Source organism: Ictalurus punctatus, chromosome 2 (assembly GCF_001660625.3).
Source record: "Ictalurus punctatus breed USDA103 chromosome 2, Coco_2.0, whole genome shotgun sequence".
NCBI classification, from domain to species: domain Eukaryota; kingdom Metazoa; phylum Chordata; class Actinopteri; order Siluriformes; family Ictaluridae; genus Ictalurus; species Ictalurus punctatus.
In genome coordinates, this window is record NC_030417.2 from 4,166,078 (window position 1) to 4,233,228 (window position 67,151).

The 67,151-nt window shown below is 42.8% G+C and overlaps 6 protein-coding genes across 9 annotated transcripts in view; 4 read left to right on the forward strand and 2 right to left on the reverse strand.

The window, feature by feature from the left end:
• mdn1 (midasin AAA ATPase 1) overlaps positions 1-25,043 on the forward strand; it is a 42,909-nt gene extending 17,866 nt beyond the window's left edge. Inside the window, exons 34-101 of one of the 2 annotated variants that reach the window (XM_053686604.1) lie at positions 14-211; positions 315-523; positions 778-900; positions 1,152-1,349; positions 1,453-1,560; positions 1,729-1,917; positions 2,005-2,094; positions 2,183-2,446; positions 2,530-2,794; positions 2,887-3,046; positions 3,662-3,778; positions 3,894-4,102; positions 4,294-4,442; positions 4,558-4,757; positions 4,842-5,071; positions 5,666-5,779; positions 5,866-5,995; positions 6,151-6,257; positions 6,517-6,650; positions 6,833-6,993; positions 7,092-7,212; positions 7,327-7,543; positions 7,643-7,886; positions 7,968-8,094; positions 8,172-8,342; positions 8,434-8,648; positions 8,799-9,186; positions 9,294-9,406; positions 9,545-10,208; positions 10,335-10,496; positions 10,699-10,984; positions 11,101-11,339; positions 11,430-11,525; positions 11,668-11,762; positions 12,127-12,251; positions 12,368-12,559; positions 12,957-13,066; positions 13,229-13,302; positions 13,985-14,168; positions 14,260-14,413; positions 14,535-14,681; positions 15,030-15,156; positions 15,353-15,458; positions 15,540-15,655; positions 15,767-16,165; positions 16,283-16,506; positions 16,648-16,776; positions 16,955-17,133; positions 17,259-17,420; positions 17,561-17,698; positions 17,786-17,924; positions 18,003-18,175; positions 18,288-18,422; positions 18,568-18,715; positions 18,825-19,111; positions 19,198-19,365; positions 19,455-19,556; positions 19,710-19,908; positions 20,038-20,190; positions 20,392-20,549; positions 20,633-20,722; positions 20,921-21,036; positions 21,139-21,313; positions 21,468-21,541; positions 21,770-21,884; positions 22,355-22,421; positions 22,516-22,658; positions 24,099-25,043. In XM_053686604.1, the coding sequence (XP_053542579.1) occupies positions 14-211; positions 315-523; positions 778-900; positions 1,152-1,349; positions 1,453-1,560; positions 1,729-1,917; positions 2,005-2,094; positions 2,183-2,446; positions 2,530-2,794; positions 2,887-3,046; positions 3,662-3,778; positions 3,894-4,102; positions 4,294-4,442; positions 4,558-4,757; positions 4,842-5,071; positions 5,666-5,779; positions 5,866-5,995; positions 6,151-6,257; positions 6,517-6,650; positions 6,833-6,993; positions 7,092-7,212; positions 7,327-7,543; positions 7,643-7,886; positions 7,968-8,094; positions 8,172-8,342; positions 8,434-8,648; positions 8,799-9,186; positions 9,294-9,406; positions 9,545-10,208; positions 10,335-10,496; positions 10,699-10,984; positions 11,101-11,339; positions 11,430-11,525; positions 11,668-11,762; positions 12,127-12,251; positions 12,368-12,559; positions 12,957-13,066; positions 13,229-13,302; positions 13,985-14,168; positions 14,260-14,413; positions 14,535-14,681; positions 15,030-15,156; positions 15,353-15,458; positions 15,540-15,655; positions 15,767-16,165; positions 16,283-16,506; positions 16,648-16,776; positions 16,955-17,133; positions 17,259-17,420; positions 17,561-17,698; positions 17,786-17,924; positions 18,003-18,175; positions 18,288-18,422; positions 18,568-18,715; positions 18,825-19,111; positions 19,198-19,365; positions 19,455-19,556; positions 19,710-19,908; positions 20,038-20,190; positions 20,392-20,549; positions 20,633-20,722; positions 20,921-21,036; positions 21,139-21,313; positions 21,468-21,541; positions 21,770-21,884; positions 22,355-22,421; positions 22,516-22,658; positions 24,099-24,284 (11,687 nt within the window). In that variant the 3' untranslated portion in view covers positions 24,285-25,043. The remainder of the gene's footprint in view (positions 1-13; positions 212-314; positions 524-777; positions 901-1,151; positions 1,350-1,452; positions 1,561-1,728; positions 1,918-2,004; positions 2,095-2,182; positions 2,447-2,529; positions 2,795-2,886; positions 3,047-3,661; positions 3,779-3,893; positions 4,103-4,293; positions 4,443-4,557; positions 4,758-4,841; positions 5,072-5,665; positions 5,780-5,865; positions 5,996-6,150; positions 6,258-6,516; positions 6,651-6,832; positions 6,994-7,091; positions 7,213-7,326; positions 7,544-7,642; positions 7,887-7,967; positions 8,095-8,171; positions 8,343-8,433; positions 8,649-8,798; positions 9,187-9,293; positions 9,407-9,544; positions 10,209-10,334; positions 10,497-10,698; positions 10,985-11,100; positions 11,340-11,429; positions 11,526-11,667; positions 11,763-12,126; positions 12,252-12,367; positions 12,560-12,956; positions 13,067-13,228; positions 13,303-13,984; positions 14,169-14,259; positions 14,414-14,534; positions 14,682-15,029; positions 15,157-15,352; positions 15,459-15,539; positions 15,656-15,766; positions 16,166-16,282; positions 16,507-16,647; positions 16,777-16,954; positions 17,134-17,258; positions 17,421-17,560; positions 17,699-17,785; positions 17,925-18,002; positions 18,176-18,287; positions 18,423-18,567; positions 18,716-18,824; positions 19,112-19,197; positions 19,366-19,454; positions 19,557-19,709; positions 19,909-20,037; positions 20,191-20,391; positions 20,550-20,632; positions 20,723-20,920; positions 21,037-21,138; positions 21,314-21,467; positions 21,542-21,769; positions 21,885-22,354; positions 22,422-22,515; positions 22,659-24,098) is intronic. The other variant, XM_053686605.1, reaches the window with a different exon arrangement.
• A 3,342-nt stretch (positions 25,044-28,385) lies between these two features.
• On the forward strand, positions 28,386-34,681 carry LOC108257010 (glycoprotein integral membrane protein 1). Its single transcript, XM_047160832.2, has 8 exons — positions 28,386-28,516; positions 29,526-29,585; positions 29,863-29,962; positions 30,640-30,701; positions 31,243-31,402; positions 31,521-31,729; positions 31,892-32,055; positions 32,686-34,681. Exons 1-8 carry the CDS (start codon positions 28,433-28,435, stop codon positions 33,005-33,007), a joined length of 1,161 nt encoding a protein of 386 aa, XP_047016788.2. The 5' UTR covers positions 28,386-28,432; the 3' UTR covers positions 33,008-34,681.
• Positions 34,682-38,618: 3,937 nt separating this feature from the next.
• LOC128634907 (microtubule-associated tumor suppressor 1 homolog) lies at positions 38,619-40,230 on the reverse strand. The gene is made up of 4 exons (XM_053685656.1): positions 40,057-40,230; positions 39,709-39,802; positions 39,340-39,509; positions 38,619-38,966 (listed from the first exon to the last, which is right to left on the reverse strand). The coding sequence occupies exons 1-4, from the start codon at positions 40,132-40,134 to the stop codon at positions 38,847-38,849; spliced, it is 462 nt and encodes a 153-aa protein (XP_053541631.1). The 5' UTR covers positions 40,135-40,230; the 3' UTR covers positions 38,619-38,846.
• A 1,634-nt stretch (positions 40,231-41,864) lies between these two features.
• katna1 (katanin p60 (ATPase containing) subunit A 1) lies at positions 41,865-51,648 on the forward strand. Its single transcript, XM_017454078.3, has 11 exons — positions 41,865-42,030; positions 43,388-43,551; positions 43,646-43,788; positions 45,044-45,230; positions 47,353-47,468; positions 47,792-47,897; positions 48,602-48,760; positions 49,894-50,020; positions 50,215-50,346; positions 50,442-50,568; positions 50,733-51,648. The coding sequence occupies exons 2-11, from the start codon at positions 43,390-43,392 to the stop codon at positions 50,929-50,931; spliced, it is 1,458 nt and encodes a 485-aa protein (XP_017309567.1). The 5' UTR covers positions 41,865-42,030; positions 43,388-43,389; the 3' UTR covers positions 50,932-51,648.
• Positions 51,358-57,570, reverse strand: LOC108256918 (glycoprotein integral membrane protein 1). Its single transcript, XM_017454203.2, has 8 exons — positions 57,417-57,570; positions 56,229-56,288; positions 55,855-55,954; positions 55,015-55,172; positions 54,197-54,356; positions 53,871-54,079; positions 53,545-53,708; positions 51,358-52,914 (listed from the first exon to the last, which is right to left on the reverse strand). The coding sequence occupies exons 1-8, from the start codon at positions 57,498-57,500 to the stop codon at positions 52,791-52,793; spliced, it is 1,059 nt and encodes a 352-aa protein (XP_017309692.1). The 5' UTR covers positions 57,501-57,570; the 3' UTR covers positions 51,358-52,790.
• A 5,751-nt stretch (positions 57,571-63,321) lies between these two features.
• The window catches only part of LOC108256679 (cilia- and flagella-associated protein 57), a 19,452-nt gene continuing 15,622 nt past the window's right edge, over positions 63,322-67,151 (forward strand). For 2 of the 3 annotated variants that reach the window (XM_017453806.2, XM_017453796.2), the window contains exons 1-8: positions 63,629-63,778; positions 64,275-64,464; positions 64,631-64,935; positions 65,173-65,408; positions 65,542-65,707; positions 65,833-65,973; positions 66,077-66,216; positions 66,670-66,835. In XM_017453806.2, coding sequence (XP_017309295.1) covers positions 63,758-63,778; positions 64,275-64,464; positions 64,631-64,935; positions 65,173-65,408; positions 65,542-65,707; positions 65,833-65,973; positions 66,077-66,216; positions 66,670-66,835 — 1,365 coding nt within the window. In that variant the 5' untranslated portion in view covers positions 63,629-63,757. The other variant, XM_017453815.3, reaches the window with a different exon arrangement.

The following is a 67,151-nucleotide window of genomic DNA, read 5'->3' on the forward strand; positions in this document are numbered from 1 at the left end:
TCCTGGTCCTCAGGGACAACAGTCTCGGCAGCAGAGAACGTCGCGGCGGCGAGGAAGGCGTGTCTGGCTTTTCTGGAGACGAAGCTACGCAGGATCACTAAGCTAGACGAGAAGATGCAGGAGGCTCTGAGGGTTTACGACACCAGCCTGGTCAGAGAGCCACGCTGGGGGGACGACTTCTTCGGCATCGAGCCCTTCTACGTCGTGGCCGGTGAGCGACGCTCGTTACTGTCGGTCTCGTACTAGCAAACGCAACATGAAATATCGTTTCCGTAGCACGATCACCTCAAAATAAACATTTCGTGTTTCCCCAGATCCCGAGAGCGAAAGCCGCGGTCTGTTAGACTACGCCCTCGGTGCAGGCACGACAGCGGTGAATACCATGAGGATCTTGCGTGCGCTAAAGCTCCAGAGACCCATCCTGCTGGAGGGTTCACCCGGAGTGGGCAAGACCAGTCTCGTGGCCGCGCTTGCCAAGGCCTCTGGGAACCAGCTCATCAGAATCAACCTCTCTGAGCAGACAGTACGCAACCTATCTGTAAAAATAAGTAAAGCCTCACTCGAGTTGTTTTCATGTTTAAAACTGCACATTACAGTGGGTTGCGTAAGTACATGTTCCACATTTTGTAGAGTTGGAACTGAAATTGACTTGGATTATACATCATAAATCTACGTAAAATATCCCATAATATTGGGGGGGGGGGCTCGTTATTTTTGGTATTCAGTTTTATAATGATGCCACTTCATGTAACTGCATAACTATTATTATTTGTTCAGGATGTTACAGACTTGTTTGGAACTGACCTTCCAGTGGAGGGCGGTAAAGGAGGAGAGTTTGCTTGGCGTGACGGTCCTCTCCTTGCTGCTCTAAAGGCCGGACATTGGATCGTACTAGATGAGGTAACCCCACTCACGACCTTTCTGAGTTCGGAAAAATAAAGCTCGGAAGGAAGTAGCAGAGATCGTTGGTGCAGACTGGAGCTAGTACAGTTAACTTGGGTGGTTAATCTGCTAACAGAACCATTACGGGGCCTAGCCGCTCACTCTTGCATGGTGTGAACGTAGGGTTAGATATTTACTAATATCCTGAAAGTGGATCCAGCATATAAATCTAAATCAGGAGAGCTCATCTGTGTTTCTGTGCTGCGCAGCTGAACCTGGCCTCTCAGTCGGTGTTGGAGGGTCTGAACGCCTGCTTCGATCACCGAGCAGAAATCTACATCCCGGAACTGAGCATACGTTTCCAGGTCCGGCATGAGAAAACCAAGATCTTTGGCTGCCAGAACCCCTTCACACAAGGAGGCGGTCGCAAAGGCCTGCCCAAGTCCTTCCTCAACAGGTTTACTCAGGTGTGGATCTCTCCCGGCTACGACTAATAACCCCTTTATTGGTCCCCTTGTAGTTATTTTCCTGATCATTTCTGATTCCGATGTTAAAATCTGGCGCTTGCAGGTGTACGTGGACCAGCTCAGCAGTGAAGATATGCAGTTCATTGGTAACTCCATCTTTCCAAACATCAGTGAGCAGATCATCTCTAAAATGGTTCAGTTCAGCAACAAGGTGAGATTATTAAACGGATAATATCCAATCAAGACGATCAAATCCCTGTTTTTGACCCTTCTTATGTAAACTTCGAATCGTGAGCGCATATATATAAACAAATCGATACTTTAAGGAAATAAGTATTAGTTTGTAATGAATTCGGTCCTTTCGCCCCGTTTCTCCCAGCTTGTGACCGAGGTGGCAGTAGAGAGAAAATGGGGTCAGAAAGGAGGACCGTGGGAGTTCAACCTGCGAGACCTGTTCCGTTGGTGTCAGCTGATGCAAGCCGACCAATCACCAGCCTTCTATAACCCGGGCCAGCACGTTGGACTGGTGTACGCGGACCGGATGCGAACGGAAGCAGATAAGGCTCAGGTAGCTGCGTCCGCTTTCGTTTATCGGTACTTTAAGATTGAACCGTGCCTTAATTCTGTACACTTTTTTTTTTTTTTTTTGCTGCAGGTGCTGTCTGTCTTCAGGAAGGTGTTCGCTGAAGATTTCGAGCCTCACTTAGGCTCCAGGCAGTTCCATATCACTCCTCTAAATCTGCAGGTTAGTCTGTACATCTGATCCAGGTTTGTGGATTATTGCGGTGATGGTAATTATTCACACTCGGTCGTCTTCTTTTGACTACGTGAAGGTGGGCTCGTCAGTCCTTCAGCGCAGCGGCGGAGCCCCTGTGGTCTTGGATCCTCCTCTGTCGATCACTCATCAAGCTCTGCGGCCGCTGGAGTCCTTAATGAAATGCGTGAAGATGGGCTGGATGGCTATACTGGTGGGCCCCAGCGCCAGTGGGAAGAGCAGTCTGGTGCACCTGCTTGCCTTGCTGACCGGACACAGGCTCAGGGTGATGGCTATGAACAGCGCCATGGACACTACCGAACTGCTGGGCGGGTTTGAACAGGTTACTGCGATCAAGAGGAAAAACCGATTCACTTCCGTATCCGGTCCGGCGTGCGCCCGCTAACGTTTTTTCTTCTCTCTCAGGTGGATATCATCCGACCATGGCAGCAGGTCTTGGAGAGCATGGACTACGTGGTGGCCATGGTGACACGGCGCGGGCTGATGTCTCTGGACGGAGGGGTCCAGGACACAGAGTTCCTTCTGAGCACCTGGAGCACGTTCCGCCGCTGGCTGAAGGACGAGGGACTCGACACGGCTGACGGCACGGTGACGTTCGAGGCCCTGAACAAGCTAGAGGTCATCATCGTGCTGCTACACAAACTCAACACCAAGCTCAAGGTCTTCACAGGTACGGCAGTAAACGCCGGCGTGACTCTTTAACGCACCATGCTGTACGCGAGATTAGTCCTTAAATCGTTTAATCTGGTTTTCCTGCTGCAGACATGTCGAAGCTGCAGATGGACTTCACCCTTCTGAAGGAGCGCTTGGCGCAGATGGAGGACGGTTGGAGTCACGGCGGTTTCGAATGGCTGGATGGCACGTTGGTCCAGGCACTGCAGGCCGGAGACTGGCTACTCATGGACAACGTCAACTTCTGCAGGTTATTAACGATAGCATTTATTTATTTATTGTCTGTCTTCTGATTTTAACGCAACGATAACACCACCACTGAACCGAACACACCGTTTTATTCATAACCGTTTTGTCAGTTTTACTTCCTCCTTGCATACAAAGCAAAACTCTTATTTATTCACCATTAAATAGAAGATTCTGACCGAGTGCAAAGAATAAAGTGCACAGTTATTAAAGTTTGCTTCTATTCGGTGCACCAAGGCACCAAGCTGCGTATAAACTACATATTTATGTGTACATCTATGTAACGCATCTAATTTGTTCGTAAAGGGCTGTTATAGCGGTCCTGCATGCAATTCTCAAAACGCCCACAAGATGCCGCTGTTTATCGGTGGATCCGATATTAAATAAACTGATGACCGATTATGGAAAAATGCTTAAATATGGGGGAAAAAAATCGGTAAAACCTTGGATGGAGCGCTTGGATGCGGTTCACATTCTTCGTGTTATCGAGTACAAGTCGTCCTATTACCTTAAGCCATGATGGGGGTCAATCAATGCACATTAAAGGTGTTTTATTTTTCTTATACTTAACAATTTGAACATTTTCTGTATGTTGTGTTTTTTTTTTTTGTTGTTGTAGCCCATCTGTGCTGGATCGTCTGAACGCTCTTCTGGAGCCTGGAGGGTCTTTGACCATCAATGAGCGCGGGGTCATAGACGGCACAACGCCGAGCATCACACCGCACCCTAACTTCAGGTATGTCCATAAATACCTTTACTAGCGTGAGATAAGGGGGGGGTCAGGAGTGAATTCTGTATCCTGACACACTATCAAACGTACGCTTGCTTTATTTTCCTCCCATCCTATCCAGGCTATTCCTCACCATGGACCCCACGCATGGGGAGATCTCCCGTGCCATGAGGAACCGCGGCGTGGAGATCTACGTCCCGGGAGAGAACGAGGGAGCGTGTTGGGACTCGCTGGACCTGAAGACGATCTTGCACACTCTGGGCGTGACCGGAGATTGCGTGTGCGACCTGCTGATGACCGTTCATTCCGAGATCAAGTCGGCCATCTGGGGTGAGCGCTTTTGTTGCGATTGGATAGTAGCTCGTTTACGACCGTAGCAAGCAGAAAAGCATCTCGGCATGCGCTAAACCCCGAACACGGAGGTAGACAGGCTTAAAACAGCAGAATCGATACGCCTTGGCTGATAAACTGCATTTCGACTTTGAAAAGTGTAAAAGATGCGTTCGGGTTTGTTTTCCCAGATTCGCCGGCGTCCTCCGTGTCATCTCTGCTGCATGCGGCGGCGCTGTTGTCCGGTCAGCTGCAGAGAGGTGTAGACCTGCCCAGCGCCCTCCTGCAGGCATGTGGGGAAGCGTACGCCCTCTGTCAGCGCACCTCTGCCAACCAAAAGGTTACACACTGCACAGTCACATACTAGACATCGCGGATGAGACACGTCTCATGGGTGCTCCATTCTCATACGCTTTTTTTTTTTTCTTTTTTCTTCTTCTTCTTCTACCCCTCAGCTCGCTCAGGAGCTGATAGAGAGGCAGTTGGCGGTGTTAGACTCGGAAGAATGGGGTAGTGGACTGGTGTGTGCAGGCGTGTGGCCGGATCGAGTGCCTTCTGCGCTGCAGTCCACAGAAGATTCGTGCTTTTCAAGCGTCCAGAGGGACGGCCAGGTCCTCCTCTACTGTCTGAACACGCTCAGCCTGCACAGCAAGAGGTCCACCTCACAAATACACGCACGCTCCGCTTACATCAATTAACAGTAACACAACTTATAAATAACGCCATTTTGTGTGCCCAGGAGTCGCCCGCTGATCCTGACTGACCTGCAGAGGGCGATGCAGAGCGGTGCAGCTCTGGAAACCCTGCAGTTTCCTCCAGAAGGCGGCAGTGCAGGTGACAGGATCAGGGACGCCCAGCAGCTCCTCCCCACGGCGGTGCGGATCCTGACCGAGGGAGCCTCCCACAGCGACTGGGTCCTGCGTACAAGCTGGCTCTCGCACCTCGCCAAAAGCTACAAACACGTACCAGGTACGTCGTCACGACAGTAGCACGAACGTTTAAGCCAATCGTAACTCTCCTGTTAACGTTGTAATCAAGTTTTTGTTCCTTAAAATGTTCTCGCTTGGGTTTTTCTTTTTACTTTTGAACACTTAAAGGTGTAGTTAGTAATTTATTTATTTATTTATTTATTTTTTAAATAATCATAATTTCGAAGATACCTTGGAATAACCGTGAAACTCGATATTTCAAATAAGATGGCTCTGACTACCGTGTGTTTTTTCATTTCAGGCTTCTGTTTACGTTTTTTTTCTTTTCTTTTTTTCTTTCTGGCCCAGAAATGATCTCTGCCGCCCTAGTAAGAACAGAGCCCCTGAGCTCTGCTCCTTTTGTTTTAAAAGTCGATTCGTGACCGGGAAAGGGTGTGAGGGCATATCATCCTTTCTGTCGAGATTCCTAAGCAGCAGAGGGCTCTTTAAAAAAATTTAAAAAAAAAAAAAAAAAAAAATACATATCGCTCCTTTAAGGTCATATTTTTAGGACGCCTTCTAAAATGTCGTTATCCGCGTCAGTTTGCATGCGAAAGGAGGTTTTGCCATCGTGTTTTTGCCATCGTGTTTGCAGAAGCCGCGCTGATACAGATGGAGGCGGGAAATCAGGCTCTCAAAGCGGTCTTCAACAGCAAGCTCGTCGGCAAGGGCAAATACCTGACCGAGCACCTTCAACCCCACAGCACGGGTATGCGCGCACACAAAATCTACTATGCCGTAATACGACGTGAATAATACACACACTGAACTAAAAGTTCTTATTCCCGTCTTTAGATGACTACAGGATCCTGGTAGACATGCGCTGGAACAAACAGTACCTGGACATCCTGGCGAACACCTGTAACTTCGAGGACGAGGAGCGGTGTATGGAGTTTATGGAAGCTCTGTACGCCGTCGCCAACAGGTTAGATTCTTTGCTCCGGATTTAAACGTAACGGATACGTACGTAATCGGTAAAGAACAAGGATTTAGTAGTCGAGCAGCCTACATTGCGAGAGTTGTCTTATATGCACTGGAGGGTTTTTTTTTTTTTTCTTTCTTTCTTCTGTATTCTTTCAGGCTCATAATACTGATGGACCGAGAGGAGAGAGCAGCTATATGCAGCAGCACAGGAAATACATCACCCAGTAACAGTGCGCTAAGATTGGCCACTGCCTTTTCTAAAGGTACTGATTGGTTTCTTGGGGCGGGGGGAAACAGCAAGCAAATTTGGGTGGATGGGAGGGGATCCTACAATTCCACTACTAGACCACCACAACATGATGAGAGAATTTTTATATACACGTGCGCAACCACTGGCGTATATGATCGCTCGAGTTTGTGCTCTTTTCCTACTGGTCACATTTTACGAACCATCCAGTTCAATGGTGCGGTAATGTTTTAGGGTCTTTACGCAATATTCTGCTTTTGTTTCGTTTTGTAAAGGGACGGTAGATATTGCGCAGCTGCCCCATCCGGTCCTGATGCACCTGCGCTCTTTCTTCGACCTGTGGGACGCCTTCGTTCTGCAGGCCGTGCAGACGGACCAGCCGAACATCTCGGACCACCTCATGTTCGAGGTGAGAGAGGCTCTTTGCTCTCGTCCGTGTTCGTTTACAGAGCATACTCACAATGCTGGAATGTTAATGCTGTCGTGGTCGAATTTGTGTGAAATGCGCCCGTGCGTACGTACGTGTATGTGCGCGTGCTTTTACTAGGCGATTTTTAGAAAACTCGGCTGTTTTGAACGGTTTCTGCGCAGATCTTGCAGCTGCTCCAGTGGCGAGACCGTTTCTGGAATGTGTGTAACTCCTTGCCGGCGGACACACGCGGAGTGTGTGTGCTCTCCCTGCACTGGCAGTGGGTCCACAAACACCTGGTACTACGGCTGCCCCAGCTCCTGATGGGCGACGGAGACTACGAGTAAGCATTTATAACGGCGCTCTATTTGGAGGCTGCTTTATTTTGAGCAAATCTGTTAAACACATACGTGTGTGTGTGTGTGTGTGTGTGTGTGGCAGAGGGCAGCAAGAGCTACACACCATCTCCTCAGCGATCCAGAACACACTCTCCAGCTCTGTGTCTGTGGCACTGGCACTAAAGAGCATCCAGAAAACCCTGGGAAAGCCTCTTCCGTTTAAGGTACGTCACGTGACCGTAACTTTTGCTGGAAAAAAACGTACGTGACTACAGATACGAAAGCGACATTCATCCCGCCGTGTTTTTTTTTTTTTTCTTTTTTCTTTTTTTCTCCAGTCAGAGAGCGTGGCCGAATGCTCCGCCCAGCTCCGCGTCTTCAGCAAGGCTTTCGATGTCAGGGACTTGCGCCTGAACGACAGAGCGCCGTCGCGGTGGAAACAGGAAGTGGCCCGGCTGCGGGGCGTTGCCATGAGAACAGACTGCAAGGAAGCCCTGCTTGAAGGCTGGGGTCTGGTCCTGCAGGCTAACCTTCTTCTTGATCCGCAGAGTACCGGTACGTCCGTGTGTAGTCCTTGCTTACACGTGTTATACGGTTCACGCTTACCTCGTCGCATTCGCTCGTTTCTAAACACGCGGGACTTTTTCTCTGCAGGTGTCCTGGAGAGATTACGTACCTGTGTGGATCAGCAGCAGGGATACATGGCGTCCTTTGGCCTGCTGGATCCGGTCTCCGAAGCCGAGAACGAGCAGGAGACGGGATACGGCGCAGGACCGGACCGTGGGCTGTTACTGCGGCTGGCTCGCAGGGCTCAGCTCTGGCCTGTGCTGGAGGAACTCGCCATCCTCAACCAGATGAAAGTGACTGCGGATCTGCTACACCAGTCTGTCACACGCAGGTCCGAATCCGAGCGTCAGGTTTCAGATCACTAGTAGATCGTTAGGTTTTGTGTTTCCCGCCTCACCGTTTTGTTCCACAGAGGGAGTAAAAATGAGGAGGAAGACCTCCGAAGATCCCTGTCCAACCACCTGCGCTTCTGCATGCAGTCCACCCCCTTGAACATCCGTCTGCTCCAGCCACTGTGGTTCCTCCTCAGCACAGAGCGGGTGTGCATAAATCACACGGTACATTAATACTGTTCGTATTCTACACCGCTGCACTGACCCACCCTTGCTTTCTCCAGCCTGTAGACGAGCTGTCGTTGGTGTGGTGTGAGCTGCTTTCCGAGACGCTGGCAGCGCTCTGGAGTGGCAGCGTGACCTCCGATCCTGATCGCTGGCTCAAATGGAGCCCTCTGAGTCCTGAGGAAGAGACGAAGAAGAGCTTCCGATCGCTGCTGGGGCCCTCTGATACGGTGCGTGTGCGCGGCTGTCGTCGGGCCTTTTTAAAAACCCTCGGCTGCATTTACTATAGAAGTGCGTTGTCGTTTTGGGTTCATTTCGCAGGGTCCCGGCATGTTGAGCCGAGCCGTGTGGTCCCGGTGCGTGCTGGGGGTTTTGAGCAGCAGTGAAACGGGCGGGTGCTGGGACCCATCGGGCTCGTCCTTCCTGACCTCGTCGCGAGTAACGCTGGGCGAGTGGAGAGAGCGGATCGGGCAACTCCAGGACCTCAACGCAGTGCTGTGGGACAACCTGGCCATGTCCGAACTCGCCGACTTTAGGTAGAGCCGACGTGTACAGGATATCATTTTTAAAAGTTTTAAAAGCATCCAAGTAAAGTTCCACCTTATATCGATTTAAACATCATTTGGAAAAATCTCTATCCGCTCTACTTTGTAAGATGAGTGTCTTTTTTTATTTTTTCTGCGTAGATTAACAGACCGCAGGTTGCAGGGCCTGGTCCTGTGCCGGCAGCTGCACGCGCTCTCTGACCTGCTGTCTCCAGGGTTACAGGAGAGCTACGCAGAATCCTGCGACGCTCTCATCGAAGGCGAGGACCCCGTCGGTGCGGCGCAGGACATTCAGGTCGCCCTGCGAGAAGGCCTGCCCGAAAACCTTCTCCCAGAAGGCTTCCTGGACACATTGGTGACTTGCTTGACCCAGTTTTCGCACAACCGGGCGTGCGACGGTGTCCAGCTGGCCCGCTCCGGGGTGTTCTGGGTGAACATGGGCCTGCTGCAGATCCAAGTTTGGGTTCCACAGACGATATTTGACCCAGCAGTAAAGCGGGCCTACAAACTCAAATACGCACAAGACGAGGTGAGCCGAGCTGATGGCGTTAACTTAACAGACCTTCTCAAAATGTACACCTTACAGTGCGTCGTTACTCCAGTGCGTGTCTAAAGGCAAGGTTATTCCTTTCCCAGCTTGCCTTACTTCAAGATGAATGGAATGGGCGGAGTCTGTCATCTCAGCTGCTCACAGGGGTGCAGCTTGAAGAGAGCAGCACCACGGATGCCTTCCAACATCCCCGAATCAGGTCGGACTGCGTTTCTTGCGAACACAATAGAATTAATCGATTAGCGTTTTTGTCAGCAATGTTAATAATAATAATTAAAAATAATTTCTCTTTATACGTATACGTGTGTGTAATTATTCGGTGCCATATGTGTTGCAGGTACCTGTGGATCCGCATGCGACAGGTTAAAGAACAGATCTGCGAGCTCGGGCGTAAACAGGCATGCCGGCCCGCTGAGCCCCAGTACGGACGCCTGTACCAGGAGCTCCAGCACTACCTGTGCAGCATCGGGCAGCCAGCAGCAGTGGGCGACCTGCTGTCACACCTGCTCAAGGCCCTGCAGGGCTCCGGCCCCAAATCCCGCCCAGGCATCCAAGGCCTGTTAAAGGAGGAGGCCGTGTGGCAGGCATCACAGCAGCGTTTCTCCCAGCGCCTGGCCGACGAGTACCCGCTGTACCCGGACGTCGTGGTGCCCTTGCGCTCCGCTATCCTGCAGCTGCAGCACGGTATGCGTCTGCTGGCCTCACAAGTGGCGTCTACGTTGGTCGCGCTCCCAGGTCTCCCGCGCCTCGTCTCCACGCTGCTGGCTTTTCCTGCACCGCCGCTGAGCTCTGATCTAGAGCGCTCCCAGTACCTGTGCTCCCGGACATGCATGGACACTCTTCGAGGACTGGAGAGGGTCCTTCCTGACACCGAGGTGACCTGCGTGGTCCCGGAGCCTGTCGTGTTACTGCTCAGCGCCCTGCTGTGTCTGCAGAGCCACGCAATAAGTACAGGAGAGCTTGGGACAGAGGCACAGAATCTGCTCAGACACGTGTGTCAGGTGAGGGTTCGAGCTGATATATCCAAAAAAAAAAAAACCAGTCTAATGTAAATGCATTAGAGTGTAGTTTTGTCATTTTGGGTGGCGTTTCTGTTTAAGTATGCTTACGTCTCGGTGTACATTCAGGCACTGGTGAACGAGTGGGATGAGCAGGAGAGGAGAGCGAGGGAGAAAGAGCAGAAGGAGGCCAGTTTGTATCGCAGTCGCTCTAAACTACACGGAGGAGGCCTCAGCGAGGAGCAGCAGGAGGAGCGTGATTTCAGGCGCACCTTCCCCACGTACCACAAAGTGAGCAACTCCTCTGTACATCATGCCCAAACGCTACATTAATGTAACCCGAGCATGTTTTTAAATTGCTAGTGGTTTTTAGGTAGAAACATCAAGCTTTATTTTAAGTCGAACATAACCCTGTTAGATAGACTTAATCATATAATAAATCTTCTGAATGATCGCTTTATTTGTTTGTTTTCTTCTTCTTCTTCTTCTTCAGGATTTTGCTGACATCACAACAGAACCCAGTCTGGAGCAGCCAATCATTATCGAGGATGATGAAGAATGTGACGGGGAGACGGAGCCTAACGACAGCGCCGTCTTCAGAGTGTCCGGCTGCCAGAAGACCGTCGTTCAGGTGCATCAGAAACTGTGCCTGGCCTTCGCACAATCGCCGTGGTACCGTCCGAATCCACCGGGCGATCGGAGCAAAGAACACCTCAGCACGTTGGTCTCGTCTTATCAGATCGCCGCACCTTTAATAGCTCGCTTCTATCATCTTCTGGGTAAGGAGTTCGTCTGGCGTTTGGTTTTAACCTGATATAAATTCTTTAACAAGCTTTCCACGGGTCGTCCTCTCTCGATCCCTTTAATCCCGTGTAACGTTTTTTTATTTCACCAGACTGTGAAATGGATCCTCAGCTGACGGGCTGTCAGCTTCTGCTCAGTTCCGTGCTACAGAACACGGTCCGGGGCTCCGGAGGTCCGGCCGGGTTAATCCTCCAGAGCGACGGACCGTACGACTTCTACCGCGAGCCAAACATGTGCCAGGCTCGGCTGTGCCTTCCTGCCATCGAGCAGCTAGCCCGCGCAGTCTGCCGGCGTCTAGACGACTGGCCTGATCACCCGGCGCTGGTGCAGGTACGAGGAGGAAATAAACAGTAACGGATTGTTTCGGTGTTCAAGTGTGTGCTTATTTATGTTCTACTATGGTATTGATGTGTTTCTCAGATCACTGTGGTGATCGAGAGGATACTAGCATTCAGTCTGTCCAGCCCACTGGCCAAGTTCCTTAACGGGCTGGAGATCCTGCTCAGCAAATCACAGGTGAGCTTAGCAGCGACGTCTGTTAATACGAAGATTTACCTACTTTCCTAGGTGTTCATGATCCGGCTCTCGGTTCGATACGGAACCCGAAGCAACACGTGATGCTCGTTTTTTTTTTTATCTGTCCTCTTTTTCCTTTCAGGACTGGGAGAATAACGCCAGTCGCGCTGTGTCTTTGAGGAGCGAGTTGGAGCCCATCACACAGCTCATCATCCAGTGGAGGAAACTGGAGCTTAAGTATGTAGAATACACCGCAATGATTACTTACCTGGGGGGGGATGCATACTCTACATGCATACGCATGTATGCGCATGCATACTCTACATGCATACTCTAACGGAAAATACACCGATCAGCCATAACGTTAAAACCTCAGACAGTTGACGTGAATAACAATCCGATCATCTCGTAACCCGGCAACGGACTGGGACGTATTATATCAGGCAGCGAACGGTCAGTTCTCGAAGTCGATGTGTCAGAAGCAGGAAAAATGGGCAAGCGTGTATGGGCAATCAGACGTCCGATCAGATTATTAGCACTTGATTAGCCTGCATGTAGGCGTCGACCACCGTGGCTGATTTAAGATGGTGTGCATTTGCAGCTGTTGGTCTAGCAGTCTGGATAACGCTCTGAGGCGGCACGCGGAGAACTCGAGCAAGCACTGGTTCTCCATCTACCAGCTGATCGAGAGATATCTACAGGAGAAACGGACCGACGACAAACCCGGTAAAATGCTCCGAATTTCAACTCGAGTTAAAGCGTAGGAGAAACAATATCTGTCTATCAGATAAGTGTCCTCTCTTGTTAATACTTGTAGCCGATTATGATTTATTTCTAACCAGATTTGTCCCGTTCTGTCATCCCGCTCGTAGACGTGAAGGACGGAGGTGTGAAGGAGTTGCCCCTGCCCTCGGTTTCATCCACACTGCAGGGCTTCGTGGAGGGATCCACACTGGGCGAGTTTCACACGCGCTTGGCCATGCTGCTCGCCTTCCACTGCCACGTCCTATTGGCTCCCAAACAAGAAGGACACGGTGAGAGACTTTGCTTCCTTCTTGCTTTTTTTTGTTGTTTGTTTGTTTGTTTGCCATGCGTCATGTCGCGCAAATAGCGAATACGTTTTTAAATCTCTATCACGCACAGTTCATTGCTTGTTGTTCTCTCTGAGAGTCGTTCCTGCTGCTTTCCGGTCGTCCCGCAACTCCTTCCGAGTGAGCGCTGGCTCCTCTTTTACCGTCCCCGTCACGAGTCCGTGAGCTCGTTATGAAAAATTCTGCTTATGAATACACGCTGTGTGTGTGTGTGTGTGTGTGTGTGTGTGTGTGTGTAAATATATCTCAAAGAAGTGAGCATTTGAAGGTAGTTCTTTCCCAGAGTCACATGACCGCTGGCTTAAAGTAATAGAAATCCCGTGATTTTTATCTCTCTCAGCCTCGCTGTGTAGTTTGCTGTGGAACCTCCACAAGTACTACACACAGTTCTCTGACAGCATCCAGGCCAGAATCACGCAGCTGAGAGCGCCCATCGAAAAAGAACTCAAGGCAAGTACCGAGTCGCCGATGCAAAAGAGGACTCTGGGTGGACATTACATTCATAGTGTGTGTGTGGGGGGGGGGTTGTTTTTTTTTAAATCGGGCTTTTACATTTAAAATTGCAATTCCTTCAGTCCTCCCCTTTTGAAACGGACGTGTTTTTCATCGTAGGACTTTGTGAGGATCTCCAAGTGGAATGATGTGAGTTTTTGGGCTATCAAACAGTCTGTGGAGAAAACACACAGGTGAGGAAACACGATACCCTGTTTTTATTGTGTTGCTATGATTTGAACATGGCAGGCAGAACGTACACTCCTGTCCGAAACTATTGGAACGGCACGGGCGGTTCATCCGTTCGTGTTTTACACCGTTCGAAATGGATGCGAGTTCAGGATTTCAGCTTTTATTTCCAACAACATAAAACGGAACCTTTCGTGTCGGACCACCCGATTTTTAGGCGTGCAAAAGTAAATGACGCTTAATATTTGGTTGCAGTCAATCCTGTGACTCGTTGACATCACCAAATTGTTGGTTTCTTCTTTTGTGATGCTTTTCCGGGCTTTTACCGCAGCCTGTTTTAGTCGTTGTTTGTTTCAGGGGGTTTGTCGGTTCAGTCTCCTCTTCAGGAGGTGAAAGGTGCGCAATCGGGTTAAGATCTCGTGAGAATCTGGATGCAGTTCTCTGTAAATTGTGGTATGTGGCATGGCCTCGAGGGAAAACTCTGAGAGCAGAAATATAGAGCCTATACCATACCAATCGAATGGATTGGCCTTGCTGTTCCAATAGTTTTGGAGGGGACCGTGTAGCTCGGTATGTAAAGGTCATTAGGTCAGATTTTTCCGAAAAGCTGAAATATCTCAGCCCGGATGTGTGAAAGGAGTCGTTTCGTTGTTCAAAGCGGTTCAATTTGCATCACGCTCTTCTTAGGACCCTGTTCAAGTTCGTGAGGAAGTTCGAGGAGGCGTTGTCCGGGCCGTGCGCTCCCTGGATGGTGGAGCAGAAAAGCGGCGGCAGCACGGACAGCGTGGACGGGCAGCAAGAGCACACGCCGCTGCACCAGCTCCACCGCGCACTCAAGAGCGCCCTCCCTGGACGACGCAGAGACCTACAGGTGTGACGGAGACCGTTTTAGATTCCGAAAACTTATCTCCAAAACAAACCAAAAAAAAAAGAAAGATACATCATATTTTGTTTCGGTTCAGAGCGACGGTCCAGACGAGGTCCCGTCCAGCACGGAGCCCTCGTCGCTGCAGGCTCGTCTCCCCTCGCTCACAAGGAAGATGCGGAAGATGTGCGTGCAGCTGGTGAAGAAGGCGCCGCTGCCCGAACTGTCAGAAGACCTCGACCAGTTCACAGGTCCTGAGTCTTTATTAATCACGTATACATTAGAGCACGCAGACAACCGACTGTTTAACCCATGAGCCCGCGAGAGTTTACCGTAACGCGGCCATTCATTCTGCTTGCTTTGTGTGTGCAGTGGAGATAATTAGCAACGTTCAGGCACTGCAGAGCCTGACGGTGGACCGCTCTCTAGAGCAGGAGAGGCAAAAAGCTGAAGCGAAACAGATCCTGCTGCAGAAACAGCGAGCTCTGGCTGACCTCTTTAAGATGCTGGCGCAGATCGGTCAGTGCTCTTCGGCGAAAGAATCGTTTATTATTATATCAATATTATAAATAGTACATTTGCTTATTTTATTCACCGATCTGGTCAAATTTTCTACTGTATAATGTTTAACGCCGCGATGTCTATCATGTATTTTAAGGACGTCTTTAAGTAACAGGGTATATTTCTGCAATGTTGGTGACCCTTAGGTCACGATAAACAACGAACGAGCAATAAGATACATAAAATAACGACTTGGATGAAATAAGTGTTCGCGATTAATCGTTTAAAGAACGATTTCTTCTTTTTTTTTTTTTAAGTTGTAAATTATTTGTTTGTTTGTTTTGTTTGTTTGTTTATTTATTTTAGGTCTCTCGTATCGTAAAGGCCTGACGTGGGGTCGTATAGCAGATCCGGAAGAACCGCTCTTACTGCAGCCTGTAGAGATGAGAACAACACTGGCTGCACTGAGAACACAGGAACCCACAGAAAACCTGTACGATCTCCTCCTTACCCCCTCCGTCATGAATACCTTTATGAATAAGTGCTTATTCCAAACCCACTAAACATGCTCAGTGGATATTAAAATTTCTACGTTTAATATATAGAATGAAAAATTCACATTAAACCATTTAGCGCCTCTTTTTATTTATTTATTTGTGTATTTTTTCTCTTCTTCCCCCTTTCGCTAGGCTGTTTACTGAGATGATTGGCACATGGGACGGCTGTCAGAAATATTTCTACCGCTCCTGGGCCAGACGTAACGCCATGCAAGCTGCAATGCAGGCAGCTGTAAAGGTTTGCACGTTTACTGCCGTGATTAGTGTTTTCATGTGATTGCGTGGCTCGGCGCAGTGTTAAACGTGTGCGTGTCTGTAGGAGCTCGGTTTGGGTAACGTGGAGCGATGCCGGGGCTTCTCCTCTCACCTGTTCAAACTGCTGCTCAGGCAAAGGCGCCGCCTGGCCAAAATAACGGAACACTTCGCGGATCTCAGGTACGGTCCTCATGGAAAAAGTCCTTCACGTGATCTCCCTGGATCTTAATCGGGTTATTTATTCTCCTCGTTCTGATTTATTTAAAAAATAATTTTTTCCCCCGCCTGCAGAAGATTGATCGACGCCGTGCAGGACGTCCGGTCTCAGACGGCCTCGGGAGAGGACGAGCAGAGCGGGCTTCCCCCTCAGGACTCTCTCTGCAGCTGGGCGGCGAAGGCGCGGACGCTGGCGCAGCAGTGCTGCGTGGCCGTGCAGCAGCTCTCCTGGGTGCTGCAGTGCTGTCCCGAGGGGTGCGAGTCCAGAGAGGGCGGGCAGGGCGAGGCCACGCTGAGCCACCCTACACCTCTGCCAGCTCACCTCCAACCTCAGGCGTGCCTAATGAGGCGGGGCGAGGCGAGCTGGGCGGAGGCCGTGAAGCACGTAGAGGCTTTGCAGAGCGAGAGCACGCAGCTGAAAGAGAGGCTTAACGCCCTGGGGCATGAATCTGAACAAACAGCGATCCAAACCAGGTTCGACTCGTGTCGTCGTAGAACACCCGTCTAAAGTGCTGTGTAGCATTTGAAGCAAGGAGTCGCTCCAGTTTTCTCACTAATTTGGGTTGTTGTTGTTTTGTTTTTTTTTCCCAGGAGGCACTTGGAGGAGTGCAGCTCATGCGTGCACGCTTTAGGAGCACTGGCAGACCGGATGGCGGTCCTGGAGAGCCTCTTCGACCTCGATGGCAGCGTCGCACCTCGTTCGCAGCCGTGTCTCACACGAGGCCTGCGCGGCATCCGGACGGAGGTGGGAACCCACGTCAAGGAGTTCACCGCCTGGAGATCACAACTGCGACCACTCCGAGCATCATCCAAACGTGAGGAAATGCCGCCTAAAACTTAAAGCTGCCAGGATCTAAAGAAGATCTAGCCTTAACGTTGTTCCATTAACCGGAATCCTCCGCTCTCGAAGTATTCAAAGAAAAAAACTCATCACGTTTTGCTCGGTTCCGTCGCAGGTTCCGCCGCGCCGTTCCGGGCCGAGTTCTCCGAGGAGCTGGAGAGAACCATAAACACGGTTCTGTGTGCCGTGCAAGGACTGGTGAAGAGGAGAGAACAGGAAGTGCAGAAAGAGGACAGCAGGAAAGGTGTGCAAACCGTATTCGTGCTCCATGATTCAGGAGGGCGGGGTGTGAATCTTTTGCTGATGTAAAGCAGAAATAAGAAAGAAAGCTTTTATTGACTCGAATGCAAAAAGGTATCGCGCTTTGTATGGACTCGGGACATTTTCGTATGTTTTTTTTAAAAAATTTATTTCCTTTCCAGAGAGCGATTCCGAGGTGGCCGAGGAGCTTTTGAAGCCTGGACACCTGAGCCGGTTACTGGAGGAGGACCTTAGTGGAGACGTGTCGTGTCTCGCCCTGGCTGAGGTCACTGGGGTCACGGGGAGGTTGCTGGAGAGGCTGCGATCCTACAGAGACACGTGTCCGGCACGGCACTTAGGGGTAAGATTTTCCATAGTCCGTAAACTCGAGCCCCGACCCAGTGGATGGACTGTTTGTTGTATGTAAACGCGTTAGCCGTTAATGATTTCGCAATCGTTTACAAATGTGCGTTTTGTGATGCGCAGGAGCTGAAGGAGGCCTGCAGGAATCTGGTTCGCCTGGAGCCCATGCTGCATGTGTACTCGGAGCTGGTACGCTGGTACGTGGCCGTGTGTATGGGCGCTCACCGCAGCACGGGCAAACTGCTGTCCGTCCTCGCCGGCGTCTTCACCGACCTCGCTCAGAAGGTAGCGTCGGGGGGCGGAAACGAGACGTCTCCGGTCTAAACGATAACTGACCGTCTTACCGTCAAACGTGTCTCTCTCTCTCTCTCTCTCTCTCTCTCTCTCTCTCTCTCTCTCTCTCTGTCTCTTTCTTTCTCTCTCAGGGATTCTGTTTGCCCCAGGAGTTAACGGGCGGAGGTGACGGAGAAGGAGCTACGGAGTTCCACGACTACGAGGGCGGCGGGATCGGAGAGGGCGAGGGCGTCAAAGATGTCAGCGACAAGATCGAAAACGAAGAGCAGGTAACGGCCCAAACGTGAAAAAAAAAAAATTCGGCAAAAAGACGGACGTGAAATGACATTAGGGGTCGGCGACGCGTTCCGTTGCAGGTCGAGGACACGTTTCAGGAAGGGCAGGAAAAGAGCGAAGAGGAGCCAGACAAGCGGGATATTAAAGAAGAAGACAACGCCGTCGAGATGTCCGAGGACTTCGACGGGAAAATGCACGACGGGGAGCCACGAGAATCAGGTGTGTGTGTTAGCTATAGGGTTTGCGGGAAAAAATGTTTATCACGTGACGTATAATTAAGCAAAAGATGACTCCCAGGTGACGAGGAGGACTCTGATGAAGAAGATGAGGAGCTGGATAAGAAAATGGGAGACTTGGGAGATGGGCCAACTGACACCCTGGATGAAAGGATGTGGGGTGACGAGGAAGACGACGACGACGATGATGACGGCAGTGACAAGGAGGACGAGTCCGGGCCGGGAATGGACCAGGTAACGACACAAGTTTGTGAATCCGCAAGGTAGTAGCTGGTTGATTTGGGTAATGTTAATCAGCTAGAAGTCAGAGGCGTGATCATTTACCATATCGGTTGGGATTCTGCAGGGAGCGTCCGAGCTGGTCGCCAAAGATGACAACACGGAAGCCGGGGAGTCGAGTAAAGACAAGAAAAACAAGGACAAAGACGATGCGATGGACATTGAAGATGAGAAGGAGAAAATCCATGAGCAGGTAGATGAGGTAAGTGTGTTTGCGGTATTTATTCATAAAAAAAATTTCCCCCGTCTTGGTTTCGTTCCGAACGTCCTGTTCTTTTAAACCGTCGCGATGCCACGTAAACGTCCGCGGGGTACCGATGCCTGGTAACGAGTCTGTTCCCGTGTAGCGCGAGTTCGACGAGAACGAGGCGGACCCCTACCACGGTAAGCAGGAGCAGAAAGCCGAGGCAGAGGCCATGGACCTTCCGGAAGAGCTCAACCTGGATCAGGATGAACAGGCAGGACAGGATGAGGAGGGAGAAGGAGAAGACGAGGGTTAGTACACACCCCCTCATCCGACGGCGCGCAAATCACGAGAGGATTATAAAAAAATTTTTTAAAAAGTATATAAATGTATCGTCTTATTATTTTTGCCCCGGAGTAGCCGAGAACCCGTACGACATAGCGGACAAACCCATGGAGGTGGACGAGGGAGAGGAAGGCGAGGAGACGATGGAAGACCAGAAGGACTCTCAAGGTGAAGAAGCAGGAGAGGAACAGAATGCGGAGGAAGAGACTGGAGGGGAACAAACCGACCGAGAGAAAGACTCTGAGACAGATGAGAGAGGAGAAGATGAAGGAGAAGGGGATGAGGAAGAGAAGGAGAAGGGACAGGAAGAAGGTAGAGAGGAGGACAAGGCCGTCCCTGCTGATCTGGGCCAGAAACCAAAGGTTTGTTGGTCTAAAATGCCGACGAAGCGAATTCTGCCCTGTGTTTATTTTCCGAAGCATGATTTTTTTCATCTGCTCCTCATCAGAACGAAGAGCGGGACGGGGTGGAGGAGGAGGAGGAGGAGGATGCCCAGCTGGAGTCTGCCGAGAGAAAGGAGCACGCGACGGACGGGCAGACCGGCGAGGAGAACGTTCAGAGCGACACAGCGGCCGAGCTGGCAGGAGCCGCGTCCGAAAGAGACCAGGCCAAAGAGGCAAGTACTTCCGGTTTACTTCCTGGTTCGCCAGCAGAAAGACGTGACCCTTTCACGCTTTTTTTTTCTTTTCCCCGTATCTCTTTCAGGAACACGGCACCGGGTCGGCCGACGCCAGTCAGGCCGAGGGGCACGACTCCACGCTGGTGGCCAGGATGAGCTCTCGGACGCAGAGACAGAAACCGACACAGGTCTGCGGCGCTTTTGTTGCTGAAACTAAAACGCAAGAACGTGTAAATGAATCGCTCTTGAATAATGTAAACCACGATTACATATGTTTTGGGGTTTTTTTTGTTTGGTTTTTTTTTTGCGACAAAACTAATATGACAAACCTGTGCGGGCAGAGTTTTAAGCGGAAGCCGGGCCGGGCGGATAACGAGCGTTCTCTGGGCGACGCCAGCGAGCGTGTGCACAAGCGTTTGCGTACGGTGGAGAGCGCAGAGCTGAGAGAGCAGGAACACGCTCCCGACGACGGCCCGCGGGAGTCGGACACGTACGAGCACGTCAGACACGGGGAGGAGAAGTACGACACGCAGACATACGGTGAGCACACGTGTATATACACGTACGTATTTAAACACGTGTCTGGCTTTCAGTCTCGTATACTATCCGCAGCAATAACCGAGCATCGCTACCACACGTTTATTCAGTATCACGTGTTTATCGGTGTAGACACAGCGAGTGCAGAGCAGCAGAGACCGACTTCCACGAAGCAAGACGACGACGACGACGTTGCTATGGATACAGAGGTGGAGAAAGAGATGCAGGCAGCGGACACTCTAGAGCTGAAGCCGGAGAAGCCGGACAGCTCCAAAGCCTCCAAAGGTGTTTTGTTCGGTTCTGTCGTTTTATTTTTTACAATGAAATCCGAGTACTCGGTGGATTTCCGAAACCGTTTTCAATTCATCACCGTCAACATCCTTCTTCGAAGGCGCAGGTTTCATCATTCAAATCGTACGAATATCCGTCTGTTCCTATGTTTATGTTTTGTTTGTTTTTTTTTCTTTCCTCGATTATCTTTTCTAGGTATGGACAGCGGAGATCTGGACACCTGGAAGCCTGAAGAGGAAGAAGCAGCGGAGAAACCGGAGACGAAGACGGGTCACGATGAAGAGCAGAGGAGGGGGAGGAGCAAAGAGTCCACCGTACACACTGTGCCGGAGTTACTGACGCAAGTGCTCAAGGTGCCGTAATTCAGCCGTGAAACGGATAACACACCCTTATCGCTTATCATGCTTTACTGAATGTGTGTTTGTGTGTGTAATAGCTCCAGGTTAAAGATCCAGACCTACTAAGAAGAGATTTAGAGCTGCAGTTGGAAGCGTGGCACAGGCAGACTCCGGGATCTCCGGAAGAGGTGCACAAGCTGTTTATGAATAGAATCTAAAACCGATTCAAATTCGGATTAGATGGCACGTCCGAGCCAAAAACATCTGGTTTCCAAGTCAAAACCGTACAGTGTTTATTATCTGAAGCGCTCCCGTCTCTGCGCATAGCTACGTAGCTAGCGTTGCCGATTTAGCGATCTAATCGTGGAGAATTGTTTGTCTGGCAGGAGAGCGCAGCGGCGGCGATGTGGCAGCAGTATCAAGCGCTCACCTCGCCTCTGTCGCAGCAGCTGTGCGAGCAGCTTCGCCTCATCCTGGAGCCCACGCAGGCCGCCAAGCTCAAGTCAGTCCCATGCAGCAACACGTTTTCATCTCTGTCATTATTCATGCCGTGCGTGCTTTGATCTCGTGAGCTTATCCTCGTCTTTCCACATGCGCCACTCAGAGGAGATTACCGCACGGGAAAGCGGCTGAACATGCGCAAGGTCATCCCCTACATCGCCAGCCAGTTCCGGAAAGACAAGATCTGGTTGAGGAGGACGAAGCCCAGCAAGAGAGACTATCAGATCTGCTTGGCTGTGGACGACTCGTCCAGCATGGTGGACAATCACTCCAAACAGGTGCGGTACGAGCGGGACGAAAATACGTCCGGACCTAGATGTTTTGGATTCCTGGCTTTTTTTTTTTTTATTGTCGATGTCAAAGGCTTCACGTCACAGTTTTTAGCATGTGCACTAAATTTTTCCCACCGATCTTGTATCTCGAACACTGCAGTTGGCGTTCGAGTCGGTCTCCGTGATTGTGAACGCCCTCACCCTGCTGGAGGTGGGACAAGTGGCAGTGTGCAGGTCAGTATCGATTAGCCGTGCTGTCTTGCTGGGAGGCATGATGATGATACGATGTAATCACAATGACGCTAGCCAATCATGGGTGTCTGTGAGCTCATGTATGTGGAAGAGGGCAGATTTCCTCGCTTTCCTCCGAGCGTGTAACATGATCGTCTAATCTGATGATGGTTATGAGACTAAGTTAAGGTGCTTGGTTTTTTTTTTTTCCCCTTTTCTTTTCTTCTACAGCTTCGGTGAGAGCGTCCAGCTGCTCCACCCATTCCAGCAGCAGTTTAACGACCAATCAGGAGCTCGAATCCTGCGGCTCTGCCAGTTCCAGCAAAAGAAGACGAGAATAGCTCAAGTAAAGATCTAGAGCTCTTTTTTTTTTTTTTTTTTTCCCAATCCATGTCACGTTTAACCTCGCGTAGCTTTTGCACGTTGTTTATGGAACACTCCACTATTACATTTTACCATCATATGAACTCAATGTCCTAGAAATGATCTTGACTGTTCCACAAAAGAATAGCAACTAGTAGACCCCCTCCAGCTCCACCCCCTATTGTATTATTAGGGCGGCTGTGGCTCGGGTGCTAGAGCGGGTTGTCCACTAATCTCAGGGTTGGCAGTTCGATTCCCGGCCCGCACGACGCCACATGCCGAAGCGTCCTTGCACAAGGCGCTGAACCCGAAGTTGCTAACACTCTGAGAAACGGCGTAAAAGCGAGTTGTAGAACCGCTAAGGTTTAAAGGCGTTCTATAAAGTGCAGACTACTTATCATTTGTATAAACAATATAATTAAAAAAGTAATACTTCATTGTCTTCTCTTATAGTTTTTGGAGACTTCAGCCAACATGTTTGTAGCGGCCAAACATCAAAATCCCTGCTCTGCAAATACAGGTTCTCTTTTTTTCATATAGTTGCTATTATATATATATTTGGCAACTCTTTATTAACGTCTCGCCGGGGGTTTGTTTTGTTCTGTTTTGTTCAGAGATGGCGCAGTTGTTGCTGATCGTCTCCGACGGCAGGGGCTTGTTCCTGGAGGGGAAGGAGAGAGTAGCGGCGGCGGTTCAGGCCGCTCGCAGCGCCAACGTCTTCGTCATATTTGTAGTGCTGGATAACCCCAACTCCAGAGTATGACCATTTCTAGCATGCTTTAAACGTTTAGATGATCACAGTCGGTGCTCTAGCACGGTTTTCAAAGTACAAAACTAACGTGACCGAATAGTGATTTTATCATTCACCTCTCAGTGATTAATTCACAGGTATAGATAAGACCTCGATTTAAAATCTTAGTGGCTCTTCATGTGGAAACGTATTTTGACTCCGAACAGAAACTGATCTGTTTTGAACTTGAGGCTGATCAATGAGCACTTTGCCGTCCAAACCTCTTTTAACATCATCTCCTGAATTTCTCAATTTTGACAGCTTACGTTTTTTTTTAACCGGGAATTTTTTTTTTTTTTTTTTTACCTTAAATTTTCGACAGCTTAATTTTTTTTAAACCGAAATTTTGAAGACCTGAAATGTTAAACCTGAATATCAGCTGAATCCAGATCCAGTATGTTCAAAATCCAATGTTTTTCCAAATTGAGGCTCCGGTTCTGCAGACTCAGATTTGACTCCGTTAGAGGGTAAACTTTTCAATCATTTGAAAATTCTGTGAAAACCCTCCCTTTTCTGCGAGTTGCCTTCAGGTAAATTTACGTAAACGCACGTGATTGGCCACAGCTAGAGGATTCGCTGCAGAAGTTTTAATAGTTTGTGTTTTTATTATTATATTTTTTTTTTTAAAACTAGTGCTGCTGGTTTCATGGTCGGTCGGATCTACCGAATGTGATCAAATTAGAAAATAAAAAATGATTGGATGCAGTTAAAAAGTGAGAAAAAGAAATGTTTGCTATTGGACAAAGTTTGGAAAATAAGAAATTGAAAACTGGATAAAAGTAGAAAGTTAAAAGAAAGACGTGTATTAGATAAAATTAGAAATTAAGCAGTAGAAATGTACTGAACGAAAATAGATCAAATAAGAAATTAATTTTAGATATTCAATAAAAATTGAAGTGAAATAATAGAAATGTATTGGATATTGAATAAACTTAGCTAGAAATATATTCGATATGGAAACAATAAACCTATCTCCAATTGTTTGATGGGCAATAATGCAAAACTCTGCACCTTATAGTCTGGGAAATGCAGTGACTGGAATTGAACTTTGTTTGTTTGTTTGTTTGTTTGTTTACTATATGATACCTTCCACTGTTGCACATTGTCGCCATACGGCAACAATTTATCAACTGCCGCCCATAAAACATTTTTTTCCCCCCAATTATTTACTTATTTATTTATATTAGCTTGAACGAATTCATTTCAGGTAATTTTTTGATGTAAATGTAATAATTCATGCAGTAGACGGTTAAAACTAAATATACAGTATACGGGTTAGTCAAATTAAAACCTTCATTTCGTTCACGGCACATGCAACCAGAGGTGTTTTTCTTTTTTTTTTAAAATAAATTTAATATAGAGGTTTTTTTTTTTTTAAATCATCACTCTGACATATTCCTGTTCCAGGACTCCATATTGGATATCAAAGTGCCCATCTTCAAGGGACCGGGCGAACTGCCCGAGATCCGCTCCTACATGGACGAGTTCCCGTTTCCGTTCTACGTGATCCTGCGCGACGTGAACGCCCTGCCTGAGACGCTGAGCGACGCTCTGAGGCAGTGGTTCGAGCTCATCACTGCCACCGACCGGTAACAAAGCGCCAGGAAGCCACGACTGCACAAATCCTGTCGGTGCTGCTAGCCTCCCGGACACGGAGACATACACAGAAGGACACACACATGCGTATACGAACGCCAGACCGGCTGCTGTACATGTGCGTTTTCTTTCGTCTTCGCTGTTATTTTAATGAATTGTAGTTTGATTTGTAGAAATTGCTGCTCTCGAGTATTCTTCAATAGGATGTTGAAGAGCTTTGGATTATAACAGTATTTTTCTCACTTCAGTGGATCCTCTTCCATTTGAAGTAAGATTTAAATGAACATTTCCAACATACTGAGAGAGAACGTGAGATGTTTTTAAGCTCGTGCATCCTTGTACACATCTGGTTTTGAAAGGTGACGACTGTGAATGGCACTATATCGGGGGTGGGGGGACAAAGCAGAAGTGCATGTTGGACTTTTTTTGTCATGATGCGTTTGCAGAAATCCAGCAAAGAATTGTGCCTTTCGAAGAACCCCAACCCCACCTCTGGACAGAACACGTCAGAAGCTCATGACTCGTGCACACTTTCTAGGATTCTGGATAATGTTTCAGCCATCATGACGTCCAATACGGTCCGCATGAATCTGAGCTACGTGCATGGACCATCACCGGCTCTCTCACCAAGCAGACTGAATTCAAATACGTGACACCGTTGTTAATACTTTTTAGGACTTTGTTTCCATTTCCTGTGTGAATTCTGCATTCAAGCTGGTAAAATCAATAAACGTTTCTTCACATAGATAACTCAAATCAAGATGGAACTTTGTGTATGCTTTGGGTCTTTAACATCCTCTTACAGTTAATTATACGTTTAAAGATTGTGGACTAGTGTTATGATGAACCGACTGTGGGACAAGAAAGACGTGACGAGTTAAAGAAACGCGGTTCTTTGATTTCGTGAACACAAGAAGATTGTGTATCGAGAACGAGCTGGCGGTTGTGTTTTTGCTGCATTTTGTTAAGCGACTATAAGAAAGAAAGAAAAAATCAGGGAAGATGTTTTTCAGATATTTGGCCAGAATTTCACTTGAGAGGCATATCTAATAAATAAATAGCAAAATTACAGGGTGTCCCAAAAAGTCTCCATACACAGGGGAAATGAACAATTTTAACATAATGTCTTCCCAAAATAGACAGGCTTTAAGATGATTCTCATGGCTGGATCGGGAAGCTGTCGCAAGGTTGCGATGGACTTTAACAGGAAACATGACAAGCACATCACACACACACACACACACACACATGGCACTGCTGCCAAACATATTAACAAATTCAAAAAGACTGAGAAAAAGAAACATTTTGTGGTGCCACGACCAAAGATGACTCTTTAATAAATAAGTTACAATATATCATTTCTGTTCCGATAAAGCTATATTTTATTCTATTTTATCTAAGTGTCTTCAGAAAATCGTTCTTCCTATACCCTAATTCGTAATCGGATATGCAAATGAGCATGCTCAAGCAATGTATATGCAAATCGTTCGATGACATCATCTGGGGACTTCTATCAACTGTTGGAGCGCTTTATCTACATTCCCCTGAAAAGACGGGTCCTGTACACACACAAAAAGAAAAGATGGATGATGATAACGTTTAATGTCCGAAAGACAATCATTGTGTTCAATTACAATGAATGTACCCCTCGTTCCCATCCCAGGAAATCAACAGTTATACAGCTAGTGTATCAGATCATTTATATGAGTTAGTTTATATTAGTTGGTTTATATTAGCTAGTTTATATTAGCTAGTTTATATTAGCTAGTTTATACTAGTTGGTTTATATGAGCTTATATTAGCTAGTTTATACTAGTTGGTTTATATGAGCTTATATTAGCTAGTTTAAAAGTTAGTTTATATTAGCTAGCTTGAGTTTGTTTATATTACCTAGATTGAGTTAGTTTATTAGTTTATAGTAGTTAGTTTATATTAGCTAGTTTGAGTTTGGTTATATTAGTTCATTAGTTAGTTTATATTAGCTAGTTTGAGGTTTATATTAGTTTGAGTTAGTTTATATTAGCTAGTATATACTAGTTAGTTTATATTAGTTTATGAGTTTGTTTATATTAGTTTATACTAATTAGTTTATATTAGTTTATATTAGCTAGTTTATACTAATTTGTTTATATTAGCTAGTTAATTAGTTTCAGTTTGTTTGAGTTTGTTTATATTAGTTAGTTTATGAGTTTGTTTATATTAGCTAGTTTGAGTTTGTTTATATTAGTTTGTGGTTGTTTATATTAGTTTATGAGTTAGTTTATATTAGTTTGAGTTTGTTTATACTAGTTTGAGTTTGTTTATATTAGTTTGAGTTTGTTTATATTAGTTTGAGTTAGTTTATATTAGCTAGTATATACTAGTTAGTTTATATTAGTTAATGAGTTTGTTTATATTAGTTTATACTAATTAGATTATATTAGCTAGTTATTTATAGTTAGTTTATTTATCTCTATTTTATTTTATTTATGTAGTATTGTTTTGGTATTAATATTATTTATAATTTATTTATTTATTTATTTATTTCCATTTATTTTTAATTTTTCTGCCAATCTACTGCCCACACTCTAGTCCAGTAGGTGGCGGTAATGCACCCGTAACTGGTTTGCCAACCGCCGTTAAAACAAAAAGAAGAAGAAGAAAAAAGTCTTTCAAGACATGTAAAAGCTTTTTTTAATTTTTTTTTTTTTTTTAATCCTGATTGGGGTATTACTGGTGTATTTTATGTCGTAGTATAAAACGTGAACATATATTGAGCTTGTGTTAACCACAGACCTTATTTCTGGCATTTAACCAAAAAAAAAACCCCCATTGCCTTCGGGATGATGGATGTGGAGTACACAGAAAAATAAAGTCGAGATCACGAGTAAACAAGAAAGAAAATATTGACAATGCATGGCCGCTTAGGGCTTCCATACTTTTCCTAACACTCCTTAATATTTTTACAGTTTATTTCTACATTTAGTGACATGCTTTTATCAACACTGAGTTGAGTCTGAATGGACGGAACTGTGGGTCATTTTTTTTATTTTAATTTTAATTTTTAAAATTTTTACACAAAATTAATTAATTCTTTAAAATTTACTAATTCATTTTTCAAACTCATCCCCAGCAAGTTTATTTTCACGTTTACATCATATTTTCACAACTGAATACAGGTTGACAAGGACTTAAATTAGTAAGTACTTGTATTGTCTTTTTTCATACTGAACTAACCTCTGAACACTGTGTTTAGAATGATGCTACCCTTTGTGATGGAACCTGTAGTGGCACTGCAACTACAACTACAACTACTAGCTGACCTGTTGTAATAAACTAGCTGAGGAACTCGAGGTTGATCAGGGATTCGTACAGGAACATTTGAATAATTAAACATGATCATGGCTACTCCCTAGGGTCACTATAAAGGCACAAGGAAAGACTGAAGGAATGATTTTATGGTACAAATGCTTGCTTAATTATGCTTCAAGATACCATTCAGGCTCTGAAAGACATGACTGTTGAATGAGTGACTTAGCTCTTATACCCATATTAGTAGGTTAACTACAGACTTAGCTATTATACCCATATTAGGAGACTACTTCCTGTTTTAACAGCTGTCTGACGAGTATATAAGTATATAAAGCTTGATTTTGAATATTCCCTCTGAAATTTGTGTATTTTTGATTTACTGGACTATATTCCCGTGTTTCTGATTCAGTCCTGTTACATATACTGTAGTAGCTTCTCTTCAGTCAGTATTATGAGTTGAAATGATTTTATACTCTAACCTGTACATTCTCTTAAAACTAACCCTAAGAAGAAAAAGGGTCCATTAAAATGTACAAAACAATCAGCCTAGCAACAAGACGAGCAATGATATTACAGTAATCTTAATAGTGAAGTCCTGTGAGGTCTTTTATACCAGTAGGTCAGACAGTCGGTCCTTAATGGTATCCACTAGACATAACATGCCACCAATAGAGGGCAACAAATTACCCATAGAGACCCACAGGAACCATTAGTTTCCATTAAAACCAATACAATTCCCAGTATAAATATTAACAGTGTAAATGTTATCTTCTCTCCACAGGGTGGCAGTAAAGCGCATTTGAGCGTTTAGCTTCTTAAAAGAAGAAGGAGGCGTTCGTGTTTTCTTAGCAGTGATGGCGTCGTACTGGGGAATATTTGTATTCATTATCTGTTCACTTTTGGTCTGTGCTTCGACAGAGACGCGACAGTTTGGCACGGTAAGTGTTTTAAAAAGGCTGATAAGCGACTGCGCGAGACAACGGTAGTTTTTGAATCAGCTATCAACATTGCTAGCTGTTTACTAGCTTCACTGGCTGACCAGGTTTAACTGATATGTCGCGATTGTACTAGCTATGTGTCAGTTAATTTGCTTATTAGTTAATAGTTGTTGTTTTTTTTAAAAATAAGTATCATTTATAGCTATCATTTCAGTAAACGTGTCTGTGTTAGTTCTTGGTTAGCTCAGTTTCGTTATTATTATTTTTTACCCCATACACGTATTTGGACAAGTTCCGCCCCCTGCGTTATGATTGGCTGATAGCTCGAACCCCGCCTCAATAAATGGAATGAATCTAGACGGTGAATGTGCAGTAGCAGCCAATCGTACAACAGGAGGCGGGACTTATAGTAAACGGGTAGGAAAAATATTTCCTGACTCCACTGCTTACAATCTAAATTAAATTAAACGCCCTTTCCTTGCTCTCGTGTAATATGAAGAACTGAACAGGACCAGTAGATGATAAAAATAGAAGGTGAAGTAAGGGTTAATGTACCTTTCCGCGTTAAATCATTTGCGACATTGGAATCATATTCTAGAGTCATTGATAATCCTACTTGGAATCGTACTAGGAATCATATTAGGAATCATACTGGGAGTCATATCATGAATCATACTGGGAGTCATATTAGGAATCTAGTCTGGGTGTCATGAATCATACTGGGAGTCATATTAGGAATCTAGTCTGGGTGTTATGAATCATACTGGGAGTCATATCAGAATTCCTACTTGGAGTCATTAGGGATCATACTGGGAGTCATATTGGGAATCTATTCCTGGTGTCATCAGGAATCATACTGGGAATCATATTAGATATAACATATATGATATTATATTAGGAGTCGAATTAGGGATCATACTATGTGTCTGATTAAAAATCGCAGCTTGTCGTTAAAAGCATCCTCAGCAGCGTTAAGTATGTGTGTGTAATTCATCATGTGTATCCACAGGAAAACGTGATTAACGTGACCGCAGTTAGCGAAAATGAAGAGTTGACCTACAACGTGCAGGTAACCAAAACAAAACACAAACATGTACACTGAATGGTTTTAGGGGTGAGGGGTGTAATCCCACCCACTAGTATTTGTTTGGCCGTTTGACCTGTTTCAGATGTTACCTCGTATTAAACCCTGTGTTAGACAGTAGCTTAGTTAAATTATTTCCTATCAAAAGTTTATCACCTGTCCTCTCAGGAGGAGGATGATGATGATGATGATGATATTTTTTAGGAATGATGGAAGCTGACAGCTACATACAAGAGCATTCTCTGCTCCTTTTCCGTTTCAGATCAGCTTGAATGTCACCCTGGCGGACAATAAAACTACCGTCAACGGGGTTCCGCTCAAGCCGTCAGAGGTGATGAGGATGCCATGCCAGGGTTTGCTGTGTGAGTACGGCTCCAAGTATCTTAGGAGCGGGTTATCTGATAGGTGTAATTATTTTTAAATTCAAGCGATTAAACTTGCATGCAAGCTGCAGGTGTGGCAGAATCTCGTCTAACGGCGTGCCGTGAAGTATTGCCAACGATTACACTTTTATTTATAGTTGAACGACTCATTGTAGTTTTAACCGTTTAAAGTTAAAGCTATAAACCATCATTCCCCCTCTTCTCTCTCTCTCTCTCTCTCTCTCTCTCTCTCTCTCTCTCGCTTAAAGTTAATAAGACAAATACATGGCTTGGTATATTGCATGTAAAATAAACTCTGACTCGCCCATAAATATTAAACATCGCCTCACAAAACTTTACAGTGTCAATAATTGTGCCTTTATTTGATGTAAATAACACGTTTTTATTGGAAGAAACATTTCATATAAACCTGTAGTAAAGCACAGTAATGAACCATCTACAGTCTTTAATGAGTGAACTGTAAATCTATGAAAATATATTTAATAAGATAAAAGAACAGATTAGGCCAGGTGAAATAAATGGATTTTTAATCTTGGATGGAATCCCATGTGTTTTATATAAAGATTTGTTTAACACGTCACATCTTTGCCTGTGTTTGAATCTCTGCTGCTCTGCGTATTCTTAACACGCGCTACCAACCTCTTCCGTCTCCGCAGTAGATGACAGTAACGTGAGTCTGAGTGACGGCGCCGGGACGTTGAACTATACTATTAGAGAAGCCTAGTGTACTACAGTTCCATTATCGCATGTTGTCGCCATATGGCGACAACTACATTTTACCATTTAAGAGAATACTCAAAATACATAAACTTGTTTAAATGATGAAAAATAAACATTAACTTGTCACGGGTAGTGTTTAAATTTTTGAAAAATGAAAGTAGTTTTGCGTAAATAGCGAACATGTTTAATCATCTTTTGAGAGCTTATATGGCATGATGACCATGCCACGTGATTGCAGAAAAGGATGCGCAAACGGCACTTCCTGGTCATGTGACACGGCATTTTTTTTGTTATGTCAAAGTTAAAGCCCCCCTTTTTCCAGTTCCATAGGAAGATAGTAGTTTTGTATTATCGCCTATCAAAAAAATGAGATGATAAATTGTCGCGAAACAGCAACACCGGGCAGTAAAGTTTGTGAACCTATGATTTGTTGCCGCTCTACTGTCAGAGCTGCTGTTCTAGAAAATTCAACACTGAGTCAGACTGTAGAATTCATCAGCACTGTGGTGTGAATTGTTGTACGATGTGGAAACGTGCAGGTTTGGCAGCCCGACGTGTGGGAAGTGAAATTGCTGCTGAACCAGACCTCTGAGGAGGTCACCCAGGAGCAAAACATCTACCCGGCGAGATCCAGCAAGATCGTCGCCATGCCACGAGAAAACGACGTCATCATGACTGAAGAGTTCATCGCTAAAACAGGTTCCCTATGATCTGATTCAACACCTGCTTTTTTTATTGACATTTTTTTAGTTTAGAAGGAGAAGCTAGCGTCGGTATCTGTGACCCGACACTAATGACTAATTCTCCTCCTCTGTAGTCGAGGACCAGGTCCTACACACAACCAGTCACTACCCACTGAGGCAGGCTGAAACCACGCAGGAAGAGACGGCCGCTCCGGGAAAGCTTCCTGAGACGCCACTGCGCATGGAACCCAGTGTGCTGTACGAGGACGCTCCGGAGGAGAACGTCAATCCTGACGACCTGCTGCCGGACGTTCCTCTCCGACAGTCGCCCTCGTCTTATAACGTGAGGAGCTGAACAGAACCTGGGGTTATTTCTAATGCTCCATACTCTTACACTGTTATATTTCAGATTTGGTTATTCTCAGAGGATTGGGATTAGGACTGATTGAGGCTGCTTTAGTTTTAGAAATTTTAGCCTCATGTCTCTCGCTCTGTCTACGTGCAGGTGGTGTGTCGATGGGTGGAGGAGCTCAGGGACAGGCTGAAGCGCTTCTGCTCCGAGTCTCTGCCGCTCTTCTTCCTCATCATGTGGGTGGTGGTCGTCGGCGTCGTCGGCTCCGCGGTCATCATCAAGATCCTCGACATCTTGTTTCCCACGTGCGAACACAAGTACGTCTTTTTAAACACGACCCCTATCGAGTGAGCCGTTGTCCTACATTACGAGACGTTTCTGATTGGCCGGCAGGTTTTTCTTATAGTCGGACGCCCCTAAACTAGTTCCTGGTCAAAAAATGTAATCAGATTTAAATCACTGCTCCTCATATGTAATTATAGCAACCTGCTCTTTTGGAGACGCTCTGACCCAGTCGTCTAGACGTAACAGGTTGGCCCTTGGCAATGTCGCTCAGACCCTTTCACTTACCCATTTTTCCTGCTTCCAACACGTCAACTTTGAGAACTGACAGTTCAGCCACTGCCTAATAAATATATCCCACCCCTTCACAGGTGCCAGTGAGATAATGTTATTCACTGTATTCCAGTGGGTTTAATGTTATGACTGATTGATCGGTTTCTATTTCCTTTTGCAATTAAGCAGCACAGGGAATGAATTATTTATAGCCTCCAGGGCGTGTAAATGATTTTAATTCAAAACGAGAAGGAAGTTATAAATGGTCAGCTTTAAGAATATTTATCGCTCTGCCGTCGAGTGTTTTATTCCTAACATATCCAGGCACTTTGCACAATCCTGTAAATCTCTTGTAATAAGACGACATCACATGCGTGTGTGTTTTTTGTCAGGGGTTTCTTTCATCTGAACCCGGAGACCCTGATGCCGGAGGAGGAGAAGTCCAGTCCTATCCCTTGGCCCTCTAAAGAGAAAGCTCTAAAACGTATTGGCACACGATTTGTTCGGCTCTCAGAAGTATTGGCACCCTATCCGGCCAGCTCTAAAAAGTATTGGCGCGCTACGCGGACAGCTCTAACAGTGCTGGCGCCCTATCTGTCCGGCACTGGAAAGTATTGGCACCCTGTCCAGATTTTGCCATGCAAGCACCACTCACATTTTCTTCAGGAAATGTACCGGTCCAGTTATGTATTATATTGCTTCGACAGAATGTAACGGATCCTTTCTTGCTACACGATCCACTCGTATCACTAATAAAAAAAAAACCCTAGTGACTGTTTTTCCATTAAAGGTGGAGCTCATCCATTTGCATTTCAAAGTGCTGAAATAATTTAAAGGTGCAGTTTGTAATTTTTCTTTTCAAAGATCTCAAACATATTTTTCCAAGTGTACGTTGGAAAAATTTGCAACATGAAATGGATCTAACTAACCTTCACCATTTCATTTCATTACGGTTCCCCTCAGGGAAGGCTTTAAAAGTTACAAACTGCCCCTTTAAAGAACATTGGGAATATTACCCTCCCACCCGGCGCTGGCGTTCGGGCGGGTCAGCAGGATCCGAACTCGGCGATCCACTTCTCGTATTTCTCCAGGTCTGCGGCGGAGACCGATTTAGAAACTTTCTTCAGAGCCGTCTGGAAATCCTCCATGGTCGTAGGCATGTGCATCTCGTCTCGGGAAATGTTAGATCTCCTCCAGGGCCAAATCATAATCGCAATCGATATTCGATTAATTACAGCTAGCTACTGGTGTCATTTACCCATTTATACTGTTTTAATGACACCTTCAAAGAGAAACCGGCTCATTAGTAATAATAAACTCAGACATCGGGTCTAGGTTTGTGTGTACTAAGAAATATTTCAAATAAAAACACTAACAGCTAAAGCTGTTTGCTTTCCTATACTCGCCGTCCCTTCGGAAACACACGTTAACTCGCTGTTAACTTTTATCACACATATGAATACGAATTAATCACCACTTACTTGTCGCGTTGTTCCGGAAAATCTCGGAAAACAAAGAATAACCTTTGTTTTTAACCCGCCAACGCGGAAAAACACACACACCTCCACTTTATTTACAACCTATTACATTTCCTCCAGGTACTCGCTCTGAAACGTTGAAGTTTTGTAAAGACGTCGGAAGCGAGGTGCGCATGCGCGAGAAAATTAAAAAAAAGACCGCATGCACGGTCCGAAGCGCCCAAATAGAGTGTCCCAAACCGTTCAACGAGTCGTTTTGGATTTGACCAAACGCACGCGCTCGCAGTCGATTGCCAGAAAAAATGTTAAAATGGGAACTCCTTTTGAGTTTTACTTTTCATGTTGAACTCATAAACTAGCAAATATAAAATAACTCATATAAACAAATTCATATAAACTAACTCATATAAACCAACTAGTATAAACTAACTCATAAACTAATATAAAAAAAACTCATAAACTAACTCATATAAACTAACTCTTACAAACTCATAAACTAATTCATAAACTAGCTCATATAAACTAACTCATATAAATGATCTGATATACACTAGCCGTATAACTGTTGATTTCCTGGGATGGGAACGAGGGGTACATTCATTGTAATTGAACACAATGATTGTCTTTCGGACATTAAACGTTATCATCCTCCATCTTTTCTTTTTGTGTGTGTACAGGACCCCTCTTTTCAGGGGAATGTAGATAAAGCGCTCCAACAGTTGATAGAAGTCCCCAGATGATGTCATCGAACGATTTGCATATACATTGCTTGAGCATGCTCATTTGCATATCCGATTACGAATTAGGGTATAGGAAGAACGATTTTCTAAAGACACTTAGATAAAATAGAATAAAATATAGCTTTATCGGAACAGAAATGATATATTGTAACTTATTTATTAAAGAGTCATCTTTGGTCGTGGCACCACAAAATGTTTCTTTTTCTCAGTCTTTTTGAATTTGTTAATAAGTTTGGCAGCAGTGCCGTGTGTGTGTGTGTGTGTGTGTGTGTGTGTGTGTGTGTGTGTGTGTGTGTGTGTGTGTGTGTGTGTGTGTGATGTGTTTGTCATGTTTCCTGTTAAAGTCCATCGCAACCTTGCGACAGCTTCCCGATCCAGCCATGAGAATCATCTTAAAGCCTGTCTATTTTGGGAAGACATTATGTTAAAATTGTTCATTTCCCCTGTGTATGGAGACTTTTTGGGACACCCTGTAATTTTGCTATTTATTTATTAGATATGCCTCTCAAGTGAAATTCTGGCCAAATATCTGAAAAACATCTTCCCTGATTTTTTCTTTCTTTCTTATAGTCGCTTAACAAAATGCAGCAAAAACACAACCGCCAGCTCGTTCTCGATACACAATCTTCTTGTGTTCACGAAATCAAAGAACCGCGTTTCTTTAACTCGTCACGTCTTTCTTGTCCCACAGTCGGTTCATCATAACACTAGTCCACAATCTTTAAACGTATAATTAACTGTAAGAGGATGTTAAAGACCCAAAGCATACACAAAGTTCCATCTTGATTTGAGTTATCTATGTGAAGAAACGTTTATTGATTTTACCAGCTTGAATGCAGAATTCACACAGGAAATGGAAACAAAGTCCTAAAAAGTATTAACAACGGTGTCACGTATTTGAATTCAGTCTGCTTGGTGAGAGAGCCGGTGATGGTCCATGCACGTAGCTCAGATTCATGCGGACCGTATTGGACGTCATGATGGCTGAAACATTATCCAGAATCCTAGAAAGTGTGCACGAGTCATGAGCTTCTGACGTGTTCTGTCCAGAGGTGGGGTTGGGGTTCTTCGAAAGGCACAATTCTTTGCTGGATTTCTGCAAACGCATCATGACAAAAAAAGTCCAACATGCACTTCTGCTTTGTCCCCCCACCCCGGATATAGTGCCATTCACAGTCGTCACCTTTCAAGACCAGATGTGTACAAGGATGCACGAGCTTAAAAACATCTCACGTTCTCTCTCAGTATGTTGGAAATGTTCATTTAAATCTTACTTCAAATGGAAGAGGATCCACTGAAGTGAGAAAAATACTGTTATAATCCAAAGCTCTTCAACATCCTATTGAAGAATACTCGAGAGCAGCAATTTCTACAAATCAAACTACAATTCATTAAAATAACAGCGAAGACGAAAGAAAACGCACATGTACAGCAGCCGGTCTGGCGTTCGTATACGCATGTGTGTGTCCTTCTGTGTATGTCTCCGTGTCCGGGAGGCTAGCAGCACCGACAGGATTTGTGCAGTCGTGGCTTCCTGGCGCTTTGTTACCGGTCGGTGGCAGTGATGAGCTCGAACCACTGCCTCAGAGCGTCGCTCAGCGTCTCAGGCAGGGCGTTCACGTCGCGCAGGATCACGTAGAACGGAAACGGGAACTCGTCCATGTAGGAGCGGATCTCCGGCAGTTCGCCCGGTCCCTTGAAGATGGGCACTTTGATATCCAATATGGAGTCCTGGAACAGGAATATGTCAGAGTGATGATTTAAAACAAACAAACAAAAAAACAACCTCTATATTAATTTTATTTAAAAAGAAAAACACCTCTGCTTGCATGTGCCGTGACCGAAATGAAGGTTTTAATTTGACTAACCCGTATACTGTATATTTAGTTTTAACCGTCTACTGCTTGAATTATTACATTTACATCAAAAAATGACCTGAAATGAATCAGTTCAAGCTAATAAAAATAAATAAGTAAATAATTGGGGGAAAAAAATGTTTTATGGGCGGCAGTTGATAAATTGTTGCCGTATGGCGACAATGTGCAACAGTGGAAGGTATCATATAGTAAACAAACAAACAAACAAAAAAAGTTCAGTTCCAGTCACTGCATTTCCCAGACTATAAGGTGCAGAGTTTTGCATTATTGCCCATCAAACAATTGGAGATAGGTTTATTGTTTCCATATCGAATATATTTCTAGCTAAGTTTATTCAATATCCAATACATTTCTATTATTTCACTTCAATTTTTATTGAATATCTAAAATTAATTTCTTATTTGATCTATTTTCTTTCAGTACATTTCTACTGCTTAATTTCTAATTTTATCTAATACACGTTTCTTTTAACTTTCTACTTTTATCCAGTTTTCAATTTCTTATTTTCCAAACTTTGTCCAATAGCAAACATTTCTTTTTCTCACTTTTTAACTGCATCCAATCATTTTTTATTTTCGAATTTTATCACATTCGGTAGAACCGACCGACCATGAAACCAGCAGCACTAGATTTCAAAAAAATATATAATAATAAAAACACGAACTATCAAAACTTCTGCAGCAAATCCTCTAGCTGTGGCCAATCACGTGCGTTTACGTAAATTTACCTGAAGGCAACTCACAGAAAAGGGAGGGTTTTCACAGAATTTTCAAATGATTGAAAAGTTTACCCTCTAACGGAGTCAAATCTGAGTCTGCAGAACCGGAGCCTCAATTTGGAAAAACATTGGATTTTGAACATACTGGATCTGGATTCAGCTGATATTCAGGTTTAACATTTCAGGTCTTCAAAATTTCGGTTTAAAAAAAATTAAGCTGCCGAAAATTTAAGGTAAAAAAAAAAAAAAAAAAAAAATCCAGGTTAAAAAAAATGTAAGCTGTCAAAATTGAGAAATTCAGGAGATGATGTTAAAAGAGGTTTGGACGGCAAAGTGCTCATTGATCAGCCTCAAGTTCAAAACAGATCAGTTTCTGTTCAGAGTCAAAATACGTTTCCACATGAAGAGCCACTAAGATTTTAAATCGAGGTCTTATCTATACCTGTGAATTAATCACTAATACAAAATACAAGGAAACAATACAAAATAAAATGGTGGAAATGATACACAACACAAGCATTTGTTGATTTCATTTATTTCTATATTATTTCCATCACCTTCTGATGGCCAAGGGTAGTGTCAAATACCTGGATATCCTCTAATGCAGAGACCTCCCACAAAATCTTTATTTTTCTCTAATTCACCTTGTGCTGCACCGTATGTACATCCATTACCCTTGTTGTTCTGTCCACCGTCTCACTGAGTAGAAGTGAAATGGTGTCCATGTGGAACCATCCACGGCAATCTTTATCATCAATGTCTGGTACGAGCCTGTGGCTCACTCCAGTTTCCCCTCACACCCACCTGAGCTATAAGCTTCATCAAGCCTAGAACATTACTCCCCCGCAGTGGTTTTTCACAGTCTCCCCAATGGCTGGCCTGTACTGGCTAGTAGCACCACTAGTTAGTAAGACTGGAGAATAAGGACAGCCAACAGTACACCCAATGCCTCTGTATTTATCTTCTGAGAGTCCTCGGAGACTACGACTTACGCCCCTTTAGCGGAGTCCTCCCGAGCCATACTGCTGGACTCTGGAGTTGATGCCATCAAGGAACGCCGGGTCATTACGACTCACTGCATTTAGGGAAGTCCTCCTGATATCTCAGTGTCCAAACCCCACCCTACAACCCCAAACCAGATACTAAGGCTGTTACAAAATACTTGGAGGTGTGTGCTCATGCATCTTATATACTATTTATATATAGTTTTTCTTATTATGAGCCTGAGGTGTTTTAACTGTATGTATGTTATGCATTGTAAACATTTTTAATATAACTCAACATGCTGAATGACCACAGGCTTTCCCCCCCAAAACTACTTTCTACAATTATGGAAGGAAATAAGAAAAAAGTGTATAATAAAAGATATTCGTCTCTCTTCTGTTACTTACTGTCGTCACACTGCACATTCTTCCTTTTGAGGCTGTTCAGTAGTTGCTCGTGCTTTAATTTCTGCTCATAGAGCTGATTAATCAGAAAGCCACGCTCCTGCACACATGAAAAACATGTCAAAGTATCTATTTCTATACGGTTTTAATAATTCTAAGTCTAAGCATTTAGTTCTAGAAAGACGCAAAAAAATATCTACCAATAAAACTTCAAATTAAATCTTGAAATTAGTAAACTGTCTACAAAGAGGTTTAATTATCTCATGTTTGGTTTATTTAAGATATTTTCACATGCTAAGATGTCATTTATGGTGGTGCTGCAGCTTGTGTTCTTATGTAAAGTCTGATCACATCACTGGAGATCATGTTCGTAGTTGCGGCAGAGTTCCATGACCTCAGATTCAGCCACCTCCTTAATCCTTACCTGCTTCTCCTCAAAGTTCTTCACTTCCTGCTCCAACTCGACCCGTAGCTGTAAAATGGAGATGGACAAGGAGATGCACATTACAGTGTAAACTCCAAACGTACTAATCCCAAGGCTAGACTGAAAACGGATCCCAATTCCCCACATAGTGGACTTTATAAACAGAGCTGGTCCACATATGCAACAAGTATATCAGTGTCTAATAGTAGGATTTTGAGGTTACAATAAAGTCAACTATTCCTTAAATATTAATGGTAACTGTACCTCAGCTTCATCCACAAAAACAGGCTAAACTAGCTAGATACAGATAACAATAATGATCTTCCGTGGTCTGGAGCAGATCCAGATCAGGAAGGAACAAATGAAGAAAACAGGAGCATCCATGCAAACAGTGAGCACTTCAGCGGTATGGCTTCCTTACCTCCCGCAGCTTGGCTTCATAGGCCTGTTTCATGTTCTCCATGGCACAGAGGTGGCTGTCTTCAGCATTGCGCAGCTTCTTCGCATGGTTCTTCTCCATCATCTGCATTTTCTGCTGCAGCTCATGGTACAGCTCGTCCTGGTCAAGCAGGCCCTCGAAGCGGCTTTGCTCTGGGAACAAAATTAGCAATGCATTTTAAATGGTGTACTATTGTAGTGCAGGAAGGAGCAGTCTAGAAATTAATGGTTATATTTTTATAATAAATTGTTCTAATGCAGCGGAGCTTTCAAGGGTAATTTCAGGTGACCCAAACTCTATGTTAAAGTATAAACAAGCCATTCTATGCTGACATATAGTGAGTGTATTTACTTTGATCCTCCAGCTGCTTGGCGTGTTCTTCCTTCAACTCGGTCAGCGCCTTCTGGTGAGAATCCTTCTGGTCCTCCCTCTCAGTGTTCAGCACCTACAGTGACATATACAACATTTTTAATTGAATTATTCATCAACATCACTTTGTACTCATTTGTCACCTGTTACTCAACAATACAATAAAATCAGAGACAAACTGATTTAAGAAGACTTCATATAAAAATGATATGGCTATATGTTGTGATGTCTAATGTCTGAAATCAACCTAATAACTGATCATTATCAACTGTCCTAGTCTAACTAATGAAGCCCTAAAGATTAAATCAGCCTGAGATTTCAAGTCCTGACCTGAATTTGGTCTTTCAAAGCTTTCATCTGCTGGCGATAACCCTGAAAAAAACTTTTCATCTTCATGGTGTATTCCATATCCTTCCAATTCAGCTTGCATTGCAGATCCAACTTCAGCCACTCGGTGTGGGACGTGAGCTCACATATAGTCTGGTCCTGGATGAACACAAAAAAAATCAGAGGCTTGTTTTTATGTTGTTGTTTATTTGTTTTTTTTTGCTATATGATACCTTCCACTGTTGCACATTGTTGCCATACGGCAACAATTTATCAACTACCGCCCATAAAACATTTTTTTCCCCAATTATTTATTTATTTATTTATTTATTTATATTAGCTTGAACTGATTCATTTCAGGTAATTTTTTTTTATGTAAATGTAATAATTCATGCAGTACACGGAGACATACATAGAAGGACACACACATGCGTATACGAACGCCAGACCGGCTGCTGTACATGTGCGTTTTCTTTCGTCTTCGGTGTTATTTTAATGAATTGTAGTTTGATTTGTAGAAATTGCTGCTCTCGAGTATTCTTCAATAGGATGTTGAAGAGCTTTGGATTATAACAGTATTTTTCTCACTTCAGTGGATCCTCTTCCATTTGAAGTAAGATTTAAATGAACATTTCCAACATACTGAGAGAGAACGTGAGATGTTTTTAAGCTCGTACATCCATACAAAAAAAAGAAAAGATGGAGGATGATAACGTTTAATGTCCGAAAGACAATCATTGTGTTCAATTACAATGAATGTACCCCTCGTTCCCATCCCAGGAAATCAACAGTTATACGGCTAGTGTATATCAGATCATTTATATTAGCTAGTTTATATTAGTTGGTTTATATGAGTTAGTTTATATTAGCTAGTTTATGAGTTTGTTTATATTAGCTAGTTTATTAGTTTGTTTATATGAGTTAGTTTATATTAGCTAGTTTATTAGCTAGTTTATGAGTTTGTTTATATGAGTTAGTTTATATTAGCTAGTTTATGAGTTTGTTTATATGAGTTAGTTTATATTAGCTAGTTTATTAGCTAGTTTATGAGTTTGTTTATATGAGTTAGTTTATTAGCTAGTTTATGAGTTTGTTTATATTAGCTAGTTTATGAGTTAGTTTATATTAGCTAGTTTATGAGTTTGTTTATATGAGTTTGTTTATATTAGCTAGTTTATGAGTTAGTTTATATTAGCTAGTTTATGAGTTTGTTTATATGAGTTAGTTTATATTAGCTAGTTTATTAGCTAGTTTATGAGTTTGTTTATATGAGTTAGTTTATATTAGCTAGTTTATGAGTTTGTTTATATGAGTTAGTTTATATTAGCTAGTTTATGAGTTTGTTTATATGAGTTTATATGAGTTTGTTTATATTAGCTAGTTTATGAGTTAGTTTATATTAGCTAGTTCATGAGTTTGTTTATGAGTTTATATGAGTTTGTTTATATTAGCTAGTTTATGAGTTTGTTTTTATTAGCTAGTTTATGAGTTAGTTTATATTAGCTAGTTTATGAGTTAGTTTATATTAGTTTATATTAGTTTATGAGTTTGTTTATATGAGTTAGTTTATATTAGCTAGTTTATGAGTTAGTTTATACTAATTCGTTTATATGAGCTAGTCTATAAGTTCAACATGAAAAGCAAAACTCCCATTTTAACGTTGTTTTGTTTCTTCTTCTGGCAATCATCTGCGAGCGCGTGCGTTTGGTCGAATCCCAAACCGACTCGTTGAACGGTTTGGGACACAGTCGGCGCTTCGTACTGCGCATGCGGCCTTTTTAAAAAGAAAAAAAAAATTCTCGCGCATGCGCACCTCGCTTCCGACGTCTTTACAAAACTTCAACGTTTCAGAGCGAGTACCTGGAGGAAATGTAATAGGTTGTAAATAAAGTGGAGGTGTGTGTGTTTTTCCGCGTTGGCGGGTTAAAAACAAAGGTTATTCTTTGTTTTCCGAGATTTTCCGGAACAACGCGACAAGTAAGTGGTGATTAATTCGTATTCATATGTGTGATAAAAGTTAACAGCGAGTTAACGTGTGGTTCCGTAGGGACGGCGAGTATAGGAAAGCAAACAGCTTTAGCGTTTTTAATTTTTATTTGAAATATTTCTTAGTACACACAAACCTAGATCTGATGTCTGAGTTTATTATTACTAATAAGCAGGTTTCTATTTGGAGGTGTCATTAAACCTCAGTATAAATGGGTAAATGACACCAGTAGCTAGCTGTAAGGGCTGTGTGATATGACCATATGAAGATATCGCGATATCGATATTATATCACTTTGTTCGATATTGGCAAGTGTCAATACTTTTATATGTCAAAAGGCAATCAGATTTCATTTCTTCTATCCGTCATTACATTTCCTGTATTTCTTTCTTAAGAAATGAATCAGCCTTATTTTCATTCGACTGTTTGATTGCACCGTGTATATAAACCTACATTAATTCAATTAAAATATATCGAATTGTAAAGAGCGCTATTTTTATTTGCATTAAAATTACATTTAGCCCCCCCCAACAGTATGGTTTTTTTTTTTTATTAAAATCGGTGCTAGTGCTCGCACACAGTTTTTGCATTCGAAGGTGCATTTAAAAAAATAATAATAATTCGACAGCCCTAGAGCAGACGGAAGCGACGTGAACGTCTGAAATGTTAACGGAATTCATTCTTATGTAAACAAACACGCGTGTAAACACAAGGTGCGATATTGAGGACAGGATATCGTACGCTGAATCGATAACATCGTTATCACGCCAGGTCTAGGTTGCATTCAACGTCATGGGCTTTCTTCTTTTAGACCGTGAAGCCACCATTTAATTAATCATTTAGATTACTAACAAATGACTTTTAATGTTGTTGAGCAAAGTTAGTTCCTCTTATCACTTCTGTTAGAGCAGCCTCTCTTTGTTCTCTCTCCTGAAGTTAATAAGACGGGGGAAATAAACAAGAAGACAGTCATGTTACAGAGACGCTGGTGACTCCTTCCAAAAATGTTAAATAAACATCTCCTCATAGAAAGCAGTTTCATGTTTGTTTGTTTTTTTTATCCGTTTATTATTAGGTTTAGATTAAGTGAAGCATCTGCCGTATAAATCCCTGCCATAGAAACGATAAAGCTCTGGTCAGTTAGAATATTACAGTTTATTACAATTTATTACGTAATACCAATAAAAGCGATAACAACATTAGTGAATAAACCTAATAGCTCTCCTTGGTTATACCATGGATCGCTCTTCGCTTGTTCTCCCGGAAATGTCCAGACTAGATGCAAAATGATTTTCTAGCGCTGACTTGTATGTTAAACCCCCACGGTTCTCTCCCGTCCTCTTCCAGGAATGAGTTTGTTGGAAATCAGTGAGAACGTGAAGCTGGCCAGAGAGTACGCCTTGCTGGGGAACTACAGCTCAGCCGTGGTCTGCTATCAGGGGGTGTTGGAGCAGATCAAGAAGTACCTGCTCGCGGTGCGAGACTCGTCCATGCAGCAAAAATGGCAGCAGGTAAACAGTTCCTCCTTCTCAATCCACGGTTTGGTGAAAGTGACCAAAGAGGGATTCAGGAGCTTTCAGTATCGCTCTGAACTTCTGTGGACAGGTTTGGCAGGAGATCAACGAGGAGAACAAGCATGTGAGGGACATCATGACCACGCTGGAGAGCTTCCAGCTGGACAACACCCCTTCCAAACCCAGCGGCTTCAGCCACGAGAGCGACATCATGCCCGTTCAAGTCGAACATAGGTATATGCTGTGTGTGTGTGTGTGTGTGTGAAATGTATTGAATTGCATTCACACTCATTAAACCTTCATGCGATGAGTTTAGATCAGACTTTAGGTTATTGAAGTGACGTACAAATCAGAATGAATAATGTAAACCTGTAACTGCCGTGAAAATGTTCTCGTACCAACATTTGTGTTCCTATTTATTTATTTATTTATTTATTTATTTATTTATTTATTTATTAATAGATGTTATGGAAAAATCTGAGAATCATTAACGACATTAAATATTAACAAATGCTAGAATAACAAGGACAAGAAAGCAAAAGAGAACAAAGGTTTGTACTGAATATCTAATAATCGTCAGTGAGTAAACAGGTTAACATTTTCCTCCAAGTCCATCATAATGAGCATTTAATATACATATAAAGAATATTAAAAACAGTGAACGCAAGCCAACACAAACCTAATCATTAAATCAAATAAAGCGAATCATTCAAGTACGATAGAAGAAATGGCGCCATATAAAACGGAGGACGGGCCTTGCATTTTAAAATCTACGTACGTACGAACACGAGTACGAAGGAGATCAGCCTTTTGTAAATCCAGCGTGGCTTACGCAAACGTTTACACACAACTTTACTAAAAGACGAAGCTAAATAAGGGCCGATCTTTTGCATGTACTCAAAAATGGTGCCCAAAGTATCTGGAATGCATATATGCGGTGCAGATTTCATGCCTAGGTCAATATTATTCTTCTGCTGTATTGTTTTTATTTGTATGGTGTGTCATTGTAAGGATTCGTGGGCTGTGTACAGGCTTTTTATCTCCAGAGGGACGACATGTGAACTGGATTAACATCCATGTGACTGAAGTTTGCCGTCACGAGATGAGAGATTTTACTCCAGTACGAATGTCTGAAGTTAAAGGTTAAAAAGTACTCATTTGGCATCTCTGAACAGTATTAATGAGCTCATTAATGAGATGAGGGAGACGGCTCGGCTCACCGCTCACCAGTTGTCTAACGCTGACATGTACTGTACGTCCGTGCCCTGAGGAGTCAGTCGTAGCTCTTCGTAGGGATTTGGGCAAGGATATTTTTTTCCCCGGTTTGGTTCAACCTTAAATAATGCTTAAACAATCGGAAAATAACGCTAATAGGAAAATGTGTTGGGAATAAAAAGCGAGAATTTGTTTGGTAAAATCTACCGATCCAGATGAACTAGGTGCTAACTTCGATTAATGTCGACGCGTGTTGGTGTGTGATCGTACGCAGGCCGTCTCCGTGTGCAGTTCGCAAGGCCCCGGTTCCGTATAAAGACGGTAAAGCTCACGGTAGCAGGTTGAGCGCTGGGCCACGCTCCCAGCACCGACAATCACCACGCGTCGTTAACGGAGACCGAGGAAAACCATCGAAGGGCAAAGAGAAGAAAGAAAACGCACCGAAGCAGAAAGACGACAAGGTGGGTTTATCTCGTGTTCTTGAAATTAATAGGCTCGTCTTGTTATTGAGAAACTACAAAGCGCAACATCGTGAAAAACGTCTCCTTATAAACAGCTTAGAGGGGGGGTTTTTTTTTGTTTGTTTGTTTGTTTGTTTTTAAAGTTATTATTAGGTGTAAATGTGGAGCCCTTTGTGTGAGGTGTTACTATAGAAACGATAAGGTATTAGAACGAGCGCATCAATATAGAACACTCCTGTCAGTGCTGCTGTTATAGAAAATTAATCTACCTACCAACCAGTCAGAACTGAGAATTCAAAAGCTCTGTAAGACATTTGTCTAATGCAGAAATGTTTTCGTATGTTACAGTGCCACGTGAATAACAAGGGCATCAGTGATGTTTTTAGCAGGTAGGTAGAGTGCATAGACTAAGGAAGATAGATAGATAGACAGACAGACAGACAGGCAGAAAGGTAGATATATAGATAGATATCAATAGATAGATAGACAGATAGGCAGGCTGGTAGACAGACAGACAGATAGACAGACAGGTAGATAGACAGACAGACAAAAAGACATACATAGACAAAAGGTCCGACAGGCAGGTGGGTAGCTAGATTTATAGACAGACAGACAAAAAGACAGACGGGTAGATCGACAGACAGATAAACGGACAAAAGGTCAGACAGGACAATACGTAGGTACACAGATAGATAGAAAGGCAGACAGACTGACAGGTAGGTAGACAGATAGATAAACAGACAAAAATAGACAGGTAGATATAGATAGATATCAGTAGATAGGCAGGTAGGTATACAGACACAGGTAGGTAGATAGGTAGGCAGGTAGATGGACAGACAGACTAACAAAAAGACATAGACAAAGACATGCAGATAGAAAGACAGATGGGTAGATAGGCAGGTAGGTATACAGACACAGATAGATAGATAGATAGACAGATAGATAGATAGATAGACAGACAGACAGACATATAGATAGATAGATAGAAAGACAGATGGGTAGGAGAGTAGATAGATAGAAAGACATGCAGATAGATAGACAGATAGGTAGGTGTACAGACAGACAGATGGGTAGATAAACAGGTAGGTAGACAGACAGAAAGAAATGCAGATAGATAGATAGACAGGCAGGTAGGTATACAGACACAGATGGATAGATAGATAGACAGACAGGTAGGCAGGTAGGTATACAGACACAGATGGGTAGATAGACAGATAGGTAGGTGTATAGACAGACAGCTGGGTAGATAAATGGGTAGGTAGACAGACAAAGAAATGCAGATAGATAGATAGATAGACAGATAGATAGATAGACATATGGGTAGATAGGCAGGTAGGTATACAGAATCAGATAGGTAGGTAGATAGACAGACAAAGACATGCAGACAGATAGATAGATGGGTAGGAGAGTAGGTAGATAGACAGACATGCAGATAGATAGAAAGTCAGATAGGTAGAAAGACATGCAGATAGATAGACAAATGGGTAGGAGAGTAGGTAGATAGATAGGCAGACAGATAGGTAGGCAGGTAGGTATACAGACACAGATGGGTAGATAGACAGGTAGGTAGATAGACAGTGAGGCAGATAGGTAGACAGACAGACAGATAGGTAAGTAGATAGACAGACAGAAAGACATGCAGATATAGATAGATAGATAGGTAGGTATACAGACAGACAGAGAAAGGTCAATGGACAGAAAGACATGCAGATAGAAAGACAGATGGGTAGATGGATAGACCGACAGGTAGGTGGTTGGAACAAAAAGAAGCTAGATCAGTTTCAGCCTGCTGTGTAAATACTGTGTAAGAGCCTGATTGTAACTCAGCACGCTGTATTTGATATCCTTCTGCCTGTATTTACTTACTGTATTTACACCAGAATGACCAACCTGTGTTACCGGTTTCTCCATCAGAGTAAATACAGGCAGCTCTGAGTTATAACAGCAGTACCATCCTGCAGCTCAGCTGTTGTTTGTTTTTTGTTTTTTTCACTGGAGTATAATTCAGTGTTTATCTTCCATCTTTTAGAATTGAGGGTTTTTTTTTTCAGTCTTTTGCTCTCTAAACTTGCTGCTGCCGCCTTCTTAATGTGTGTAATTCCTCACTCTCCTCCACCTCCAGAACAAACCCGAGGCCTCTGAGGTGGAGGTGAAGAGGTTCGACAGAGGATGGGAAGACAAAGACCTGATTGACGCGTTGGAGCGAGATATCATCTCTCAAAACCCCAACGTCAAATGGTGCGTTCGTCACGTTAACTCTGTCGTCCATTTCTTTTATTCACAGACTTTTTTTTTTTTTTTTTTGGACTCTTATTCTTAGTGTAGTTAATAAGGAATAAGCTCTACTCTGGAGCAGGTAGCAAGCATGTGTTCGTTTGTGTGATGTTACCCAACTCCTACAGCTTTTAATCATTACTCTTAACATGGGCATATGAGCGTGATGACTTCCTTCTACAGCTTTGTTTTTTTTTTTTTTTAAAGGACCTCATAGCACACAGTGTGTTTGCATACACATTAGCATGTGGCCGTGCCATGTTGTTTACCGAGCTCTACTTTCCCAGGGAAGACATTGCTGATCTGGAGGAAGCGAAGAAGCTCCTGAAGGAGGCGGTGGTTCTGCCCATGTGGATGCCCGAGTTCTTTAAGGGAATCAGGCGACCGTGGAAGGTACAGCTGAGGTTTTCCGTGTATAAGAAAAGCTTACAGCATTGCTGTGGTAAGACTGAAATAGCTCCCTAGTTTGGTATTCAGGGTGCTGATCAGGGAGTCTCAATCACAAAATCCTTCCATCCAATGCCCTGGATTGTTCGCGCCCTAAATTTTTTTGTAAAAAGAATCCCCCCCCCCCAATAAAAACAGAAGACCCATTCGACTTACGAACCTGGAATCATTGTCTTTTGTGCTTCTGATATTATGCGACGCCCCCTGGAAGTCCCGCCCCCTTCCCGTCTCACTTCAGTAATATCTGGTCTTGAACGATGCAGTGACACGGCTGTCACTTTCTTTGAAGATAAATGCAGAATGTCAAAAAAATGGGATGCACCCAAAAATGGGGGGGGGGGGGGGGGACTGGTCAAGAACAGCACTTCTTGTTTTTGCACCGTTTGAGCAGTGAAAAAATGTCAGCAATGTGTTGTTCCAGTTTCTACAAGAGACAATTGATTAGATTTAGGCTTTTATTGTGTTTTTTTTTTTTTTTTGTAAATGACCTTGCAGTTTGCTTTTTGTTTTTTTGTTTTGCTGTTTCATGATTAACATCTGTTCATGAGAAGTAAACCTGTTTTGCTGCTGGTTTCAGTGCTCAGTTAAACCAGTAATATTTCAAAATGGCTGCATTTTTCCCTTTTATTCGGGTCATTCGTTTCCGGCAGGGCGTGCTGATGGTCGGCCCCCCAGGTACGGGCAAAACCCTGCTGGCGAAAGCCGTAGCGACAGAATGCCGGACCACCTTCTTCAACGTCTCCTCCTCAACGCTCACCTCCAAATACAGAGGGGAGTCAGAGAAACTCGTGCGCCTGCTCTTCGAAATGGTGAGTCCACTCATCGTCAGACTTTAAAAACCGACCATCCTTTGGTAGACTTCGTCTTAACCTTCTGTCAATCACTGTATATCAAACAAGTGGCAAGGAGAATTGGATACGTGTATAAACAACTAGAGATCGACTGATATTGATTTTTTTTTTTTTATAACCGATCCCAATTATTAACTGATATGTAGAACCGATATTTATTTACTGTTTTACTTCTGTTTTTGACACAGTGATGACACCAGCACTGAACTGTTCAAACCGTTTTATAACAATTTTGTCAACTTCATTTCCTCCTTGCATACAAAACAAAACGACTCTTATTTATACACCAATAAATAGAGGGGTCTGAAAGAGTGCAAAATAATAATAAAAGCTTATGACTATTTCAATTTCTTAGCACCAGGCTGCGTAAAGTACATATCAAGCGTTTATGTAACAAGTATATGTAAGCAAAGCAGGTATACTTTAGCTGTGCACGCCGTTGTTGACTCGTCTCCTCTCAGATACAGTGCTGCAATGGAGCAATTCTCAAAACGCCCACAAGATGGCGGCATTTATCGGTGGATCCGATATTACAAAACCGATATCCGATCATGGAAAAATGCTTAAATATCGGCCGAGCTCTATAAACAACAGATTACACGGAGTCCATCCTAAAATCCCCAACAGACTTTTAATCTATTTTTTTCAAACTAAGATTTGATCAAGTGGTTCACTAGATGCCGCATAGGTCATTCAAGACTGACATGTTCTGCAACTCCGCACTTTCCAGTAAACATATTTTATGTACTGTCTGGCTTTAAATGCAAGTAGACAACATTTTTATGTAGCAAGCTCACTTAAGGACTTGTTTACGAAATGTTCATATGTAAACGTAAAACATCTTATCTAATCTTAATTGCTATATTTTCCTTTCGTTTGGTTTTATTTTCATCGTTTATGCAACGCTGGTCATTTTTGTAAGTCTGTTTTTGCCACGAAGAACGCCACAGATTAAAAGCTCCACTCCACACATCGTCCACTCGTGTACGCAGTTTCCTCTGTTTCTACTTCACGCGGTCCATTTCCTCCCGAAACAATATGCGTAACGCCCAAAATGCTCTGCTTTGGTACGTTTGGTAACGGGCGTGTAGGCGAGGTTCTACGCTCCCACAACCATCTTCATCGACGAGATCGACTCCATGTGCAGCCGCAGAGGGACTTCAGAAGAGCACGAGGCGAGCAGACGAGTCAAAGCAGAACTTCTAGTTCAAATGGATGGTACGTTTGTTTGAGCAAAAACGGGTTATTCTTACTTGGTCTAGACACAAATGGGGTAAAGGATTAAATTCAGGACGTAAACGGCTGAATGTTATTTAGCATGGCACTTCACAGATGTTTGTTTTTAATATATTGGCAGGTTTATCTTGACTACAACGTATAATTGCATTGATCCATCATGTTTGGGTGTCTAGGTGTTGGCGGACCGTCTGAAAATGATCCTTCTAAAATGGTGATGGTCCTGGCAGCCACTAATTTCCCCTGGGACATCGATGAAGCTCTGAGACGCCGACTAGAGAAAAGGATCTACATACCGCTGCCCACAGGCACGCCAAAACACATGCATTATAAAGCAATACAATTGGACAATTATGGCACCGTGTATTTGATGAAGTTTGTGGGTTTGTTTTTTAATCTGAAGCTAAGGGCCGTGCCGATCTGATGAAGATAAACCTGAAGGAGCTGGAGCTGGCTAACGATGTGGAGCTGGATAAGATCGCAGAGCAGATGGAGGGATATTCAGGTGCTGACATCACCAACGTCTGCAGGTACGTTACACCACCACTTTCCCCATCCTTCAACTGAATAGTCACTGATGATGTCCTCCATTGTTGCAGTGATGTTTGTTGGTAAACGAGATCTCTCAAACAACATGCTTTCAAAAATAAACTGAACGTTTGTTCGTTTTTTTTTTCCTATCTGTCTGCGGCAGAGACGCTTCTCTGATGGCTATGAGACGGCGAATCGAGGGCTTGACCCCGGAGGAGATCCGTAACATTTCCCGAGACGAGATGCACATGCCTACGACCATGGAGGATTTCCAGATGGCTCTGACCAAAGTTTCTAAATCGGTCTCCGCCGCAGACCTGGAGAAATACGAGAAGTGGATCGCCGAGTTCGGATCCTGCTGACCCGCCCGAACGCCAGCGCCGGGTGGGAGGGTAATATTCCGAAAGTTCTTTAAAGGGGCAGTTTGTAACTTTTAAAGCCTTCCCCTCCCTCTGAGGGGAACCGAAATGAAATGGTCAAGGTTAGTTAGATCCATTTCATGTTGCAAATCTTTCCAATGTACACTTGGAAAAATATGTTTGAGATCTTTGAAAAAAAAATTACAAACTGCACCTTTAAATCATTTCAGCACTTTGAAATGCAAATGGCGGAGATCCACCTTTTAATGGAAAAACCGTCACTAGGTTTTTTTTTTTTATTAGTCATACGAGTGGCTCGCGTAGCAAGGAAGGATCCGTTACATTCTGTTGAATGAATATGATGCATAAATATAAATGAGGTGTTGATTCAGCACTTCCAAAAGACAAAGGTAAAATGTGACCAATGAGCACGTAAGTCAGTCTGTGATTTATTGTAATTGTCTTCACATACCAAATATTTTTTATAATGCACAATAACATCATTTTATTTCATTTTTTAAATTACTCACATTTCACCTCAATTCATTCAAAGATGAATTTCAATTACACTATTTCCAACCAATCAGTGGCCTTTTTTTTTTTTATAGTGAACAAGTGACCCAGTCTATATACTTGTGTGTATATATAAACACTGCAAAATGTATTTAGATGACAATTTGGTAATGTTGTTTAAGATAATAAACGTTCTATGAAAAACAGTTACAGTGATGCCTTGTGTCCTGAAGCATGCGCTCGTGCTCCTGTAAGTTCCACAACATGATGGTCAAACACGCATTGTGTACCTCGAATCCTGAATAGAAACGAAAGCTGCGCTATTAACACCGCGTCATGAAGTTAATTTCCCCCTAACAGCACATCCTAAAGAGTTTTATTCTTCTTATACCACAGTAATCAGGCACCACTAACAATTTTACACATTGAACTTATCATACTTCTCTCTCTCCCTCCCTCTCTCCCTCTCTGAAAGGCAGCTTGTCGTATTACCGCGCTAATATAAACCCGTGATTCGAATTACAGCCGGAACTAGTCAGCGTTGACGTTACAGGAAATTAATCGACGCCGTTGGACCAATCCGATTTGACAATTAAACAGCGCTGTGATATAAAGAGACATTAATGCTTTCTACATCCTAATCTCAAGCCTCAGCATGGTGAACAGCAGCAGCGATGTTTATTTACGCACGTGAATGAGAATCGGTCAGGGCAGAAATACAGAAGAAGTAAAATCAATCGCTTATTTAATTAATTAAATGTAGCGTAAGCACTGTATGCATCTTCACTTCACATGCTCTTGATAACGCAACGTTTTGTTGTTTTTTTTTTTTGTATCGTGGTCTGAGAGCAGACACACGCAACGTGGTTCAGTTTTACAACTCGAATATTAAACCAGCTAATTGAGGACACTATCGTAGAATTTCCCCAACAGAAAAGTGAAATAATATCCGGTTCCTCCTTCTCGTTATTACCGGAAATGTTCTCGACCGTTCTCCATTTTAACGCAGACCATATTAATGTAGCTTGGTCCCGAAACTACACCGTGCCCTACTTTAATCACGTCTGTGTGACTTAAGTGCATAAATACATCATCATCATCATACAGGATATTTTTCCATAGACACTATGCAACAGCGACTTGAAAAAATACAAAGGAAATAGTAGATATTAAACTGGGATAATGCCTCAGTGAAACAGAAACATCGCTCGCTCTCGAATAAAGTAACGGATAAATAAATCTGAGGCTCGTAAAGTGCTACATTTGGAAAGGAAAACACTCACAGAAATGCCTAAAGCATGTAACATTGGGGGGAAGGGACAGGACCGGACATTGGTGGGGGGGGGTTATCAGTACTGCTCTCCCTTCACATGGCTCTGCTCTTGCTCCTCCACCACCAGCTCTACGTTCTCAATCAGGCTCTGCTTCTCCTCCTCCGGCATCAGGGTCTCCGGGTTCAGATGAAAGAAACCCCTGACAAAAAACACACACGCACGTGATGTCGTCTTATTACAAGAGATTTACAGGATTGTGCAAAGTGCCTGGATATGTTAGGAATAAAACACTCGACGGCAGAGCGATAAATATTCTTAAAGCTGATCATTTATAACTTCCTTCTCGTTTTGAATTAAAATCATTTACACGCCCTGGAGGCTATAAATAATTCATTCCCCGTGCTGCTTAATTGCAAAAGGAAATAGAAACCGATCAATCAGTCATAACATTAAACCCACTGGAATACAGTGAATAACATTATCTCACTGGCACCTGTGAAGGGGTGGGATATATTTATTAGGCAGTGGCTGAACTGTCAGTTCTCAAAGTTGACGTGTTGGAAGCAGGAAAAATGGGTAAGTGAAAGGGTCTGAGCGACATTGCCAAGGGCCAACTCGTTACGTCTAGACGACTGGGTCAGAGCGTCTCCAAAAGAGCAGGTTGCTATAATTACATATGAGGAGCAGTGATTTAAATCTGATTACATTTTTTGACCAGGAACTAGTTTAGGGGCGTCCGACTATAAGAAAAACCTGCCGGCCAATCAGAAACGTCTCGTAATGTAGGACAACGGCTCACTCGATAGGGGTCGTGTTTAAAAAGACGTACTTGTGTTCGCACGTGGGAAACAAGATGTCGAGGATCTTGATGATGACCGCGGAGCCGACGACGCCGACGACCACCACCCACATGATGAGGAAGAAGAGCGGCAGAGACTCGGAGCAGAAGCGCTTCAGCCTGTCCCTGAGCTCCTCCACCCATCGACACACCACCTGCACGTAGACAGAGCGAGAGACATGAGGCTAAAATTTCTAAAACTAAAGCAGCCTCAATCAGTCCTAATCCCAATCCTCTGAGAATAACCAAATCTGAAATATAACAGTGTAAGAGTATGGAGCATTAGAAATAACCCCAGGTTCTGTTCAGCTCCTCACGTTATAAGACGAGGGCGACTGTCGGAGAGGAACGTCCGGCAGCAGGTCGTCAGGATTGACGTTCTCCTCCGGAGCGTCCTCGTACAGCACACTGGGTTCCATGCGCAGTGGCGTCTCAGGAAGCTTTCCCGGAGCGGCCGTCTCTTCCTGCGTGGTTTCAGCCTGCCTCAGTGGGTAGTGACTGGTTGTGTGTAGGACCTGGTCCTCGACTACAGAGGAGGAGAATTAGTCATTAGTGTCGGGTCACAGATACCGACGCTAGCTTCTCCTTCTAAACTAAAAAAATGTCAATAAAAAAGCAGGTGTTGAATCAGATCATAGGGAACCTGTTTTAGCGATGAACTCTTCAGTCATGATGACGTCGTTTTCTCGTGGCATGGCGACGATCTTGCTGGATCTCGCCGGGTAGATGTTTTGCTCCTGGGTGACCTCCTCAGAGGTCTGGTTCAGCAGCAATTTCACTTCCCACACGTCGGGCTGCCAAACCTGCACGTTTCCACATCGTACAACAATTCACACAACAGTGCTGATGAATTCTACAGTCTGACTCAGTGTTGAATTTTCTAGAACAGCAGCTCTGACAGTAGAGCGGCAACAAATCATAGGTTCACAAACTTTTACTGCCCGGTGTTGTCGTTTCGCGACAATTTATCATCTCATTTTTTTGATAGGCGATAATACAAAACTACTATCTTCCTATGGAACTGGAAAAAGGGGGGCTTTAACTTTGACATAACAAAAAAAATGCCGTGTCACATGACCAGGAAGTGCCGTTTGCGCATACTTTTCTGCAATCACGTGGCATGGTCATCAACGGAGAGCTCTCAAAAGATGATTAAATATGTTTTGTTTTTTTTACATTCATTGAAATTTAGCAGCTTCACCTTAAAGCAAGTCAGATTTTAAAAAGGAAGTAATGGCTCATCTCAGCCAAAATCTTATTTTATTATAAATACTTAACTATACATGAATTTAACTCAAAATGGAGCAATATTTAGAGAAAGTTAATATATATATATATATATATATATATATATATATATATATATATATATATATATATATATATATATATATATAGAGAGAGAGAGAGAGAGAGAGAGAGAGAGAGAGAGATACATGACGTTATAAAAGTAAGAGTCACCTTCTCTTCACCCAGTTGGATCATCTCCTGACCCAGAGTCAGCAGCAGAACCTCGTCTCCTGCTTCGCTCTGCAGATAGGCGTGATCCAGCATCAGCCTCAACACGCTGCTGATCAACGTCCCGGCGCCGTCACTCAGGCTCACGTTACTGTCATCTACTGCGGAGACGGAAGAGATTGGTAGCGCGTGTTAAGAATACGCAGAGCAGCAGAGATTCAAACACAGGCAAAGATGTGACGTGTTAAACAAATCTTTATATAAAACATGTGGGATTCCATCCAAGATTAAAAATCCATTTATTTCACCTGGCCTAATCTGTTCTTTTATCTTATTAAATATATTTTCATAGATTTACAGTTCACTCATTAAAGACTGTAGATGGTTCATTATTGTGCTTTACTACAGGTTTATATGAAATGTTTCTTCCAATAAAAACGTGTTATTTACATCAAATAAAGGCACAATTATTGACACTGTAAAGTTTTGTGAGGTGATGTTTAATATTTATGGACGATATACCAAGCCATGTATTTGTCTTATTAACTTTAAGCGAGAGAGAGAGAGAGAAAAGAGGGGGAATGATGGTTTATAGCTGCTATAACACAGGTAATAACTTGTTTCGTGGATGTTCCACAACATTAAAGGTAACTTTAAACGCTTAAAACTACAATGAGTCGTTCATCTATAAATAAAAGTGTAATCGTTGGCAATACTTCACGGCACGCCGTTAGACGAGATTCTGCCACACCTGCAGCTTGCATGCAAGTTTAATCGCTTGAATTTAAAAATAATTACACCTATCAGATAACCCGCTCCTAAGATACTTGGAGCCGTACTCACACAGCAAACCCTGGCATGGCATCCTCATCACCTCTGACGGCTTGAGCGGAACCCCGTTGACGGTAGTTTTATTGTCCGCCAGGGTGACATTCAAGCTTATCTGAAACGGAAAAGGAGCAGAGAATGCTCTTGTATGTAGCTGTCAGCTTCCATCATTCCTAAAAAATATCATCATCATCATCATCATCATCCTGAGAGGACAGGTGATAAACTTTTGATAGGAAATAATTGAACCTAGCTACTGTCTAACACAGGGTTTAATACGAGGTAACATCTGAAACAGGTCAAACAGCCAAACAAATACTAGTGGGTGGGATTACACCCCTCACCCCTAAAACCATTCAGTGTACATGTTTGTGTTTTGTTTTGGTTACCTGCACGTTGTAGGTCGACTCTTCATTTTCACTAACTGCAGTCACGTTAATCACGTTTTCCTGTGGATACACATGATGAATTACACACACATACTTAACGCTGCTGAGGATGCTTTTAACGGGCCCCCCCTTCTTACCAGTAGATTCACACTCAATCATATTACAACTGACATCAAGCTATGTGATTGCCATTATGATGGAAGCTGCGATTTTTAATCAGACACATAGTATGATCCCTAATTCAACTCCTAATATAATATCATATATGTTATATCTAATATGATTCCCAGTATGATTCCTGATATGACACCAGGAATAGATTCCCAATATGACTCCCAGTATGATCCCTAATGACTCCAAGTAGGAATTCTGATATGACTCCCAGTATGATTCATGACACCCAGACTAGATTCCTAATATGACTCCCAGTATGATTCATGATATGACTCCCAGTATGATTCATGACACCCAGACTAGATTCCTAATATGACTCCCAGTATGATTCATGATATGACTCCCAGTATGATTCCTAATATGATTCCTAGTACGATTCCAAGTAGGATTATCAATATGACTCTAGAATATGATTCTAATGTCGCAATTGATTTAACGCGGAAGTCTCTCCACTACTACTTATTTAACATTAACCCTTACTTCATCTTCTATTTTTATCATCTACTGGTCCTGTTCAGTTCTTCATATTATACGAGAGCAAGGAAAGGGCGTTTAATTTAATTTAGATTGTAAGCAGTGGAGTCAGGAAATATTTTCCTACCCGTTTACTATAAGTCCCGCCTCCTGTTGTACGATTGGCTGCTACTGCACATTCACCATCTAGAGTCATTCCATTTATTGAGAATGGGTTCGAGGTACCAGCCAATCATAACGCAGGGGGCGGAACTTGTCCAAATACGGGTATGGGGTAAAAAATAATAATAACGAAACTGAGCTAACCAAGAAATAACACAGACACGTTTACTGAAATGATAGCTATAAATGATAGTTATATATTAAAAAAAACTATTAACTAATAAGCAAATTAACTGACACACAGCTAGTACAATCGCGACATATCAGTTAAACCTGGTCAGCCCGTGAAGCTAGTCAACAGCTAGCAATGTTCGATAGCTGATTCAAAAACTACCGTTGTCTCGCGCAGTCGCTTATCAGCCTTTTTAAAACACTTACCGTGCCAAACTGTCGCGTCTCTGTCGAAGCACAGACCAAAAGTGAACAGATAATGAATACAAATATTCCCCAGTACGACGCCATCACTGCTAAGAAAACACGAACGCCTCCTTCTTCTTTTAAGAAGCTAAACGCTGAAATGCGCTTTACTGCCACCCTGTGGAGAGAAGAGTGCACTGCACACAAGCAAAGTGTGAGCGTCAAATCTCACACTGGTCCTACATTAGTGAACTTCACAGCGTGAGAAAATTATATTTTACACTCTATATAATGCACTACACGTCTATTATAAAGACATGTCTATTATTTAACCATACTTAACCCACTCTGGATCCCTCAGACATCAGAAAATACTGACTGCCCTGCTGGAAAAAAAAACAACAACAATAAAACCATTATAGAATTTCTAATGGAATTAATGTTTATACTGGGAATTGTATTGGTTTTAATGGAAAATGTAATGGTTCCTGTGGGTGTCTATGGGTAATTTGTTGCCCTCTATTTGTGGCAGGTTATGTCTAGTGGATACCATTAAGAACCTACTGGTATAAATGACCTCACAGGACTTCAGTATTAAGATTACTGTAATATCATTGCTCGTCTTGTTGCTAGGCTGATTGTTTTGTACATTTTAATGGACGCTTTTTCTTCTTAGCAAAAGTTTTAAGAGAATGTACAGGTTAGAGTATAAAATCATTTCAACTCATAATATTTACTGTCCATGAATGTATTTATTTGATGAGTAAACATGTAACAAGCTGAAAAATGTACATTCACTATATCAAAATAAGCCCCTTCAGGGTGACACAAGACACCCTGAATGTGATAGTGACCAGCTGAGGCCAGGTTACACCCCTGTCTACCTACCTGTACTTTAATTTTTGCATCTCTCCAAGCTTGAATAAGTAATGTCCATTCGATGAAATTATACACTCTATCCGATGTCCATGACCATCGGCAGATTTGAGCACTGAAACTCTTTTAATCATTCGTTTAACCAGAAACGGTTAGAAACTGACTGGCATGGTTATATATATTTCTCAATATTGAGTTCACTTTTTCAAAACTCTTCTCTTGATCAACATGGAGATCAGTACAACATCCAACATGCACTAAAACTAACAAAACACTTCACACACACCTCAAAATCAACTCATTCTACCAGAACACTAGCAAAGACTCTCTCTCTCTTTCTCTCTCTCAACAGGAACCTCTTATCATTCGTAACACAATGACCTGAAAAACACTAATATCAGGAAACATTACAAGATGCCTGACTGAATTTATTTACTTTTTTGTCGTAAACCAACATTCGATTACGAAACAAGAATGGTGTCTCTTTACTGTATAGAAGCTACTACAATATATGTAAGAGGACTGAATCAGAAACACAGGAACATACTCCAGTAAATCAAAAATACACAAATTTCAGCGGGAATATTCAAAATCATATGATGAACCCATGGAAATTCCAGGAATATGACAAAAAGTATATATATTCACTACACATACTGCACATAGACACACATATATAAGATATCGATCAATCACACTGAAAAAAGCACAAACAGATTAACATTAACATTTATATTTAATGCATGTGGCAGATGCTCTTATCCACTGTGTGTTACAGAAGTGCTCTGAAGTCTCTCTCAGAAAACATATCCTCATGCTAGTTCACTAGGACAGGGACTAAGGTGTGCTTCAGATTCCCCCAAAAAGAGATTCTTACTTGCAATATAATCCCACTTATATGCTCACTTTACGGACTTTAGCTAATGCTCAGTAATGAGTACCCCTTCTTACCTTATCAGGCGGAGTCCGGGACCTCTGGGCTCGGAACCTTCTGTGTAGGAAGCCGGTCTTGTGGAGCGGGAAGAAAACAATAAAAGGAAGAAAGACAAATTCGCCTATGGCTCAATCAGGAGTCGTTACTAGTTATTTGAAGTGTATTCGAATCGCCTACCATGAGGCTTCGGTTTATTGATTCAAAATAACTATATGTAACATAGGCGTCTCATCACTCGGATGATAGTGCGTATATAAGTGTAAATATGTTTACATAAGTATATAGTATATAGCAGGGGTTCCAAAACTTTTCCAGGGCAAGGCCCCCCAAATGGTATTAACATTTGACCGAGGCCCCCCTTTTGCAAGATGTCTTTAAAACACATTAAAAATACAGATTTCTGAATATATCCCCCTTTTTTTTAATAATTAATAATAATAACATCTTACATCTTTACATTACATTACATTAGAAATTGATTGTGTGTGTGTGGTTGTCTGAGAGTGAGAAAGAGAAAACATACTAGTGGGAGGGATGGGCACACCGAATTGTTGAGGCCCCCCTGGCGCCCCCTGGCGGCCCCCACTTTGAAAACCACTGATATATAGGATACAGGAACATACAGACACTTTTACAGAAGCATCTCATTATAAATGCTCATCAAAAATGTCACTAATCACTAAGATAATAAATGCACAAGTTAGTCGAACATGAAGACGTAAAAACATGAGCGTCTCATCACAAGGATGATAAATGCATAGGTTAGACTAACATCACATACAAAGACAGATATAAGCAGTCTCATCACAAGGATGATAGTTGTGGCTCATCACGAGGATGATAAATGCATGATGTTAGGCATACGTAAAGACAGACATAGAGACAGACAGACATGACACGTCATGTTTACAGCCCATTAGGGCTTGAATGGCACAAGAGCAAAACCGAGGCGCAAATTTTCACCTCACAAGCTCTTGGCGAAATCTCACAACTTTCATTCAGCTATATATACTCGTCAGACAGCTGTTAAAACAGGAAGTAGTCTCCTAATATGGGTATAATAGCTGAGTCTGTAGTTAACCTCCTAATATGGGTATAAGAGCTAAGTCACTTATTCAACAGTCATGTCTTTCAGAGCCTGAATGGTATCTTCATATACAAAGTGTATGTTTCTTCCTCTTCTTTTATCATATATAACATATCTTGTTCAACATAGTGTATGCAGAAAGTCATTTGATCAAGAGCTTTATGCAGCTGTTGTTTTAATATTCTCATCTGTTCATGTGTCCATTCATGGGACTCAATCTCACTGTCCAGTTGTTGGGGAGATATTCCAGAAAGCTGAGACCCATATCTCTCTCCTCTTGACCTGGCGGTAGGGTGTAGGATGCTTTTGGGTAGATCCGACAGTAAGGCCGCTTTCTCTCTGAGCTCTGTTTCTTCTTTTCCTTTCTCTTTTTCTCTGGTTTCTCGTTCCACACCTCTTTATATGATTAAATCATTTTAGATTGTACAGCATAATTAAGCAGCATACACACATCATGATTAAACAGCATACACGATAATAATTAAGCAAGCATTTGTACCATAAAATCATTCCTTCAGTCTTTCCTTGTGCCTTTATAGTGACCCTAGGTAGTAGCCATGATCATGTTTAATTATTCAAATGTTCCTGTATGAATCCCTGATCAGCCTCGAGTTCCTCAGCTAGTTTATTACAACAGGTCAGCTAGTAGTTGTAGTTGCAGTGCCACTACAGGTTCCATCACAAAGGGTAGCATCATTCTAAACACAGTGTTCAGAGGTTAGTTCAGTATGAAAAAAGACAATACAAGTACTTACTAATTTAAGTCCTTGTCAACCTGTATTCAGTTGTGAAAATATGATGTAAACGTGAAAATAAACTTGCTGGGGGGTGAGTTTGAAAAATAAATTAGTGAATTTTAAAGAATTAATGAATTTTGAACGATGTGTTTATTCAGCGCCTTTTGTGTAAAAAATTTAAAAATTAAAATTAAAATAAATAAAAAAAGTGACCCACAGTTCCATCCATTCAGACTCAACTTAGTGTTGATAAAAGCATGTCACTAAATGTAGAAATAAACTGTAAAAATTATAAGGAGTGTTAGGAAAAGTATGGAAGCCCTAAGTGGCCATGCATTGTCAATATTTTCTTTCTTGTTTTCATGTGATCTCGACTTTATTTTTCTGTGTACTCCACATCCATCATCCCGAAGGCAATGGGGTTTTTGAATTTGGTTTTTGGGTTAAATGCCAGAAATAAGGTCTGTGGTTAACACAAGCTCAATATATGTTCACGTTTTATACTACGACATAAAATGCATCAGTAATACCCCACTCAGGATTAAAAAAAAAAAAAAAAAAAAAAAAAAAAAAGCTTTTACATGTCTTGAAAGACTTTCTTCTTCTTCTTCTTTTTGTTTTAATGGCGGTTGGCAAACCAGTTAAGGGTGCATTACCGCCACCTACTGGACCAGTGTGGGCAGTAGATTGGCAGAAAATTTTAAATAAAATGGAAATAAATAAATGAATAAATAAATAAATAAATATAATAATAGTAATACCAAAACAATACTACATAAATAAAAGAACATAAAGAGATAAATAACTATATATTCCTACTAGATTACTAAAGTCTCTCACTTATCCCAGTATTTTCTTGAAAAAGACGGTTACTAACAAGTGGCTATATGGTATTACAGAGGTTGTCGGGGGAATTAAACGTCATCACACCGAACAGGAAATCTCATCCACTACATCCTCGTTGTGTTTATACTCGCGCTCATGCAAACTATTCCAACTCAAACTTTTTAAAATTAAATTCAAAATGTATAGTATTTTCCAATTGTAGTGTTTCTTAAATAAAGATTGAAAAAGTTATTGTGGTGACGTTAAAGTCATGCGACCGTGGTGTAGTTCGTTTATATCCTTACATTACCTTTTTATTTATTTATTTATTTTTACTTCCGGAAATTGTATTTTACGGAAGCCCTAAACGGCCATGCATTTTTTTTCGTCATCTCGACATAACAAACGTTGTTTTCTCGTGATCTTGACATAACAAAAAGCTGTTTTCTCACTATGTAATTTTGTAGTGAGAAAATCTCCTGCTTTATGAGTGGGACTGGTGATTCATGCACGTTGGCATCTTCGCCATCATAAATATAATAATGTCCCGCTGTAGAGATGAACTTTATCTCGGCATTAAGAGAGAGGGGTGTCCCCCTTCTCAAGTTTCTGACACTAATGTGGAAGTCGTTGATCCTGCAGGCATGATGTATTTTTGTAGACCACGCCGGAAGTTAGCATCACCCCGGTTCCCTCGACAAAAATCCAATAGGATTTTCCCATCGGGTTTTGGATTATTGCAGAAAATAAGCTCTGTGACCTACAAATGTTTATGATTCTTACATGTTTCGTTAATTAAGATAATAATTATAAGATTTTGAAGCCTATACACTTGCAGGAAGTAAAAAGCTAATGTTAGGCTATAAACGAACTACATCACGGTCGCATGACTTCTACGTCACCACCACTACGCTTCCGACAACTCTTTCAATCTTTATTTAAAAAAACAAAGCAACAATACAATTGGAAAATATTATTAATTAATAAATATACAAGTTGGAAAGTTTGAGTTACAAGCGCGAGTATAAACACAACGCGGATGTAGTGGATGAGATTTCCTGTTCGGTGTGATGACGTTTAATTCCCCCGACAACCTCTGTAGTACCATTTAGCCACTTGTTAGTAATCGTCTTTTTCAAGACATGTAAAAGCTTTTTCTTCTTGTTTTAAAAAAAAATCCTGAGTGGCTTATTACTGATGTATTTTATGTCGCTGTATAACATGTGAACATATATTGAGCATGTGTTAACCACAGATCTTATTTCTGGCATTTAACAAAAAAAAAAAAAACATTAAAAAAAAAATTCCCCATTGACTTCGGGATGATGGATGTCGAGTACACAGGAACATTATGTCGAGATCACGAGAAAACAACAGAAAAAAACCCCAATAATGCATGGCCGCTTTGGGCTTCCGTAGTATTTAGGCTTCAAAATTCATAAAACGTTGTGTTCATTTGTGAAGATTGTCTTAATGAACGAAGCACATTAACGAGATTTAAAGTTTCACAGGAAAGCCACAAACAAGAACATGTACAGCAGTCTTCTTACACAAAACAGGATGCTATGCATAAGATATCAAATACACATACACTCAAAATATTATTAGCATGATTAGCCATCAGGAATTTGAGCTAGAGCTGTGAAGCTGCTTTGTGACCATGTCTGCTGTTAAAAGTCAACAAATAACATCCGGCTGAATCTTAAGAAGAGCGGAAAAGAAACTCGCAGTAAGAAATGGACGCCGGCTGATGACGACATAGACGATGGTAGGTAACGCATTCATGACGTAATAGCGCACAGCTAAGATAATTATGTTCTAGAACTTTTGGAAAGGAATTTAAAGTAAGACTATGATATCGAGAGCAAACAAGCAACAAACAAACAACAAGTAATGAGAAGCAATGACTTCTAGTGTTATGCAGGTAAACTCCTCCACATTCAAACCAATTGAACATTTTCTTCATCTATACTAATAATGATTAATATTTAATGTACTTTTCGTGTTCATGCCGAAAAAATTATATAGCAAAGCTGCTGAACAGATCTTTCTATATACCATATCTATAACAGTGTCCTATTAAGTAGCTTAAATTCGTTTAAAACTATTATTGTTATTATTATTATTATTATTATTATTATTATTATTTCATACCCGTCTTAATGACCTGACACCTTCTTGTGTGCGTGTGCACGCTTACTAAGACACTGCTGAGTCAAAACAAACCCTGCCAACTCTTTAACTATAAAAGTTTTAGCTTTCTTAAAGTTAAACATTAAAAGTTAAACAAGATGTGCTTTCTTAAAGTTCTTAAACATTGCCACACGGTGCATTTTACCTTCACAATGCGATGTGGTACCAGTGCAGTATCTTTTTCAACTAATGTTCAACTAAGTAATGTTTTCTTTTTCTCGTTCCAGAAAGCTTGCACGAACACTGCAATGGCTTCTGGTGGATCTTCACCACAAGTCCAGCCTTGCCACATCTTTGGTGTGTGCAAAGGGGTAAGGAACAACTTACTGTTTCAAGATGAGGAAACGATGATTTTCCCAAGTGGAAACCACTGTGTCCGCTACCACGTCCTTCAGAGACGGACCAAGTTCATTCACGGTAAGCCTGCTGAGAGCATTACTTCCCGTAGAACCTTTTTTAAAATGACCTAAATGTTGTACTTATAATGTTGTACTGTAATTATTATGATAAGCTTAGATTTTTAATCTCCATTAATATGTTATGTTATTTTGACATTCAGTCCTAATCAGACGTTACCCCACAGGTGTGAAGGGAAGCATGAAGGCTCTGGCTTTAAGCCCCGACCGGCGCTACCTGGCCGTGTCAGAGAGCGATAAATGGGGCACCATCACCATCTTTGACCTAGAGGACGAGAAATGCTGCAAGAAACAGGTTCTGAAGGGCAGCGATTACAGCGTGCAGGAGTTTGTCTGCATGGCGTTTTCGGCTGACTCTAAATACCTGCTGGGCCAGGCTGGAGGACCCACATGGACCCTCTACTTCTGGCAGTGGCAGGAAAAGGAGCTTATCGATTCTGTGAAGACCACGAGGAATGGCCTTATTAGTCAGGTAGAAATTCTGAATGTCTTGTAGTTGTAAGTGAAGGCGAGTGAAATTTGTAACACTGAAGACGTTTCTCCATCCAAAACATGTATACCACTATATGGAAAATATAAATTCCAGTTAGTCATTTTTATTTATTCAGTCATGAATGTTCCTGTGCACACTGACAGTGGCCTTAGATACAGTAACCGTTTCACATCTGTGTTTTAAGAGTGTCTGAGTGTTCTCTTTTCTCAATCCCAGGTAAGCTTTAACCCTCAGGATGAGAAACAGATCTGTGTGAGTGGAAAAAGAGCCTTCAAGATCTTCGAATTGAAGAAGGCGTCCCTGAGACAGGCCAACTCCTATAACATGAAGAACGAGGATGTCCTGTGCCACATGTGGCTGTCCGGGGACTGCATCATCGCGGGAACTGAGGCCGGGAAATTGCTAAAGTTGAAGTCCAGACAACTGCACCAGCTGGGGAGACCATATGAGAGGTAACAATAGAGAGAGAGAGATCCAGAGAACCTCTCCAACACTGTCTTGTTTGTTGTTATGATCTGTTTTATCATTGTAATAATGCTTGTTTGATCCTATAGTGTACAGTAAGGTAAATCACTCTCTCGACAGACAAACAGAGAAGAAGGACTCAACTTCATCTCCGGACCAACTGGCGTCTGTTACCGCCATCACGCAGTATTCTAAAGGCTTTGCCTGTTCAGCTGGACTGGGATTAGTTTGTCTCTACGAGATATCTAATGAGAACGATAACTACAGGAAGACTGCGGAAATAAGCGTGAGTAATTCATATTTAACGTTCGGCAGAAGCTTTTATGCGAGGTAAGTTACAAGCGAGGTAACTCGTTGTTAGGCTGAGCATCAATGTGTATAAGCACTAAACTGTTTTCCTCTGATCTGCAGATTCCTGTGGACCCATACAGCAGTCAGCCGCTTCAGGCGATTGCCACGATGTGCTTTAGTCCAGCAGAGAAGACGCTGGTCATCAGCACAGACCGAGGCAAACTCTACAGCATCAGCCTCACCTCGACCGAGATTAGCGAGGTAACAGAGCAACACGCAGTGTGAGGAGTATACAGTAATATATAGAAAGCCAATGAATTGAAAATGTACTGACTTCTGCTTCTCCGTTGATCCTTTGTTTCAGAGTAAGAAGGCCCAGTTTGAATTCCTGTCTCACTCTCTTCACTCGGAGAGCATCACCGGGATGTCCATCTGCACATCAAAACCCCTCGTCGCCACCTGCTCGAAGGACTTCACCGTGCACATTTGGAACTACAAGACCAAGTAAGAGCTGTTAATGTTTTTTATTATTTATTTATTTATTTTAAATATAGCACCTTTCTCAAACTCAAAGAAAATAAGATGACCATTATTTTTACATAAAGTAAATATTGGTCCACTTTACCTATCTGCATCATCTGGCTGGAAAATCTCACTTCACTGGACACTACTTAGTGCTAAGAGAATACTTTGTACATCTTGAGGCTTAACTAGAGAAAAAAACAAAACGTTTGTGTCAAATATCTACTATATTGTGTCTACTATCTTTTTTATTACTCGAAGAGCAATACTAAAACATTTTGGTACTTGTCAATACTGAAATGAGTAATGTACTTGGCTTTAATCAATCAGCACAATGATCATCATTAGACATGTCTACCAAAATGTCCATAGGGCTAATTTACTGTGACAGTTTTCTGACTGTATGGATGTCATGTGTTTTTTCTTTCGCTGCAGCTCTCTGGACCAGTTTAAGGAGTTTGATGAAGAGCCGCTCTGCGTGTCGATGCACCCGAATGGCCTCTCCATCCTGGTGGGCTTCTCCAGTGAAATCCGCCTCATGCACCTGCATTATGACAAAATCCGCACTGTCCAGAAGTTCCCCACAAAGAACTGCACTGAGGTAGGTCGTCACTGATGTGACTTTAATGTTATAAAGTTTTTTGTATGGGCGAAGAGCTGGTTTGAGAGGTGGGACATGAAAGTTTTGACACTCCTGCTATCAAAACTCTAAAATCCTGAAACATCCATTTACAGCTCAAGAAAACTTGCACTATAAGGACACATCAAATGTACATTATTGGAAATCTGAGACGTTTAGAAAGAGTTTTTTGTTTTTTAATGATCAAATTCAGATAAATTGTTATTGTCCTGTAAGCTCAGATACTGTTTTGTTTTATAAGTTTCTTTCTGGCTCTTTCTTATTAAGCAATTTCTTA

Excerpts from the sequence above, each read along its gene's own strand:
- LOC128634907 (XM_053685656.1), bottom strand. The coding sequence starts at position 40,134 with ATGGAATACACCATGAAGATGAAAAGTTTTTTTCAGGGTTATCGCCAG. Across the intron at positions 39,803-40,056 it reads CTTTGAAAGACCAAATTCAG|GTGCTGAACACTGAGAGGGA; the intron begins GTCAGGACTTGA and ends ATGTCACTGTAG. Across the intron at positions 39,510-39,708 it reads CAAGCAGCTGGAGGATCAAA|AGCAAAGCCGCTTCGAGGGC; the intron begins GTAAATACACTC and ends TTTTGTTCCCAG.
- LOC108257010 (XM_047160832.2), top strand. The coding sequence starts at position 28,433 with ATGGCGTCGTACTGGGGAATATTTGTATTCATTATCTGTTCACTTTTG. Across the intron at positions 29,586-29,862 it reads AGTTGACCTACAACGTGCAG|ATCAGCTTGAATGTCACCCT; the intron begins GTAACCAAAACA and ends TTTCCGTTTCAG. Across the intron at positions 31,403-31,520 it reads AGAGTTCATCGCTAAAACAG|TCGAGGACCAGGTCCTACAC; the intron begins GTTCCCTATGAT and ends CCTCCTCTGTAG.
- katna1 (XM_017454078.3), top strand. The coding sequence starts at position 43,390 with ATGAGTTTGTTGGAAATCAGTGAGAACGTGAAGCTGGCCAGAGAGTAC. Across the intron at positions 43,789-45,043 it reads CCCGTTCAAGTCGAACATAG|GCCGTCTCCGTGTGCAGTTC; the intron begins GTATATGCTGTG and ends GATCGTACGCAG. Across the intron at positions 45,231-47,352 it reads CGAAGCAGAAAGACGACAAG|AACAAACCCGAGGCCTCTGA; the intron begins GTGGGTTTATCT and ends CTCCACCTCCAG.
- LOC108256918 (XM_017454203.2), bottom strand. The coding sequence starts at position 57,500 with ATGGCGTCGTACTGGGGAATATTTGTATTCATTATCTGTTCACTTTTG. Across the intron at positions 55,173-55,854 it reads GCCATGCCAGGGTTTGCTGT|TAGATGACAGTAACGTGAGC; the intron begins GTGAGTACGGCT and ends CCGTCTCCGCAG. Across the intron at positions 54,080-54,196 it reads AGAGTTCATCGCTAAAACAG|TCGAGGACCAGGTCCTACAC; the intron begins GTTCCCTATGAT and ends CCTCCTCTGTAG.